The following is a 54282-nucleotide window of genomic DNA, read 5'->3' on the forward strand; positions in this document are numbered from 1 at the left end:
GGTGGCTGCAGCTTAGGCCTTTGGACTCCACAGTTGTGAAACAGAGGAGCCAAATACACTCAGAACAGCAAATTCCAGTTCTGAGTTTCCTTTTAGGTCTCAATGATACTACTTTGGTGAGCAAACAGCCTTACTCAGCCAACTGACTGAAGCAAAGGAGTGTAACAAAAAAAAATTAATGAGTCAAAAGGAAGAATGGATCATAAATAATAAGTCAGGCAGGCAGGTATTGCTGCACAGCAGGCTTATATCAGCAGAGAGCTTACATCACTGACATGACTCGATGGGTACTGTCTCTAACCATCTGTAGGTTTAAGGATCACAGCATAGGACTGTGAAGTTTGGAGACAGCAGAAGGCAAATTCAGGAAGAAACAGTTGGGTAACCACTGGGACAGGGAAGCATAGCAGAAAAATTTTCTGCTCCAGCATCCCAAAAAAAAAGAGAGCAAAGGCCTTCCGCAGTGATAAGAGATAATCAGAACTCGTCACTAGGGCCTGAGAGGAAGAACTTCCTTTGAGAAATGAGGGAGTTGATAACTGAGACAGAAGGGATGTGTGGATAGTGCCAGCTATGCAGAGAGTATCAATGTAAGGTCACATGGTGGTTGTAGTCAGAAATAAGCCTAAGCCTTTGACGTTTATGTTTGCAATGCAGTGATAGAATAAACAGCAGCTCAGCCATTGCATTCAAGGTAGTTCATAGCAGGCAGGTTGCTCTGGGAGGGATGATTCTACATTCTCCGAGTGCCTTTTCTCATCATCTTCAGTCCCCAGGTGTTGTCCAAGATGCGGATCCATTACCGGGTGTGCAATAAGCCAGTAACTACATCACCAAGAGAGAGACATTGTTTATTCAGGTCTTCACAAATCCTATGTGCTTGGAGGTTTTTTCTCAGATGAAGTGCACCTCAAGGGGTTTGTTGCCTTAATTTACATAAGAAGTTACACAAAGCCATACATTATTCATCATGCATGTAATCACATATTTACATGTAAATGTAATAAATGCACCTTGCACCTTCTGCACAAGCTCAAATGGGGTCTTTAGGGGCCCCTGGTGGTCATCACCCCCAAAATTACCTGCCAAGTTCACCTATTGGTCAACTCCTCCCATTCTCCTCCTATTCTTCTCCCGGTTATTGGCAGTATCTCTAAACCACTGGCTTGGAACTTCTCAATTTATTTAAGGTTCCAGCTCTCCATTCAAAAGTCATGCTAATAAATAGTTTCATTATCTAACCATACAGCTGAGAAAACTTTAATCTCCTATCACAAATATTACAAAAGATAATCATTAACTGCACCCATCTCATGTAAGTCACCTGTCTGTCTGCTGATCCTAAGATTATTTTTTAAGATATTAAAAATATCATGGGCTTCTACCAACACAGGTGCAGGGTGAAGTAAGCACAAAATGAGTACTGGAGGTGTAACTGGAAAGGCTGCAGCTTGGGGAGACCAGTGCAGTGCTGTGAGGTGAAGAATGTTTCTGTTTCTTTTTTTACTTTCACAGCTATAGCAATGTATCACTGACACTTGAAAGAGTGTGCTGGGAAATTACTCCAGGGAAGCACTGGACTTTGTTTTTTAGCTTGAATCTGAATGGCAGAATGCCTGCCTGAATTGTAGAAGAATTAGCAGAAGTGTGGAAAGCTCTTTAGGGACCTCATAGCTAATTAAATAGCCCTTAAAGAAAGCAGATAAATATGAGGGTGCCCCAGGAGAATCTGTCGAGCCCCTAGCTCATGGGAAGGTGGTGAGGATTTGCAGTAGCTTCTAAGAGGGAACGATGCTTCCAAGTCTTGCTAGCCTGGTGTAGGAATGACCACAATCTATCCTCTGTGTATCTTCATAAATAGGTAAAGCATGAATGCCCGCAGGTTCTGGTGGAGGCAAGAGGAGGTAGTTGCACCTTTCTAAACAATGTTGTTCACTGGTTTAAATTTAGCTAAGTGCAGAAATGTGTTTCTGCTCTAGGAGAGACCAACCCTGTATTGAACAATGTCTGGTTTGAATGCCACAGTTCTAGGCTCACTGCAGCTTCTGTTCCACTGGCTCAGAGAATAATGCTTTGGAAATCACTTAACCTCTAGGACTATACAGTCCTAAAAATACCCTATTCAGACTATTCAACCCTCTGCTTTCAGTGAAGCCTTGACTGAACCTGTCTCTGGGCACTGATTTGGACCAGAATTTGTAAGTATGTTGGACTGTTTGCCCTTCGGTGTGTTTGCCTGAAGAAACCAGCCAGGCTTGCATAACATTTTTAAGCTGAAATGGAGTCAGGATGGGAGGTTTGTGATGGGAGATGCAAGAGGCCTGAGGGGATATACCAGGGACTGAAAAGTCTGTATTAATATGGGTCTGATGAGCTGTAAGAAAACAGAGATGTAAGAGGAGGTAGGATCATCAGGGTGTTGGCCAGCAGAACAGGGCATGGGAGGGAAACCACTGTGGCAGAAGAGATTAAGTACAGACTGACCTAATCCCCTGCAGTTGTTATTCCTTTTTATACATACACTAAGTAAAAGTTTAATCCTTTAGTTAGGAGAGAAGTAGATAATTATATTTACCTTTCTTTTTTAAGTTACAGAATATGTATAATGTTATGTTTCCAGTTGTGTGAGGAAACCAAGCTGCAGGACACTGTTTTCTTGCTCACGGCTCCAGCCTTCTTTCAGCTGGTATTGAACAGCTGTTTTTTTCTAGATTTTAGTCAGAAATACCAAGATTGTCCTAGCTGTGTTTGGAACCTTCTTCTCTAAGCTTTATCTGCTTCTGCTCGTGTCCTCCACTCCCAAGACTCTTGTACGAAACAGTACCTAGAAAGTTCTTCCACCCACACAGTCCAAATTTAGGGACATTTGCCTCTCCTTTGCACAGTGACTTGTGCAGTGTTTGGGAATGAAGGTTTGTATTTCAGTGTAACAGAGCTGGACTATATTTTGCTGCTAACTTAAGGCCAACATCTACCCACTTTTACTATGTCCCATCCTGCCTATGGTAACACCTGCTTATCTGGCACCTGAGGTCTGGATCTTTCCTTATGCTATAACAGTGAAACTGTGCGGTGACGTGTCTTCTCTGATTGCTTATTGGCACTGTAGGAGTGACAAAGGCTGTAGCTCCATGAACTCTTGGACTTGTCACTCAGGGAAAATGATATGGATTAAAACTGTATCATTTGCTAGGATAGCAAAAATGATATTTGGTCCTCCTGTGCAGTTCACCTTGTATCTGTGTCAGTTCTGTGATTTAGTACAGCAGGAGAGGCAGGCTTGGGAATGAATTTCAGAGTTATGGGATCAGTTATTTTATTGTAATTTTTGGCTTACATTGACTTTTGTCAATGGGAACATGTTCTGGCAAAGTCTGTGGTCAAGAACTGGCAGAATGGAGGTGCATTAAGTGCATATATACTTGGGCAGTAGTGGTTGAAGGTGAGATCATGTCAGTAGCACCTGAACTCCTATGCAGTTCCTGTGATATGCTGTTAATCACCCATACTGCTTCAGCTTTGAATGTCCATCCTCCATGGACATTCATTGTCACCCACCCTATTGCTGCTTAGTTTCTGAGTGGTGAAGCAGTGCAGTGTAAATGGTTTTTAGGTCTCAGGTTCAGTTACTTTCTGTCAGTGCTTTCTGCATCTAATCAGGCTTCAGTCTCCTAGGTTCAGGGCTCCCTAGCGCATCCGTGACTAGCCTCTCCATCTCAGGGGGATCATGAGAGATTTGACCCTGGTCTCCCCAGCTCTAGCAGTAGAAAAGGTTCTGTAGCTGTAAGCTATGACCAGAGTCGGTGCCTTTTCTGCTACCCACGTTGGGTGATATAGAGCCATTGAAGTTCATTTTGTTTGTCTATAAAACAAGGCTAGTGAGACCCTTCTCCTCTCCTCTCCTCTCCTCTCCTCTCCGAAAAGCTGCATCTGTGAGGTATAAACAAAACCCTAATTTACATTTCAATGCGTGTGATATCGCTGTAGCAGCAGAGTTGTACCAGTGAAGCCTTCCTTCTGTGCAGTCAGCTTATGTCAGCAGAATAGGGCTCTTTTTTTGAGCAGAACTTTTCCAACCAGCATCAGCTGTATCAGCAAAACCATTGAATACCAATATAAGCACATCCTCATTAGGTCCCAAAATCCCATGATATTTTAATTCCTAACTTCTTTTTAGGTTCTTAAATACTTTTGAGGATCTAGGCCTACGACCTTTGGCACTAGGGAAGTGATCCCAAACCCTCCTTTTCATCAGTACTCTGGCAAACAGGCTCAGAGCAGATGTGGTCTCACTTTATCGACAGCTGCAGAGTGCTCTGAGAAACTCTGGTACAGGGGACTGAGCCTGCAGAGTGCAATCAGACTGCTGTGGTTAACTTCAAGGAGGCCCATAACTGCTTCTGCTGGTTCTTCTTCTGACAACATTGCTGGTACTGCAGGAGGCTGGACAGGTTCCTTGTTATTCACCTGGTCCTGCGTGAAGAACAGAAATAAAAACATTGTTCTCTTGAAAATGTGTCTTTGTTGATAGTTTTTATTTCGTCTCTCACTGGCACTATTATTAAGGTGGCACATGAGAAGAGAAGGCAGAGAAGAAGAGAGGCATGGTGAGGAAGGGAAGAAGGGAGGAAGGGAGTGAAGGAAGGGAGCGAAGGAAGGAAGGAAGGAAGGAAGGAAGGAAGGAAGGAAGGAAGGAAGGAAGGAAGGCGATAGACAAGTTGACAAAAGACATAGTTAAAGAGGCATTTTTTTAATGCTCAGCTTTCTTACTGCAGAGTGAGTAATTCACCTCACCAATCCAACAGAACATTATCCCATGGAAAATTCATTAGTTTTCCCTCAAATCAGTGAACTGACTTGGTGGCTGAGAGAAGGTGGCCATAGATTGTACGGATGGGGAAACTACCCCTTCTGTGCAGCAAATTGCTCTTGCATTACAAGTCTGGTATTTGAGTGATTCGAGCACAGAGAGAACCAGCTAACTGAAACTTAGTCCAGATAAAAAGGAAACCAGAAGGCAGGTGCCTCACCTTTTGGCAAACGTATTATTATTTGGATAGAGCAGAGAGAGGCTTTGCCATATAATGCAGCAGTGCAATGACAGGGAGGGAGGGGGGGCGGGTAGGAGAAATTGTATGTAATCTTTAACTACCCCTTTCGAGGTAGTTAAGAACTTTCCCTTCAAAACGAAAGGAAGGAAAAGCCATGCTTAACTTGGAGAAAGGAAAGATGTTAGAAACTGTGCCCTACCATACAGGAAATGTGCCCCAGGATCAGGGGTAGGTATCGGTGGCACAGCAGGACACTGCAGGCAGGGCTGCTCTGTGTGTGTGTGTTGGTCAGCAGCAGCTGCACAGCGTGTGAGGCGTCTGTGCCTTGACAACTGTAAGAGGCAACTATGGGAAGAATCAATATTCATAGGAAAATCGTATCTCCAGTGAAGGTGCTGCAGGCCTGAGCGGTTGCTGTATCGGGCATGGCCATAAGAGGGGAGTGTGTGCTTAGGCCTGCCTTTCCCTGGGCTGGAGCAGCCCCACCTGGGTTGGCTGTGGGCTCCGAGTTCCCCCCTCCCTGTACAGGGCTGAAAGTAGGGCCTGTGCCTCCAGAGGCAGCTGAGCTCCGCCACAGCCAGGCGTGCAGGTAGCGGTGATTGATGGGCGGCGAGAGGAGCAGGGGTGGGAAGGTGAATTCCCAGGTGCAGGTGCCTGTCGCTCCCTGAAGATACGGGCGGATGAGATGTGCAGCCCTGGCCAGTCCTGGGAGAACAGGGGCTGCCTTGTCCAGAGGTGCTGGGCAGCCAGGTGGAGCAATCTCACTTCAGTCCTATCCTCATGCATCTACATCTATGTACTTCACGCATCTACACTGTGTTAACTGGGTCACACTTGGATTAGGGCATTCAGGCTTGGGGATTTTGGGGTGCTTTTAGGAGGGATCAGGGACCCCGAGAGAAGGAGAGCTGAAGTAAGTGGGGTGAGCTTGAGAGATTTACAAAGAGGAGGGCAGGTCCAAAAGAACTGCCAGCTCTCTGAAAGAGATGTTTTGCCTGAAGCAGTTCCTGGAGGCTTTTACAGGCCATGCGTGTACAGCACACAAACTATGTACCGGTAACAAGTGGGACTTGATTGTTACCAAGCCCATCAGGCTCTGGTAGCTGTCACCCTCAGAAGATGGGCCATCCCAGACTGTCTGCTTTTGGCAAGTGCTTGTTAAAATTCATGTAGCACAAGGAAGGAGAGTACATTTGCACCGTGGAATATGGAAACTTGAGGCTCCAGCAAGTTTATACTTGCTGGCTCCCATGGGTCCTGTTATCTGGACCTGTCATATAACCTATGGCTGAGGAGTTTCTACTTACCACCTGTCCAGGCTGAGGACAGGTCTGTGCCCACCACTGTGTAAGCTGTAACCACGCCAGTGCCTTTTGGAAGAGCTGGAGGACACTGATGTGACAGTGGTAGCTCAGGAGAGGTCCCCAGGGCGGATCTGGCAGTGTAAGTGTGAGCTGAGTTTCATCTGTTTGATATGGTGTGATACCTGGCTGTTGTGTAACAGAGGACTTACTTAGGGACTCGGCTCATGGCTCCCATCTCCTCTGCTCCTGCTATGCTGTGAAATCAGTCACTGCTGTTCTGGGCTTCTGCTTCCCTGCGATCAGCAGAGAACTGAGCCCTCCTGCAGGGGCCCACAGGGTGCTTTGAGGGGAAACAGAAGTGAGGTTGATTTCCTCTAGTTACCTGCCCAGACGTGAGCAGCAGAGTCTGGTCAGTAGCATCGAATGACCTGACCACTGGCTTCCCATGAGATGGCACTGTAGAGAGGCACAAGGTCTTCTTATGGATCTGCTTCTCAGGGACTTTTTTCCTCAGAGGCAGAAACAGGGGAAACTGAACGAGACAGATCTGAATTTATTCCTTGTTCATGCCACAGCATCAAAACAAAATGCATCCAATAATCAGCTGCACAAGAGCTGTAGGCACGTGTTGTGGCAAGGCTGGGGTGACAAGGTGTGTTCATCTTTTGGTGGCTGGCTGAGCATGTGTTGATCTTGTGCTTCCAAAGCACCTTATACCTGTGCAGCAGAGTGACTTAGAATTGTAGTAGTACGGACTGTAAGCCTGTCTGGTTATCCAGAGGCATAGGAGGTAGGAGTGGGAGAGAGCTGAGGGAATGTGTATTGCTCAGCATATGCAAGTTGTGCATCATATATGGGCAGGGGTGTTGCACAGCAGGGGATATGGTGGTGGGGGAGGTTGTGGACAGAGGATTGCTGTGCATTTGGATATGTGTGCAGGGTGCTGCCTGTGCTGTGCACAAGGCAGATGTGCCAGGAATGGCTGTGACACAAGAGGTTACTTTGCAGTTAAATGAAGCAAAGCATTGCCATGGTGACTGCACTCTCCTCTCCCAGCCAGATGCTGGGCTCCCAGGCAATAATGTTTGCATGTTGTTCTGAAAGCCCCCTCTTCTGAGAATGGGCAAGGACTGTGCCACCCCCTCTTTAGTCTGGGGAAGTGGTAATCATGGGGATTTGGGGATGATTTCTACACGCTCCATCTTTCTGTAGAAGGGGGGCACTGTATTAGTACCTCCAACTCTGGTGGCTAGTGTAGTGCAAAGAAGAGCTAGGGTCTGAGTTACTAGGATACATTATATTTCTAGCACTGTGTGCCCACACGGTGTCTGCAGGAGCAGTGAAGTCTGAACCAGTTCCCAGTTCTGAGGCATCTGCTGCACGTGTGCAGAATGCTGTCTTTTGGAGGACTTTGCACCCATGCTGCAAGAGGCGTGCTCTAGGGAGCATCACAGTGAACAACGTCGACCCTAGCACCACCAGGAGCTTGGAGCTCATGAGCAATACCTACTTCAAGACTCCAAGGATAGACAGAAGGCAAATGTGCACCAGAACATAATGCCTCCTGGCAACTAGTGGGTTCGTGCTCGCTGTTAGTGCCCACACGGAGAATGTTTTCTGTTCTTCCTCAGATCAGATCATGTCCTGTGCTGTAGCCACTGGCAAAGAAAGTTAAGCTGCATCTTTCAGGTACCACAGGAGCTAAGGTGCATTCCTCAGAGACCTTACTCCTTTCATCTTCTGATTTCTTTCATCAACTGTTTAATGTTTATGTTTAATGCTCAGTGGTCTGTGAGACCCTATAAATCCTATCTGTCCTGTGCTCTTAGTTAAAGGTTTGAGGAGATGGTTGCTTTGTGTTGTGCAGGGAATACTTGGAGGAGGAAAGGCTTTGTGGGCTAAAATATTTGGAAATGTTTCATTTGAGGAAGAACACTGATGCACCTGCGCAGACCCATATGCGAAAGCTAGAAAGAACAAACCAAGCAGATGATCGTGCTGCTCCTGTAGGCTGAAGTGCCACAGGAGACCAGAGAGGTGCTGTAGATCAGCAGGCAGGTCATTGTGTCACTTCTGCTGCATTGGAACGTTGCAGACATGCAGAACCCAGCTCAAGGCAAAGGTCCTGTGCTCCTCCTCAGCAATGTGCCCATTGCAGCATGTTTCCTTCAGTACTCATCTTTTGCCTTTAAGGATTTTTGCTTAAAGCACAGAAAAACATGCTGGGCACTGACAAACGGGGACTGTCATCTTGCAGAGAGCTGGCAAAGGAACAAATAGCTGCACTCCAATGGAGGTGAAGCAATCTCTCCACACCGCAGAGATTTACTAATTTACATGGTCATGAGGTCTCATTGGACAGATATTTTTAAATGAAAAAGCAAGGAAATGAGGCAAAATAGATGTGAGCATATTCCAGGAGATAGTTAAATTTTTCACAGTGAAAACCTATAATAGATCAGTCTGTGTGCTATGAAAATCTCATCACAAAAATATATCACAGCAGGCTTCTGCTCTCTATTCTTGGCTGAGCGCTGACCTTGGCTACTAGATCTCAATTAAGCAAGTATGTGACTAATGCTTCTCCCTCTCCCACTTTTCTGCTGTAGAAAATAATATTCAACAACTCAAACACTGAGTACCTGTGCACTTACTCTCCAGATGAGACCTATTGTTTCTCTGTAGGTTCTCAGTCACCTGAACAAACAGCATTTCTGTGTGAATTCCAGGGAAAGGAAGTATTAAAGATCTGTGGAGCCAGGGACTGCAGCCTTCAACACTGAGCAGCCTCTGCTCTTCCAGAGCACTGTGCCGTGATGCTTGCAGCTACAGAGGAGGGTTGACTAGGCCACAGCATCGCAAAGAGTATGCCATATCTTCATTTCTTTATGCTTGCTCACTGGGATCCTTCTTTCCTTTAATTTTCCCTCATTATTTTGTTATAGGAGAAGGAAAAGATTAAGCAAGGGAAACAATAAAACTGTGCAAGACTTGCTTTGCTGCATAAGACCCCTGTGCCAGCCAGGAGATGTCTGCAGACTGGTTCCACTTTCAGCTCAGGTAAATGCTGAAGTGTCAAAATAGCGTGCTGGAGCATAATCACAGCACTAGGCTAGGAAGGGCTTGGAGGAGACCATGTCCCTACGTTTGTGTTTGACATCTAGCAGCAGCTGTCAATAGCAGTAGCAGACACAGAATCTGTTGTTGGAGTGGTTTGCTTCTGCTGTTGACAAGTGAAGATAGGCATTAGGAGGGGATGAAGAGTTCTCTCTGCCAGCTAATTATCCCAAAGTTGGGATTTAGGCAGGGAACAGACAGGTGACATGGCAACATCTCAGCTACAAAGACAGAGAAGGTGGTAGGGAAAGGACAGATGTTTGTTGCCCTTGTTCTAGCACTGCTTGGAGGAAAGGGGGAGTGAAGGGGAATGGTTTGTGGTCAAGGACAGGCTACCTCCTACAAACTGCCAGCCCTTTGAGGAGCAAAACAGACATCACGTTGTCACCATCATTGTGATGGGAAGTGATTGAAGCAATGTCAGCATGAAGAACAGAAGACAGGTCTGCTGCATGGTGGAACAAACCCCTTGTTTTAGGTGGGCCTATGCCATGTTTTCAGCTCTCTGGGTTGAAAAGGGGCTTATTTGTGTGCAGCTTTCAGCTGGGATTAGAATGGCTACAGATTGTCTGCAGCAATGTGGCTAGAATCTGCCTGAGCCCCCGTCACAGACACATGACAATTGGCACTTTTGCAAAGTCATGTTTCATCACAGCAATGAGAACAAGTCAAAAAACTCACACTAGTCATTACAAGATTGGTGCTGTTCTCTGACAGTCTTTTCAGGTGCTGGCTATATTTGACAAAAGGTCAGAGCAACATCTGACTCTAGAGGAAAGCTTTCTGAAAAGCCAAGGGGGAAAAGGCCAGTGTATATGAAAGTGTGTTGACTGGAATGGCAGAGATCTGTACTTAAGCTTGATCTCAGCCACTGCAACAAGATAAGACAATACCAGATCCATTCCCTCTGTTCTAGAGAAGATGGGACATGCTATGCAACAACTGAGAGTGAGAAGGATGTTACGTCTTGGTGCTTGTCACATATTCAGTGTATGTTTGTTCCTTTTTCTCTGCCTGCCTTGGCTGTGAGCAGTGACACTTTTTCTTTGTCCTTGAAAGAAACTATTTCCAAATTTTTTTTTTGTTACAATTGCTGCTGAGAATTTTAAAATGCTCCATTCAGATTTACTTTTGTTTGGCTCCATTCCATGATTCCAGACTCCGCAATCTCAGAATTTGTCTAAGACAAACTCTTATGAACCAGTGAGTCTTTCCAAAATTTACATTCTGTCTGGAAACAAAGCTAACTCCGAGTCTTCAGCAACAACCAAGACCTCTGCCTGGGCTGATTGGTTTTGAGCAAAACAGCGCTTTGAAAGATGAGTCTCCTTTCCAGGCTGTTTGTTCTTTTTTGGCTCCTCCATCATTTCAAAATCAATAGCTGTCTCTGATTGCCCCCTCCCCTCCAGACCCTGCTCTTTGCTACCTCATTTTGGTTTTAATTTACCACAGCACAATTGCAGTCATTTTTCCCCTACCCTAATTAAGAAACCTATCTGTTAAGGAGAAAGAAAACAAAACCAAAACCTTCTTATCTAAGCCCTTAGCACAGAACAGAGACAGAAATGATTGGTGAGATGATCACCTCTAGAAAGCCAAGGCCTTTATTGATTCTTCTGGCCTTCCTTGGTAAATACAGAATGAGTTTTATATTCTCCTTAGAAGGAAGCTAAAAGGTAATGTAAAGCACTGACTTCCCAACATCAGAGAAGAAAGAGGCAGTATGTCTTCTAGGCTGACTCCCATTTTACTCTGTATACATAATTTCAACAAGAATATTTAAAGAATAGTTCACTGTACATCATAGAATCACAGAACCATTTAGTCTTTTGGAAAAGACCTTTAAGGTCAAGTCTGACTATAAACCTAACACAGTCAAGTCCATCACTAGACCATGTCCCTAAGAACCACATCTACACCCAAGTGTGAGTGTCATCTCACCTTGCATACAAGAAAGCTGGGGAGGGACTTTTCATAAAGGCATGTAGTGATAGGACCGGGGGCAATGGCTATAAATTGGAGAGGGGAAGATTTAGACTAGGAGGAGGAAATTCTTCACAGGTTTCCCAGGGAAACTGTGGATGCCTCATCCCTGAAAGTGTTCAAGACCAGGCTGGATGGGGCCTCTGGCAGCCTGATCTAGTGGGACATGTCCCTGCCCATGGCAGGGGGATTGGAATTAGGTGACCTTTAAGGTTCCTTCCAACTCAAACTATTCTATGATTCTTTGATTCTATGATTATTTGAGTTTCCCCACAGTTGGCCTTGCTCCTGACCCTCTGGGGTAATGGTCCTGACCTGCCTTTTGGAAGAGTCTTGAGACCACAAAACAGATTAGTAAAGCTGGTTTGTGGGCAAGTGACCTCCTTCAGCTTAGCCAGCAGCACAGAGCACTTAAGTTAAGGAAATAAGAACTGAGTGATGGTGAAGGAGGGCACAACCTCAGTGCTAAGTTGCTTGATGACAGGCAAAAATGGGAAAGGATACACAGGAGGAACCACTACACATGGGGATTTTGTGGAAGAGGACATTCAACAGCACCACAGAAAAAGATCAGAGACAGAATAGTTCCTACTGGCTTGCGAAAAACAAAATGGGAAGTGCCTTCACAAGCTTAAAACTTTTATTGTCCAGAGGAATAAACATCTCCTCTATTCTGCAGTGAAGGAAAGCTACTGCAGGCTTTTCCAGACTTGATCCCCTCCCTCCTTCTCCCCCAATGTAGTGGAAGTGGTAGATACCTGCCATGATGCCTACCTGAGTAGAAACCCTAACTGCAATTAAAAACCGTATCTGTCTCCCTGCTATACTCCAGACACTCTTTTACCCTCTTGGGAGATAACCATTTAGCTGATTAACCTGTTCAGAGTCTCTGTGCATAGTCAGCTTCTCCTAAGAGGGGTCATACATTTAAAATAGCAGGAACTGGATAGGGATGATGATGATGTTCATTGGGCTAAAATTATTCTGATATTCCTGATTGTTCCTCTCTTGACCATGACCTCAAGAGCAAAGCCCCTCAAAGCAAGACTGGCTATGAAAAGTCCAGACAAGTCTTCATTAAGAGCAAAAGTGTAGTTTTTTTATCCTGGCTTCCTAAGAGAATGAGGATTAAGTTTTCATGGTTTGTGCATGTGTTAAACTCCCTATGTCCCCACATTCCTGTCCAGTAACTTTGAAACCTGTTTAATAGATGGAATAAATTTCACAGCTGATTAAGTTCCTGCAGGTTTAGTAGGTAGCCAGTTAAAGGAGAGGGGCCCTATAAATACCCTGATTCAGGAAAAGGGTGTGCTGTGCGTGTATTAAACACTGGAGAGATCATGTGGGAAAAATGCTCAGCTGGAAGAAAATGCTTCAGTGAGAGCTCACAATTTTTGAGGAACATAAATCCATAGGGAACCATGGTACATTCATTCTGCATCTCACAGAACTGCTTTTGTTTTATTTTGTTCTAGGTGGGAAGGAATAAAATTATTTAATTTAGGAAACTCTGTAAAGAAAACCCACAGCCTAAGATCCAGTGGATTTAAATGGGTCTGGCTGATCTAGCAGATTTAGGAACTGGGATTCAGCAGTCCATTTGTTGTTGGCATCCTGTTTGTAACAGAAACCTGCTCTAGCAGAGAGTTGAGTGCCACCAGAAATAGGAAAAGGTGCTGAAGAAGGCAGCTAGGAAAGACAGGAGCCCAGGGCAAGCGTTGTCTATGCAAAATGTTGTGGGTCCTGGGGTACTCTCATGTGGTATAGGGGAGACTAGAGAGGGGCAGGGCAAAGTGTAGACTTTAATTATTTGAAGGAGAGTTACAAAGACAGTGGAAATAAACTCTTGGTAATAACAGACGGTAAAAGAAAGGCAGAGGGAATGGCTGCAAGTTGTATTTTGGGAAACTCAGATGGGACATAAGGTGAAAATTCTTCATAAGGTGAGTAGGGCAGCACTGGCACAGGTTACTGAAGAAATGCTAGTGTCTCCATCATGGAAGTTTTCTAAGTCTCATGTAGGTAGCCTGTTGGCAACAACACTATTCCTAGGGGTAGGTTGGAATAGACACCTTCAAAGGTCCCTTCAGGCACCATTTCTGTAGTCCTTTGACCACTGATCTCAGACGACGATGCAAGGAAGTGGCTTTTATAAACTAAGCTGTAGCTTGCACAGTGGCAACTTTTATCTCACCTCAACTTTCCCAGAGCATATGTGAACGTATTCAGTGTTCAATTCTTCGTAGAGAAAAAACAGTTTTATCACAGTATTCATGATCATTTGCTAAATATAAATAGCTGAATAGGTACCATGTGTATCAGCTGCATTTTGTGCCTCTTGTACCAGACCTAGAGTGTTGTTACAGATGGTTTTCAACCAGCCTTGGTTATTAGGATTCACAGAGGCAGCAGCAGACTATGGATGATTGTCGGTTGTTTTCTCTCAAAGTAACTTCTTGCATAGAGGTTATAAAATAATATAATATATTTTTTATTTTATATATATTTTATATACAGGTCTTTAGAGACCTCCAGCAACATGTTTTTCTGGATCATTAAATTCTGCAGTTCATGTAATTCTGTTAATATTTTGAGGTAGCGTGTTCAGACCTAGGCATGTTTTATGATTTCATCGAACTAAAGTATGCTTGGAGTGCACTGGATTATAGCTTAATTAGTTTTGCATCCCAGTTAAGTGGAAGACAAGTCTTGTCACCAACAATTCATTTTTCCATGTTGAATCTATCCTGCTTCAGGTGTGATGCAGGGAACGAAAATTATTCACACACAAACAGATGAAGACAGATCCAAGTTCTTCTCTGTACTCCACAATATGCAAGCTGGCTTCAACCTGGACCTATAGCCACATCAGTGAGGTACCGTGCTGCTGTCTGGTATTCCCTACCTACTAAATTCTCCCTACCTACCAGCTCAGCAGAGCATGTAGCATAAATAGAAGCACTAACGTGCATGTTACTACTGTCTGTATAAATATCTGATGTGGAACAATGAGGAAAAATGGTCAACAAGCTCTCAAAGAAAAAATACCTAACATTAGAATCATTCCAGCAGCAGGCACAGCTCTAGGGACCACTTTGCCTGTATGTTACTGCCTGATTGACATGCAGGAGGCGCGCAGTAAAGCTGTCTCAGGCAGTGGCCAGTAGTCCAGTTTGTAACACTGAACTTCTCTAGCACAGTACTCTCAAGAGGACTGAAAATTATTAGTTTCTACAGGCAATTTCCTTTCTGCTTCCAGTATTCATCCCGCTCTGCTTTGATACCAATTCAATTGGAGATTTTATTTTTCCTTTATTCTTGATTATATTAAAAAAAAAGGGTAACACTTTAAACTGTGGGGGGCAGTTACCTTTACCTATAGATTGCATAAGGAACAGTGTACATGTGGTGAACAACATACTTCATTTCCATGTGGCCTTGAATTAAACACGATTGTCTCCCCACATTCAGCTCATCACATTAATTTTCTCACAGAACTGACCCAGATGATTTCTTCTTTCCTTCCCTCAGCTGTCCACAGCAGGACATCCTAAGATGGCTGATGATATTGATGCAATTTTGTGTTTATGTGCCTTGGGCATTACTTCCTCAGAGAAATTAAAAGCTGCAGATATTATCTCAGCATGCACCTATATGAACACAAGCAAATATTTGTGGTACCTATACATAGATTAAAAAAAAAAAAATCAGTGCTGGGAAAAATCCTGTGTGTCATCAGAAACCTAAACAAACGAGGTGCAATGTCACAGCCCAAGAGCTGTGTAAAATAGGTCAATGGTTCCAAATAATTCTGTTCTAGAAGGAGGATCAGCAGAGCACGTGACTGGATGCAGCCCTATTTCTCACTTTCTTCCCAGAGCTGCTGCTGCCTCTTTGAAATCATGTTCTGGAAGCACAGTCTGTAGAGCCCACAGGAGTGCTGTGGTTTGCTTATTTGTACTCCGCTCCTCTGTGGTCATAGAACCAATGCTCCTGCTAGGGTGGCAGTTCAGGAAATTCTCCCTTCCTCCAGTTGTTTCTCTGTGTGTACAGATTAGTCACCTCCATCTCCCCAGGTAATTTCCCATACGTCCACTTCTGGGTCACAGGCTTCATTTCCTGGGTGTCTGATACAGGATTACATCAGGACTGTCTTTTGCTCACAACGGCGTTAGATAACAAGCTTGAGTGCAAGTTGGGCCACTCAGCAAATTCGCAACTCAAGTCGCATCTAAACAAAAGGCTCCAATGGACCAGATACTTCCCACAACCAATTGGTATCAGTAAGTTGCAACAGTTACTACAAGTCCAAACTGCAGAGCATAAACAGTACAGTTTCTTCTCCTTGAATCACAGAAATACTTGAATTCTGATAAATGATTGCTTGTCATTTGTTACATATTTGTAGGGCGACTACAATGAAATGGAGCTGGTTTCTTCATGCCCCAAGCTGAGGTTTAAGTCCCTGGTTCTCATTTCTTATGAGAAACCAGCTCCAGTTCATGACCACCTAGTTCCTTGACGTTGTCTTCTCTCATCTTCGGTGCCAAAGATTCAAGAACAGCCAACCCACCTTCTGACTGTCAGGAAAACAAATATTGCTCTCCTCTTCACCACCTTCAGGTGCCACTAAGGGAGCTTTGTGGTTTTCTGAGATATACTTACTCAGCTTTCCCTTCTGGTGATGTAACCTCTGCACAAAAGTATTTACCCTCCAAGGGCTCAGCTGTAAATGCAGCAGGACTAGCATGCAGCAAGGACACAATTCTGGCATAAAATATCAAAACCCACATCTGATTATTTTAGACTTTAAATTACTGGAAGTCTTTGCAGTATTGTATAAGGAATTAACACATACACATGTACCTCCTACGAAACAGGCAGACCAGACACACTTTCCCCATGAGGAAAAGCTGCCACATACATATTAAATTGGACCTTGATGCTGCAGGGAACATCTCTCAAACTGCCCTACAAACCCTGAGCTGCCCATAAGCAAAGCAGCCCTACAGATATACACAGGGCTCTTCCACCAGAGGTGGCAGATGGCAGAGGCAGTAGATCCGAAAGACGTCTGGAGGGAACAGCACAAGGGATGCAGCATCATTAATACACTGAAATAACTAATGGGAGGAAAAAAAAAGAAAAGAAGAAAAAAGCCAGCCCAAAACTGATAGAGATCTTTAATTTAAAAAGCGAGTAAGTTTATTCATTGGGAAAGTGAAACAAAATACCCCAGGGATAGTGCATTCCACTCCAACAATTAAAATCGCATTAAAAAGCAGACAGGAAGGTCTGAGTCTTAAAGAGAACAGGCACAAAAGCTAGTGCTTTTCCTTGTTTCAATATATTTATCTTTGGGTGACAGAGATAGTCACTGATTAATTTTTTAGGTACCTAATTTACAACTCCATTGCCTCTACTTGCAAGTCATTCTGTTCCTTAACATTCTGTTCCATTCTGTTCCAGCTTGGGACTGGAGAACCATAATCTGCAGGCACTTTAAGAGGGGGCAGTTTTGAAGGAATAAGGACATAGGGCTCAGTCACATACTTACTGGGAGTAAACCCAGCTGGGAGCTACTAGAAATTCTAAGTACAATTGTTTCTCTCTAAAATCTGAGGTACGCAAAGTAAAGTCCAGTTCCGCTCATCAAAGCGGTTTCTGCTGTGGCTGAGGGGGTACAAGCAGGCAAAGGGAGAGCACAAGACCACAGCAAGGTCACAGCAGCTGTTGCTCAAAGGAGTTGCTCATTTTTGGTCCCTTTTGCTGTAGAGGGAATTCTCCTAGAAACACTGCAGGTAGGTCTTGCACCCACAGCATCCTGTTCTCATTCATAGTTGTAACCACCCTTCAGCTGAGCTTTACAAGCCCAATAGGATTCTGTAACACATCAGGAGATATATCTTTTGCTCGCACTTTCTGCCTAATGATTTCCAAATACTTCATGACTTGTCACCAAACAAAGCTTAAAATTCTCTGACATTCAGGTGTTTTAAAGGGAACCAAGAACAGTAAACATCTGCCAAAGAACAGCAATAGAGTTCATCTCCTGAGTCCCAGTCCAAACCTTCTTTTTCTTCTAGATTCTTTTTCTCTCCCATCCTATTTCTTACAGCAAGGAGGAGTACATTCATCCTGCAAAAGTTTATTAATCCCAGTACAGACAAGTGAGTTCTAATGTGATTACATTAGTTCCCAGTTCCACGCGGAGGTTGTCTGTCCAGTTCATGTCAGCATGATCTCCGGGTCTCAGCTGTCTGTATTTGGTTTATGTCTCTTGGTTCTGCTGTTCTCCTGATGGTGACTGTCTTCAGAGGGTGCCTGGCCCTTCCCATTTGTCCCAGATTCCTCTGGAAATTTCTGACCTTCAGCCAAAACCTGCCGAATAGTCATATTAATGCGGGAAGACTCCAAGTATTTGGCACAGACCTGCCAATCCTCATCAGAGCTGTGCTCAAGGACTGAGCCAGCAAGAAGGTCTGGAGGAAGTGCTTGGTCCAGGCATGAAGGCAAAGCTGTCCCTTCAGGGTTGGGGAGAACCCGGGGGACAGCATGGTACAGCAGACGGCTGAAGCCAGACATCACCATGATATCTCCACTGTGCATGAACATTGCTGTCGGGGCTTCCTCCCGCTTCAGGCCACCAAGTAAAAATATTGAGGATTGCCCAAAACTGGAGATGACATGAGGATGGAGAAGGAAAACAAATTCAGACAGAGAACACTTACATGTACAGTAAGAAAATATTAAGTAGCTAAGTCCACCAGATGGACTCCTAGTAACAACATTACAATGAAAACACGGAAAGCAGACTAAGAGGCCTGGTTCAAGGTAGGCAGCGTGAACAGTCACCCTGCAAAGTTTGAAGCTCTGCTGACGTACTTCATCCTTGCCTGTTGGTACCCAATTGCCCCTCCGCTGCTTTAGAACAGAATTGTGCTCTATGCAAAGAGCTCTTCCACTCCAGGCACCCCACCCCATCCATGCTATTCAAGCAGCTTTCAAAGGAAAAAAATCCTGTCCCCTTGAGCTACAGCTTCCTACTGTTAAGCTTCAGAGAGTGAAGATTATATACCCAATTAGCACATTACACCATACCAACTTCCAATAACAATATGCAATCACAGAAAAAAAAGCAGAAGGAAAAACAATCCTTCCACAACACTCAAGTACTTTCCTTGACTCACCTGAATGATAAAAGGGGCCGAGAATGGTCTAGCTCAGACTCATCTACGTGAATTCCCAGTGAAGAGTCAAAATGATAGTAGTTCAAGATCCCTGCTTGGGCTTGGAAACCTTGGAACCCACAGGCTGCAGCCACTTGTTCTGACAGGAAGGCAAGGTCTGAGGGGAAAGGAGTGTGGTGATTTGCTGAGTACTTCTGGAGGAAAGAATGAGAAAAAAAAAACAAACGACACCCAGAACATCAGAGCAGCAAATAAAAATGGCAAGAAACACTGAATAAGAACTCAGAAGTTTGGCTGATAGTCATGGAGAAGGACATTATATTTGCCTAGAAAATGACTACAGCATAGGTAGAAACACAGCAAGTTTAGGTCTCATCATTCAATTCTGGGCCTATGCTGAGATATTCAATTAATCGTGGAGTTAATAATTATATTTGGATGGCAAGCTAAGTTGGTAAGACTAGTACCTAAGGTTAGAACCAACACCCTGAGGATCTACTCGGTCACCACCTAAAGCTGCCAATGGAAAGACACCTTCTTTGAAGAATAAGACAAATGGGAATCAACTGCAAACAAACCTACATTTTCTGTCTCTCATGAGTGATTCCAAGAGGATTGGAAGGGAATAACCATGTTTTTTATTAAGGTCACCCAATAATAGGGTGACCTGGTAAAGTCAACCAAAAGCCACAAACAGATTTGGTTAAGTATCTGCAACATACTGAGATGCCCACGTATTCACTCTGTCATCCCTTCTCAGCCTCCATCTGACTCAGTCTTATGAAAAAATTTATTTTGGTCAGAAGCCCAAAAATAGCTATTAATTGGTGAGTGTGTACTATACTGGTTCAGACTCACATCAGCAGCAGTCTCTTCCTGCTCAGGCTCACCCCTCCAAAGAGAAGCAGTTGCTCAGCAGCAGCTGTCTTTGAGCACTCAAGGTCATTCTCACCTTAAATGGTTAATGACACATTTGTGACCATCCGTTTTGGTAGGGTAAAAGTGAAACCCTGAAATAGAGTCACAGGTCTAGAGCCGAGTTTATGGAAAGAAGACAGCAATGGACTTTGGCTGTTAAATCCTTCACAGTAAACTAATACATATTAAAATATTCTTATAAGCATGGTTTGTTAAAGCCCTTCCTCGGGACTGTCTTGTAGGATCATAAGCATTTTATTCCATGATACCCTCCTCTGTCGGCTGTTCTGAGTGCTTACAGCTAAGAAAAATGGAGAAGGATTCAATTTCAATACCTTAGTATCCCAATTATAATGGTAACCAAGGGTCACCCACCGCAGTTTCTCCAATAAGCTTCTGGGCTCCCGTTTACTGGAACTTTTCCTTCTGCAAAGACAAAATGGAGAGAAATAGAATATGCATTAATTTCTGAGGGGATATCTGGTAATGCAGCATACAGTGATGAGATTCATTACAACAGCCCACTAAAACCATCAAGGCTATACTTTTATTTTCAGGGCCACTATTTTTTCCTCCAAAGACCTTGCAAATTCAGTTCCTGCAATTTGTGCAATACAGCTACAGGACCTAATGCCAACTGCTGTCAGTTTGAAAGCTTGTATTTTCAACATGGTTCATAATGAGTTATCAGGGAGACAACACAACAAACTGATACAGATTCAGTAGTCAGAAAGCATGTACTGTTTGAGGGAAAGGGAAAGAACAGAATCTGTGAATATCTAAAAGCTGCAAATACAAAGTAAAAATAGTCTAGGTACCTAATGGAAAATTACAAGAAAGGAAAATGCTTCGCCTGACAGTGAAGCACATTGAGCTGCATAATACTGCAATGGGCTGTTAGTTCTACTGGTTCATACTTTTACAAGTTCTCCTTAGGAGGGACTGACTCAATGTTCAGTAAGAAGCAAGACTGTTCTAGCTATGACCTTACCCTTCCTGTAATGTCAAGAAATCAAGATCACAGGTGTTTATCCAGACTGCTATGCAGGGCAAAAAAAAGCCCCGTTCTTAAGAGACAAACCTAACACAGAGGGACTTGGTGGTCTGAAGCCACACACATATTTACCATCCTCACTTGAAGATGGTGAAGGCAGAAAGAAACCTCAGGGATGGGCTTTTACTAGGGCCTACACAAAAGTCCTTAAAAAGTTACTAAGAATATTACTGTAGTAAATCAGAGAAAAACATGTTAGCAGCAAATATAAAAAGGAAGGTACACATCTATCTTCTAGTCCACTTCTTTCAGGAATTTCAGCTTCTTCTTAAGCTAAGTCATGTGCTATGGTAAAGAAAGAAAGAAAGAAAACAGAAATGTACTCAGAACATCACGATAAACAGTAGCACCAGATGGTTGGCTCTCATTTATAGCCTCATTAGTTCAGTAAGACACGCTCTCTTTAACAAAACAGGATTCATATTTGTGCTGCCGTGGTCAAGTCCCAGCCAAGCATCTGCATTTAATGCGCGTTTCTGCCTGGACACACAGCCAGTTTCTGCCCTTCACCTACACTGTACTGTTAGCTCCTAAGCTAAACCAGGAACAAGAATAAAAGGCCAGTTTCTTTACCTTCAGTAATTTTTCATAGCTCACCGATTACTGAAGAAAGCAATCTTTCCAGTTTCCATCTTTGTCAGAGGGTAATAGCAACTGCAATTACTGTAATGCAGCGACACAGAAGCTGTCAAATACACGCTGCTTGGAACAATTTATGGAGCCTACAAGCAGGCAACACAGCATTTAGAAAACTGATAGCCCACAACTCACTCCTCTACATCTTTCAATCGATAAACTTAATTTCATAATTAAATGTTTTAGCACGTGTCTTTTGAAAGTGCCCTTTTGCTACAGTGCTAGAGTGTTTGCACAACAGAAGGAACCCTAATATGCTCAGTAGGTTCTTATTCCCAAAACTCAGTATTCTGCGTGTGATTTCACATGTGATTGCTAAGGACATAGAGTCTTAGCGTCATGTATCTGGAAATTATGAGTTCCTAGAGCTACAGCAGCAGGTATTCCTACAAGGAAGCACAGAGAAATTCTGGTACAACTGTGGTAGAAAGAGAACAAGACCAAACAGCAGAGGGGCTTTGGTCTGAAGCTCCGTTTTTTCTTTATTCACTGTTAGATAACTGCATCTATAAAAGCCCTCCACAGCCTTTCCTTATACACAAATATATCTATATATATCTATATATATATCTCACTTGTAGAGATGTTCTATCCCCTTTCATGCTTTTAATTGTCCCCAGCACTGAAGAAAATACCCTAACTCCATTTTGTGAAAACAGCACAGCATGCATTTCTAGGAACTGCATGGACTCTTCCCTACCTCGCGATTCCTGCATCCTGAAAAGAGCAGATAAGCTACGACCCAAGCATATTTATGATCTTCTCAATGCTTAAAAAGCATTAAAGTTGTGTCCAGTCTTGGAAGTAGGCCTCTTCTTAGTTAAACACACCATTTCTTCCCTCCCTGAAAGGCTCTCACTCCAGATACTAGACAACTTGGCCAGTTTGTTCCCTGTTTCCTAGGTAAAAGCACAAATACAGCAGTTTGCTCACTTGAAGACTTAAGGCAAGAGCTTAATAGAACTGCCATTGTTTCTGCCAGCCACTACTTTTCCAAACACTGTTTGGAAACACAAACTGGATTTAACTGCAAATTAACCTGTGTTCTGGTCACTCTCTGTGCACACAAGAAGTGCTGCTGGGAGAGGTCTGTCAAGCTCAAACAGAATCCCACTTCCTTTCAGCTGCAGGGCAACACGCACAAAACTTTCAAAAAACAATTTTCCATCCTCATGGAACACAAATGTACAAGTCAATATTATCAAACACAAAAAAGGCATCAGAAATTCTTTTACTAAATCTGACTGAGCCGGGAAAACACAAGTGGGGGCATAACTTCTCTCCTAGGTGCAAGTATTTTGAAGTCCTATTTTTGCTTTTGCCACTGCATATCTTGTAGATGATAAGAGGGTATTTGCGAAAAATCTCAGCATGTCAATTTTACGAATAAACTGAGGTGAAATATAAGAGTTGTCTGGTTACTCCATCCCATGATATAATTGTTGTGAAAAATGAACAATGCAATCAACAAGGTAATGATAAATACCCAAATAACTAAAACATTGTGTACTGTGAGCAGCACCTATCAGGTATGTATTTTTACAGGAGACCCTAATTTAAAAAAAAAACAATAAGATTTTAGAAGTTAGACTTTAAAACTTTCTACTTGACTTCAAAACTTGGGCAAATTCTCCATTAACTTCCAAATCAAGTAGAGGAAAGGCAGCTGCATCAGCCACAGAACTCTGAACCTGTAAGAATCTTTCAGAGTGAAGAAGATTGACATTAAAATGGTACCTTTACTCACCATCTCAGATTGGATGAAAAAAACAAACCATCCGACCAAATCAAAACAAAGAAATACTTTGGAAAATAAAAGCAGAGAAACTAGATGACTTGAGAAGTTCAGAAAAGTGCAAGTAACAGCCTTTCGGTTACAGTATACCAGGTCCAAGAGCTGACTGGGATGAAGAGCTAGTGTGAGTGGGACGTTTGGAAAGGATCCCTTTTGTTTCAGGAAAACTGAGACCTAGAGAGACCTCTTGGTTCCACTTGCAGCTGAGCTTAGCAAGCTTCCAAGCACCATGACATCAGCCAGAGTCACTATTTTACATATGACTGATGGCTTTGGAATAATTTGCTACTAGAAAATCCCGTTGTGAGGGTGAAAGCAGAGAATTTACAAGGATGTACATGAAGCCACAAAACCCCCATATTTAACTTGGTGTGTCTTACACCATCTGAATACAGCTACCATGCACACAATCTTTTTCACCTTCTCCTCCCTACTCACTTTTCTTAGACCTTTTCAAAGCTGCAACCTTCTGACTCCATTAGTTCTGACCACCAAAGGTTATAGAGGACTTACCTCAGCTGCTCCTTGCTCTGTCCCCACAGGTCAAAGGTCTTCTCAGGTGGCATGTGCAAGTCCAGGTTGCAGACGTTGGGTTTCTGGGGGTACAGCTTGAGACACTGTTTCACCCAGTGACGCTGGCAGCCCGGAAGGAAAGGGTTCAGTATGAAAATAAACCCTGACCACAGAGAAAAAGGGAAAGGACAGGGAGAAAGTATGATTAGGCATTTCCCTCTTTTTCTAAAACTAGGGCAAAGGACAGGAATCAGAGGTAGTGAAAAAACACCTTAGACATACAACCACTGACTCTGCATGTAAACTGATGAAATCTATTAACAGGTCTGAAGAGTTAAGCTAAAACCTATTGTTTTTTTCCATACAAAGAAATGGTAGCCATACGGTAGAAGGGAGGGAGGGCAGCCAATGCTGGTCCAAGTAGAAAATGACAATAAAGAACATACTTGTGGAGGGCACATTGATTATGGGTAGATAAGGAGTAAGAACTTGGACAGTCAATTACTTCGGAGTAAATCTGATTCTGAAATCATTCAGCAAAATTTTTCTCTCAAACCCTGCAAAGTTGAAGTAATTCTGATCTTGTTTTTCTAGACTTCAAACTAACCTTGTCACTGCCTCTGAACTCATACTGCCTTCTACTTCAGCGTCATGAACTGCAGAGAGCAGTCCACAGGCTGAGCAAGTCTGTAGTAAATGTGAACTGTCGTCTCCTTTGCTTCGTGCTTATTTCTAGCTAAGTCTGGTTGCATCCATCTTTGTATTTCGGTATGGTAATACTCAGAGGGGATGAAAGTCAAAGTATATCCCAAACTGCTTGTTGCTGATTGCAAATACTTTGTAGTCATTGTTAATTAACAAAACAAAATAAACACATAGCTAGTCCGCACGTTCATTTAGAAGGGCACCTCTGGCAGAGTTCAAGCAGCAGCCCCAATAGGAGGTTTAGCAGAGATGTAATGGATTGATTTGGTCTGTAACTTAACAGACAAGAGTCCTTGACATAAGATCTGCCATCAACAGGAGCGCTAACAAGATTCTTCACTGGATTTTCCTCCACAGCACTCCATGGATGTTTTCTTCCAGGCCAGGGTCAACAGTATTGATGAATGAGGTCTGATGGGAAGATGCTATTAATTTGTATTGTACCTACTCTGAGAATCAAGGCACTCTCTCAAAGACTGTCAATTCACTAAGACTCACCAACACAGAATTCACACACAAAGAGAGATAAGGATATAGGAGGAACAAAGAAAAAGGAGGTTTCAAGGTTTTGCCCTACTGAGTCTTTTTGAACTTCTCGGTCATATGAAGATAAACAGAAAAAAGTAGATGAAAAAGGAAGAAGCAATGCTAGGAGTCTCAGCAGAATAAAACTTGCCTTGTGGCCTTATGAAAGCAGTAATAAAAGCACAGAAAAAGCTTCCTGCCAGCACATCTCAAAGACCTTGCAAGATTAAATTAACTGGTTAGAAAAGAGCCTTCAGTGTATTAATAATATACCGTCATTCATTTCACTCCATTCCCTGCACCTTCAACTATGGCAGCCTTGTGATAGGTCTGGTTACACGACATTTCGTTGCCAGAAGCATTAAATTTTCTTTCTGTTGGCCTCTGCATAGAACTGAATAATAATATTGTTCCTCCAATTAACAGCTTTTGATGTGGAGTTCTCAAAGCACTTTACCACATTCATGAAATTACACTCTACAGTGAATGTATTATCTCCAGGTGTTAATGAAGGAATTGAAGCCTGGAGTTACACACACAGCTGAGAACAAGAACACAAATTTTAAGAGTCTTGTATCAGAAGCTTAGAATATGCTCATGTCTCTCCAAAAATTTCAGTCCAAACTGGTCTAAATTTACAAAAGCAAGAACAACCAAAAAGTGGGTTACTGCTGCGCTTCTGATGCCAAGAAAGGCAGAAACCCCTGAATTTCTAACAGTTAGTAGAGTTTTACTGTACAATTATACTCCAACATTCAAGTCTAATACTTCCCGGGAGAGCCAATAGTGCTAGAAATCAGTGACTTGCTCTTCTCCCTCCCATGTGTGCCAAGAAATATACTTCCATAGCAATCTTTCTGAGCTGACTAAAAAACACCACAGGCAAGCTTTGAAGGCAATACAACTAAACCTCTTGGCCTTGAAAGAGTTGGTCTGAGTGGAATGAGTAAAAGACAATTCCAGGGAGTCTGTAGACTAAAGGAATCTGCCTTGAGGAAGCAGATGCAATTCTCTTCCTGCAGCAAAATCTTGCAGCACATTAGACATTAGTTTACGCTTAGCGGAAGTAGTCTCCAGTCTTGGTCAAAGGAAGGATAAGACATGTAGATGTCTAGCAACAAGAACAACCTCTCATAAAACCAATTTGTGTTACTTACAAATCCCCAAAATCAGCATCACCCACTTCTCGCAGAACTTAGGACACTGCAAAAGAAATCCACCCAGCTTCCTTAATCTTACATTTCATTGCTTACTGTGAAGACGAACCCAAATTACTTCCCTTCCATTTGCCCACAGATAAACTAAAGAAATTCTAACTTATTTTAGGAGGCTATTGGGGCAGTTGGTATGTATAAGATACATATCTTACAGTGCTTTAGGATGTCCAGATAAAGGCAGCTGGAAAAAGATAAAATGTTATTCTTGTCCACACATGATTTGATTCTAAACAAGGGTGAGAATTTGTTAATGTATTTGCATTTCATTTTAGTGGAAGGTTTTCTTTGTCAAAGCAGAAGAAATATGCGGTTAAGCGGAACACTTGTAATCCCCCCAATGTAATTGCTAGGAAATAAGTTTAGACAGACATAAAATGACAAGTGAGATCAAACAGAGGCAGCTGTAATATGGCACGTAAGTAGAACAAAAAATTTAGAGGCAAGAAGAGGTGGAAGCCTTTCTCCTGCAGTTATTCAGTTTGCTGTGTATTAACTATGCCAGATGGGTAGCGTGGTTGCATCAGCTTCTGAAGTGCCAGGCTGGCTTCACAGCAACCCACACCAACACTGACTGCAGACATGATGAACCAAAAGAAATAAGAGATGAAAACAAAATCAAACAAACAGAAATCCCAAAATTAAGGAGGATCTGGGGAATTACAAACTCATCAGCCTTACTAAAACCATGGTAAGATTATGGAACAAACTCTCATGACAGCCATTTCCAAGCACAAGGTGGACAGAGACAGCCAGCGGGGATTTACTGAAGGCAAATGTTGTCTGACCAACCTTACTGTCTGCAACAGTGAGACGCCTAGGCAAGGGGAAAGCAGAGGATGCTGTTTACTTTGGCTTTAGCAACATTTTCTTCTTAGTCTCCTGCAGCATCACTGGAGCCAAACTGGGGGCTCATGGCGTTTATCGGTAAACTGAAAGAGTGAGCAAAAGCTGACTGGGCCACCAAGCTTAAAGAGTAGTGATTTGATGGTGTAACCAATGGCTGTTATGAGTTGTATTCTTCACATTGATCCTGGGGCCAAGACTGATAACTACACCTACATCAACAGTTGGACAAGGGGACGTTCATCCTCACTGCACTTACGGATAATGTTATACTGGGGCAGTGGTGGATATGCTGCAGGCCATTGTTGACACTAAAAGGGACATTGGCCAGCCGAAGGAATAGGCCAACAAGAATCTCTGGAAGTTCTACAGTGACAATTCTGCAGAACAACTGCATGCAACAGTACAGCCTGAGGACTGACCGACCAGGGATCAGGAGTCTTGGAAGACAAACTGAGCACGAGTCAGTAGTGCACCCCTGTGGCAAGGAAGGCTGATTGCGCACTAGCTTGTATTAGTTAAGACCTACCTAAAGGAGCGTTACAGAGAAGGTGGAGCCAGCTTCTCAGGGGGTTCATAGCAAGATTATGAGACGGAACAGTATCAAATAACACACAGGCAAATTTTGGTTAGACAAAGTGAAAAAATAATCACAGCAAGAGCGGCCAAACAGTGGCAGAGGTGCCCTGAGAGGTTGTGTAATCTTTATCCTTGGGGATAACCCAAACTCACCCATACAAAGCTCTGATCGACCTGATCTAACTTTCAACTTGACCCTGCTTTAATAGCAGAGACATGGACTGGACTTCTGGAGGTGCCTGCCAACCTAACATCTCCCTGTGATTCTACTACATGACCCGCAAACTCAAGATCCATTTCATTATTTGGAATAACCTTCTTAATGAAATTACTCTACCTTGCATAGGACAAGAGGTTCATATTCACTTATTGTACTCAGTGCTCTACACCAGCAAGCAGATGCCACACTTGAGCCCTAGAATGACTATTTCAGTCACTTATCTCATGATATATGTTGAGGGAACCATAGCCTGGAGAAGAGAAGGCTCTGAGAAGATCTTACAGCAACCTTCCAGTACCTGAAGGAGGCCTACAAGAAAGCTGGGGAGGGACTTTTTACAAAGGGATGTAGTGATAGGACTAGAGGAAATGGCTTTAAATTGGAAGGGAGAAGATTTAGACCAGACATAAGGAGGAAATTCTTTACAATGAGGGTAGTGAGGCACTGGCACAGGTTGCCCAGGGAAGTTGTGGATGCCCCATCCCTGGACGTGTCCAAGGCCAGGTTGGATGGGGCATTGAACATCCTGATCTAGTGGGAATTTTCCCTGCCTATGGCAAGGTGGTTGGAATTAGACGATCTTTAAGGTCTCTTCCAACTTAAAACATTCTATGATTCTGTTCTGACCTTCAGCTGACTTGTTTGTCCTCCCACAGTTAAAATAATATTAAATTACACTTAGGCAAACCAAAATATCTTTTTCAGGCAGAGAAAGGAGGATAAGATGGAAGATGCTTGAACCCAAAGCAACAAAGTTGTGGTTAATTTTTTTTAAATCAGAAGTACCTACCTGGATACCCATTGAGGCCATAGGCTTTCCACTGCCTAACTGGCTGTAATCCTGCTCTGTAGGCATCTTGATCACTGACTGAAGAAATACTGAGCTGTGATCTGAACACCTGGCAAAAGAAAACAGATTTTTTTTTTTTTAAACATATACAACACTTATTAAAACATAACACCAATAAGAAAGAATGCTACTATACTCCAAGGCAAGTCTCATGAAAATGCCAACTGCATCACAGAACAATTTTCTAAGCAAATGTGACCAGAACAAAGCATGCTGCTCACAGAGATGGCACATGCTCAACACAAGAATCAAGAGATGACTACAGTTGGTACAATACTTGGGAATCAGGAAAGACATCTGCCACACTTAAAACCCCGTTTTTATAGTAGAGGGAAAAAATTCTGCACTATTTATCCACTTCCACAGTACAGCCTCAATGTTATAAAACATTCTGGTAATTATCAATCTCCATTAGAGAGCAGTACTAAGTACCTATAGCACTCTATACCTTCAAAGCATGTTCCAAATATAAGTTATCACTCATGATCCCATGGGGTAGATGACCATTCTCACCTGTAATTTACAGAAGCAGCAGTACAGTGATGTAGTGGCAAAATTGTCTTATGTGAAGGACAGAAACGCTGTAAATTCTGAATACCACATGGCCATTTCTGTTTCCAAAACCAGGGTCATTAGCTCAAGGCCTAGCGATATATTTTCAATGTACTCTCTTAGGTCACAGTAACACATGTATTTAAGCTGCAATAAGCCAACACTTGCTGAAAGAGGCAAACTCATCAACTGTGTATGCACTGCGTTCCAAATTTTTTCATTGCTTAAGATTGGGAATTGCCTTAGAGAACAAAGGATAGATGCAGGTTGGTTTTGTTCTGGCTTAATTCCCCAGTCTAGCTCTCCATGTGGCTGTGCAGATGTACAAGCCTGTATAACCAAAGAGCTGGCCAGGCACAGTGAGAATGAGCAGGCAGAGACAGGCAAAATTTGGTTTACGCCAATTTAAAATGTATATGAAATGAAGGCCTACGTGCAAGCAAACAGACTCTGCAGTGATGAATGCGTAAATCAGAATCTCTGCAGGCTGACAGCTCTGGTTACAGGTCAAAATAACATGTGTGGAATCTGTGAGACATCTATAAACTAATGCTGAGTAGCAGCTTCTGGCAACGCATTCAGCTTTACCAGTTTTTCAGCACTACCAAAAGCAGCTCTGCGACCACCAGACTCGAAGAGCTCCATTTGGAGTCCTGTCTGCAGAACGTCCCCAGGAAGGATCTTCCTTTGACTAAGACTCTGGTACCTCTCTGCCTTCTCAAAATGCTTACACATCAGCTGCTGCCAGAGCTTCTGGAGAACAGGAGCCGTTTCTATGCTGAAGAATTACATGTGCTGAATTGCTTAAATAAGCCTGGTGGCAGGGGAGCTGGTGTACATCACACTTCACCAAGAGCTCAATCACTTCAAGCGCTGGAACGATAGCATCTGGGTCAACCTGCCAGGCCTCTAGCTCTTCTTAAAGCAAAAAACCACATGTTTTTAACCCGGGGGAAAGAGGAACAAAAGATGCTTGGACTAGTAAGCTATCAACTTATCTTAGAAGGTAAGAGGCATAAGAAAAATTATATGTAGAGGCGACAGATGCTTGTGATGCTTTCAAGTACTTTGAATTTCCCAGAAGGGCCATAGCACTGGAATTTTTTATTTGATAAAAGATTGCTGCAAGCTCAGGAAATGTTGAAACGTTAACAATTCCCTCGTTTAATGCTAAAGTCTTGAAAAGTTTCATATGGGTCAGGTTTTGTGTCCTGTTAACAATATCAAAATTATAGTCTGAAAAGATGGAAACGTACATATCCTAACAGAACAATAAAAAGAAAAGGCTAAGCAGCCAAGCTATGAAAAATGAGACAAAGTTTCATTTTAACTATATTCCCAACTCCGTTTTCTCATATGGAGGGAACCCCTGGTTAGCAACACTCAAACAGGTATCCGCTATCCTCTAGTGAGGTGACAAAGTGGTAGATGAGTTTCAAGAATCACTTCTCCATCACTCAGGACACAGCAAACTACTAACTTTCATCAGGGACCTGCGTGCCCCATATCCCCTCCACCAGCTGGACTTGTCCTGAGGCCGGGACACCAGGGGGACCGGGGAAGGAGAAGCTTCACCCCGGGGCCAGGGCTGCGGGGCTGATCGCGGCTGCCCGGGGCTCGGGAGGCGGCGGCGGCTCCAGCAGCGGCGCCGGCTGTTCTCCTGCACGCGTCCCTTTGCCGCCGTTAGGTGACGGTCGGGAGGTCCCTCACCGCAGCGCCGAGATCCAGTTAAACATCATTAAACGAATCGCCACCCGCAGAGGCTCGAGAGGCGGCGGCGCTCGGGAAGGGCTTTCCTAAAGGTCCCGCCCGCTGCAGCCGGATCATCGGAGAATCGTTCGGGTTGGAAGGGACCTTAAAGCCCCTCCAGTTCCAAGCCCCCTGCCCTGGGCAGGGACACCTCCCACCAGCCCAGGCTGCCCAAGGCCCCATCCAACCTGGCCTTGAACACCCCCAGGGATGGGGCAGCCACAGCTCCCCTGGGCAACCTGTGCCAGGGCCTCACCACCCTCAGAGTGAAGAAATTCTTCCTTATGCCCCTCTACAGTTTACAGCCATTCCCCCTCGTCCTATCACCACAAGCCTTTGTGAATAGTCCCTTCCCAGCTCTCCTGTAGGCCCCTTTCAGGTACTGGAAGGTCACTATAAGATCTCTTTGAAGCCTTCTCTTCTCCAGGCTGAACAACCCCAACTCTGTCAGCCTGTCCTCCTACGGGACGTGCTCCAGCCCTCGGATCATCTTTGTGGCCTCCCCTGGACCCGTTCCAGCAGTGCTCTCCAAGGTCCCTTCCAATCCAACCCATTCCCTGACTCCATGGTTTCCAGGGAGAATAATCCCGGGCAGAAGCGGCGGCTACAACGCCCCGAGCCGGGGGCCGCGCCTCCGGCCGCCGAGAAAACGGAGCGGGAGCGGTTACCTGGACCCCAGGCGCGGAGAAGTCCACCACGCCCCGCAAGTCCGACGGATCGCGTTGCCGGTAGAAGCGAAAAAGCCGGCGGAAGGCGTCCTCCCCGCCCTCCCGGGTCAGGGCCGCGGCCGCCCCCACCGACATTTTCGCCCCGGCGGGGAGGGGGCCGGGGGAGGAGGGGGCGGGGCTTTCCCGCCATTCCGGACGGGCCACGCGAGAATGGGCGGGGCTTCACAGGCTCCGCGAGGCTGGTGGGCGGGGCCTAGGACAGAAGGGGCGGGGGTTAACGGCCAATCCGCCCCGTGCGCACTCCGCGGGCCGTGGCTTCACCGCCACGGTGGCTCCTGTGGCCGGGGCCTGGGCCATAAGGGGCGGGACTTAACGGATGCAGCAACTGCAAGGGGCGTGGCCTCACGCGAAAAGGGGGCGTGGCTGCCGCCATCCCCGCGAGTCCCAAGATGGCGGCGGGCAGCGCGGTGCGCGGCGTGGGGCGGCGCTCTCGGAGGCTGTTCGATATCTTCGTGGCCGAGGTTCCCTGGACGGTGTCGAGCAGTGAGTCCTGGGCTGCCCCACTCTCCCTTCATCTTCCCCTCCCCCTTCCCTCCCCGCGTAACCAGGCGTGTGTTTCCCCGCAGGGGAGCTGAAGGAGTACTTCTCGCAGTTCGGGTCGGTGCAGCGGTGCCAGTTGCCCTTCGTGAGTGCCCCCCGCGTGCATCTCGGTGCTCCCTCCCTCCCTCCTTCCCTTCCCGCCCCCTCGAGCCGCAGGCCCCGCTCAGGCTCCGTGGGTTTAGGAAAGGCCTCTAAGTGCACCCGGTCCAAGCCCCGGCCCTGGGCCCCCGTGCCGGCTCTGCGCGCTTTTTGAACATTTAGAATCATAGAATCATAGAATCATAACTAGGTTGGAAGAGACCCTCCGGATCATCGAGTCCAACCATTCCTAGCCTACCCTAATAATTCCTATCCACTAAACCATGCCCCTTAGCACCTCGTTCACCCGTGCCTTAAACACCTCCAGGGAATTTCATTAAACAGAAATTTCCAGGGATGTTTCCCTGGGCAGCCTCTTCCAGTCCCTCACTGGTCTTTCGGTAAAGAAATTTTTCCTAACATCCAATATAAATCTCTGTTGGTGCAACTTGAGGCCAGTTCTCGTTATATCACTGCTTAGCTGGGAGAAGAAACCAATGCACACCTCTCTACAACCTTCTTTCTGGGAGTCGTAGAGAGTGATGAGGTCACCCCTCAGCCTCCTCCAGGCTAAACAATCCCATTTTCTCCAGCTGCTCATTATGAGACTTGTTTTCCAGACGCTTCACCACCTTGGTTAAAAGAGCTTTAGGAAGCCGATTCTTTGAGTCCCGTTGGCCATTTTTGACTAATTAACCCAGAAGCACCTTGACTTTCTCTGTCATGGCGTCATCTTTCTTCTGACAGAGGAGAAAGCGTTAATGTGCCTGGTCTTGCTGGCCTAAAACCCCTAAAGGTGCAGGTATTAACCTACAGCCTTTCCCTGGTGTGGGTTCATGCCCCATCCAGAGGGAAGGGCTCGCAAAAAACCTGTGGCCTTCTCAGTGTGCTCCCAAGCCATCAACCATTTATGGCTCTGCCTTTTAGGTTATTTATCTTCTGAGCACATAGATCAGGGAAAACAGGATCTAGTCCCATTTCTTGAGACGAACAGTCAAAACAAGTGTTCCTTTTCCATGCTCTTACTGCTTAGTTGCAGGTCTTTGTTGAAGGAGCAGAGGCTCTTCTGCCTGCCTGTGTTTCTCCATGTGAAGCGGTGGGCTGTTAAATTATGCTCAGTCTGTAGTCAACTTCAGTTGGTGAACTGGTAGGTTCAGTATCAGTTGAAGGCTCATTTGGAAATGGAGAAACAGTTTGAAACAGTCTGTTTTTTTTCTAAACACTGAAGCTTAGGTGTCTACCTGCCATTCTCTCTTTCTCAGGCTCAAAACAGAACGTGTTGCTTTGTTGCGAAGGCTGGCAGCTTACCATTAAACCTGCCTCTGTCACTGATGAAAACTGAACTGATGCACACGTTTATATCTTGGTTTGGTGATTACTTTAGGTCTGTTCTTTGATGCTTAAAACTGCCAGAGTTACAAAAATCAGTCGGATGTGGAAGGTGCTCTGGTTAAGACCTTAGTGGGGTACTGAAACCGGGTGCTCTGACTGCAGTACCTCGTGGGGAAAAGCTTCCCAAGTGTTTGGAAGTTCTGGCAGTCACTCCTGATGATCAGTGAATTATGTGGCAGAGCTGCTCTCAAGTCTTATGTAAAGGTTGCGATAAAAGGTGCTTCAGTAGACCTGGCTCTTCTGCAGTTATCTTGATTTTATTGACAACTGTCTTTTCCTCACTGGCAAATAATTTTTAAAAATAACCATCATTTAGTGCTCATCATCTTGAATTGCACCCTGCTTTTATGGTATCTTAAGCAGCTGCTTTACCTTACTGGATGCTTTTCAAGTATGGGGGCAGGCTTATTCTCAGATCAGGCTGCCATTTAAATGTCAATTCTGTTGTGACTAGGTTAATAGTAAGTAGGCAACTACTGCAGTGTGAAACAACCTGCTATGGGTTATTCCAGTCTTCACCTATAACTTATAATCTTAATTTTTTTTTCATGATTGCTGGACTGGACTAGAGAGAAAAGGATGCAGAACAGCCTCTGCTAGGCCCTTGCATGCTGTCAATGGAAGTAAATGTCTTACAAATGTAAAAAAGGCTTCTGAAACAGCAGGTGTACTGATTTCTCTGATAATTTCTGAATCCCTAAATTGAATATCCATATGAAGTTTTTAACAGCCTGTATGCCTATTTTCTACGGTAATACTTTTTTATTTTTTTTGTAACTGGTCACTAGGACAAAGATACAGGCTTTCACAAGCGTTACTGCTGGATTAAATTCTCAACTTCACAAGATGTTCAGAATGTGTTTCAGAAGGACTCCCACATACTTGAAGGTGCTAAGGTAATGCGCTAATTCCTTTAATGAAGTAATGAGTTGTCTTTTAATTCTGCTTTTGGCTGCATGCAGGATTATCAAAATATTTCCACACTTATTCCAAGTGTGATGAAGCATTTTGCCACTTAGTGTGCTTTAAATAATTTAGTTTATGTTCTCCTCTCAGCTTGATTCATTAGGGTCTGAGATTGAATATCCATAGGTACCACAGAGATCCCACACCAGGGATGAAAACCTCCTGCTCCGCCAAGCTAAAGGAATATGAATACAGTGGAAATTCCATGCAGCTCTTGCTATTTGTAGTACAGGTTTCTGCAGGTGGATTCCAACATCCGATTTGGGTGGTGGGAGGCAGGGGGAAGACGACATAGAATGTAAAGCCCAAGTTTTAAATTTCAGTGAAAACTTCTTTTTTGTTCAGCTATCACTTCTTACAGGAGGAATCAGCTGCCTACTTTCACATTTTCAAGATAACTGTTAATTAGCTTTAGTGTAGCTTTGTTTTTTTACTTGCCATCTCTAACACTTTAAACATTAGTAAAGGAAAAAACAGGACACTGGCAGTCTCAGTGCATTAGTGTGTCACATCAAGAGACAGTGTGGTCAGTTAAACATTGGCCTAGTCCCCCTGTAGAGGCATCTGTCACCGACTGGTCGGTTAGAGGCAGACAACTGTATCCTGTAGCTTTGCTGCAGTAAATAAATAGAACAAAGAAACAGGCATTGACAGATAAAAGGATATTGAGTCCATGGCTGCTCAAAGGCATTAGTAAATTAAGAACTTGCCCTAAGTACACTCACTAAATAGACAAATTATTAAGGGGATTTTTCTTGTAGACTTAAATATGCTTCAGCTGATCTGGCTACTCAGACTGAGTAGTAGAGTGAAACCGCAGGCAACAAGCAGGCTGGTGTTACAGATGTGATAATTCATGTCTTGGAATAATAAGAAATCTTCATTGTTCTCCTGACAACTAGTTTCTTCTTTTGAGACTTTAAATGCTAGAGGTGGTAACAGTAAAATGAGTCACCAAGAATAAGTTTGAGCAGTGAGCGTTCATTTCTTGGGTATTGTTTTGATGTTTTTCATTCTTGGAGCTGTAAGATATACTAAAAGGTCTGGGCCTCGTGAAGTATTAACAAGAGGTGCAAGAGCCTTCTATGTAGTAAAACAGAACGCAGAAGGTAGGCAGTTGTTAGCTTTCTTCATTTCTTCAAAAATGCAAGCACTTCTTGCACTTAGTTCCAGGCTAGGTTTAAACTGTTACCTTTTATTAGTTCCCCATGAAAGCACAAGTTTTTTAAGATGCATCTTGCTGATATAATCTGTAATTGCTGTGCAAATTGTGTTCAGCTTTCCCATCAGGAATTTAACATTTGTGTTTATGGCTCATGACACTGAACTGTTTATAAACCTATCTTCTGCTTTCCATATGAATGTTTTGGAAGATGGGAAATGAAAAAAATATTGAGCCTTCTTGCCTAACTAATTTGAAGCATTTTCATTGTTTACAGCTTGCTCTCAGGGAGCAGTCCCGAAGAAGACACAGTCAAAGAAAGAATCCAAGTGAATGAGCGGTGGAAGGAGGCTTTATTTCACTAAATGTACAGAAACTGAAATAAAGGTTACTGAGAAACTATGAGTATGTTTTAAAACAGAATCCAGCTGTTTCCCCTTGCTGTTCAAATAAACTGCTTAACCACACTAAAGAAATGCTGAATCATAAACTCCATAGCATCCATTACAGCATAAGACAGTAATTATATACAGCAGGAAAGCTTTTGACAGATGAAATAGAAGCTTTAGCTGCCTATAAAAAATAAAGCTGTAGGAAGGGGCTACATTCTTACCCTGAGATGCTGGGCAGAGAATTAGCTAAGTCAGAGCACTTGCTAAGGAATAATTCCTCTGTGAAGTGTTCCAAACTGGTCTCCGTTCCTCTAATCCAAGCCTAGAATTATTGTGTGCATATATATCCACACAAAACAAAGAGCTGTCAACTGCTGTATTACAACACTGTCCCCGTAAACACCTCTGATATTAAAAATGCCTTTTGCATGAAGTCCAGGCTTGTAGTCCATTTCTCTGCTACTCAAGGATCAGAGGCATTCAGTCCTTCCTTCTCTTTTTCGTCTCATGCTCATGTTCTTTAGGGCGGCTGCTATCCGATGGCCGTTTAGAACCACCATGTTGCTTAGCTTCTTCCAGAAACTTGTCCAAACCAAATGGATCCTCCTCAAATTGAACTGGTCCATCTCTGCCCCTCCCTCTGCTGTTACGATCAGAGTTAGAAAACTCTTTGTCAGGAACAAACCTGCAGAAGAAGACGTGATAACTCAGTTGACTGTAACTTCAAAAGTACCAGTGAGGAATGCTTCCTAATTTTATTACCTATTTGTCTTTATCCGAGCCTCTAGATCATCACCGTACATGTCCTTATCCACATTTTTACTTGGTCTGTAGATGTTTTGGGCCATATCTTTGCCACTTCTCCAAGGCTGGTCATAAACATTATAAATTTCATCCTCTCCTCCAGCAAAGCCACTGTCCATGCCCTGTGAAGAAGAAAGAACAGCGGTGTAATACAAACAAGTCCGTAAAACTTGAACTTATTTATTTTAACATCAAGATACACTAACAGTGTCAAGCAACTACACACAGATGGCATTATATGATTTACTACTGATTTGAAATGAGTTCAAGCACTTTGTTAGGATACCAGTGGGTTTGGGTCTGGGATTAAGTCCAGAGAACATCATACGAGTAATTACAAGCCTCAGTCAGGTCCACTTCTACTCTTCCAAAAAGCATCAAGGAGGATTACAGGCCATTCATATTTCATAAAAATAGATCATTTCAGTCTGCCCTGCAAGTACAGCTGTCTATACCAGCCAAGTACAGCCATCAAAAAACGTGTATTATTCAGAATTTCTGGAAAACATGATTTAAGCCAACTGATCCAAATCACACAGCGGCTTATATAAAGCTTGAAAGCTTTCCATTCTGCCTCCAAGTCTTTCACTGGAGATGTGAAAAAGAATGAATGACAACTCTGTGTCTATTCGGGGACTTTCTGAAGCCTCATGTATTTTATCTCTGCACACTATAAATTTCAGGGAAAATACATGTTGCTGTTAACTATTTGTATCTTCAGAAGGATTTTTACATAAGGAATAATGGCAATGGGAAGTATTTACTTGCTTCTCTCTCAGAGCACGTTTCCCTTATTCCAGTTAATGCATTTGTACAAAAGAAAATTAGGTCATTGCAGCTTGAAGGCAAAATAGCTTCATTCTCTCCCTGCTCACCAGTGAGAAAAAAAAAAAACCACAACAAATCCACCTTAATCCATTAATACATCCAGAATATTCCATTTTTGTCGCATCACCTACGGATGAAGGAGATCAAGAGTTTCCTAAAGGTGTAGAGACACCTTTCAGAGTGTGTCCACACCATCCATGAGAATGGGATTCAGTATTTCAGCCACACCCAGTATGAAAGGATGAACATGTTCTCACAGAAACCTACACAGCTGTGAAAAGGTGTTTTTACCTTGCTCAGGTTGAACAGCCTCTGGTCATACTGGACCTCGTTGGATGGCCTGGGGTTGGGTACGCCCAGGGCAATAACTTCACTGATATCTCTGTTCTCATTTCTCTGCAGCTTTGACCTGAATTAAAAAAATTCAGGTTTTATTAGGTCAGTAAACAATATTCGTTGATGTGTTCAGCTGCAACCTGATCCTGTATTAGTTGCTAACAATTTGCTTCAGGGAGCCTGATTCTGACCATTGCCTTTCCTTATGAGGTAACATTTAAAATTTGTCTCCTGGCAAAGGAAACATTTGGGAAAGTTATGTTCAGCTGGGCATGACATTTAAATTTGCTTTCCACTATCTGCAATTTACATCAAGCTGACTTGGTCTAAAATGTCATATTTATTTTTTGCAAGAAGTGGTGTAATTACATTCTAGGAAGGCTGAGCAATCTAATTTTAAAGATATTAGAGATTTTAAGCCTCCAGAAACCCTTGGTGCTCAGAGCTCTCAATGGCTTGGGCAAACAAGATACTTCAGCCTACACTCATAAATCTAAGCTTACTTCAAATGAACAGCTTCAAGAAACAAAGCCACTAATGATATTCTGGTCTCACTGAAGTTATAGGGTCCAAGTTTCAACCTTTGCTGTCAACGAGTTAATTAAATCTGAAGGTACTGAAGTTCTGCTAAAGAAAAACCCAGCCAAAACCAACAACCGCCATTCCTCCATTCATGTGGAAAATTATAAATTTAGAGGAGTGCACTGCCATACTCTAATGGAGCGAAACCATTTCATGCAATGAATGAATGGTGAATACCAGTTTACAGTGTGAACCAGTGGGTATCTTCACAAGGTCAAATTCAGGCACGTGCATCAAGCAAAAAGAGAAAGCCCAGTGTAATCGTTTCCCTAGTGGGGAAGCCAGTGCCAGTACAGGAATAAAGTGGCTTTCTTCTGTGGCTCACCTTTTGTCAGGGGCTGCTCTGGAAAGATTTCTGTCATGCTGTCTCTCTTTGCGCCGGTCATGTCTGATTTCATCTCTTTCCCTAGCTTCACCATCCTCTGAACAAACACAAGATTGCTTGTTACAAATATTTGAATATCAGTATTCTTTTACCAAAAAAAAGTGACCCTTAGCACTATCTAAAATGCTATACTTTAAGCAAACTGAACACATAGAAAGCCATTAGCAACTCTCAAATTCTCAATGATGTCCTAGACCTGTATACGCTGCTGTGAGGTTCAAAATCAGATCCCATTACACCAGCCAGTGAGTTAACCAAGTTCACTGGCTGATCAAGTAAGGACACGAAGAACAGATGTCATGCTTAGAAATTACAATTGATATTTACATATTACAAGTTCTCAGGTTATTCTCCAAACCCACATTTCAGAGTGCTAAAAAAAAAAAAATCCCACAAAATCTCAAAAATAAAGAAATGTACCTTTTTCAACATGGGTTTTGATCCCTGCTCTTCTCTCTCTGGCTTTCTGAGCCATTTCACGGAGCTTTTCCTCATGTTTCTCCTTTTCTTTCTGAGCCATCTTCCTCTCCACCTGGGCACGCATCTCTACAGCCTCACGAGCCTGCAAACATAGGAAATGGTTGAAGTGGCAGACAGCTAGCACCTGGGATGCACACAGATCTTTTATCATGGAGTTAGAATCACGGCAGGAATCAAGCCACAAAGATGAAATTCAAAGCCAGAGAGCCACAGCAGATAGAACTGAGAAACAAGACTCATGATCTGCAACAACTTAACCTACATTAAGTCACTGATTAAAAGATACTGGGGATAAGACCGTACATCTTATGTTCACTACAGTCTACTCACAGTCGATTTTCCCCGAAGAAATACAAATGTGGTGAAACCACATGGAACAAAATAGCTTAAACAACCATCTCACCTTTCTGTCAGCTATATAGAGAGCCTCAGCAAGCTTGGCAAAATTTTCATTAATATGAACAGTCTGCAGTCCTCTGCCATCCGCAGCCAGACGCTTGTCTAAGGGAATGGTGTAACCCTACAGTGAGAACAAAGGCAGTTAATCACAGAAACTAACATGATTTGTAGTAACAAACATTATTACATTTATTGTGTAAGAAAACAAAACCCACTAAACTTTCAGTCTGTCAGTAATATGCCTCAGTGGACCTCCTTTATACGTACTTCAAATTCACACCATGTAACAATAAACTGCCCCCCAATTCCATGCTCCCCCCAAATCTGAATCACAATTTTCCTTCAAGCTACACCTTAGTACAAATGACAGGTTTTGATCAATGAAGTCCACCATTTGCTCTGTGTTAAGAAGTACAGATAATCGCTTTCCCAGTCTCTAAGCTGTTTTACCATTTGTGCTTAAAAACTGTTTTACCTAAGCTGTTTTAACCCTGTTAGGAGGCTAGCCGATTCAAAATGAGAAAGGGGGAAGGCTGACAGCAAAAGCAAGAGACAATAACTGCTTTCATTTTGTGCCTTCAAAATTTTGCCTTCAAAAGCTGAAACTTAGAAGTATTTATAGATGATATTTTAGGATTTTTTTGAGAGCTCTACAAAATTTTTGCTTTGGTTTTAGCATCTGTAACCTAAAATTTCATCTGCTAATTAGTGTTAGTCCCAGTTATACAGCTGTGTTGGGGTATTAAAAAAGAACATCCAAACACGCAGCTTTTCCTTCCTCCATTTGAAGAGGCTGCCTCACCACAACTTGCTAAGTTTGAGAACGATTAGACCAGTTACTGGACCAAAGTGTAAATTCTCCCTCCTCTCTGAGCATAAACTTACTGGTTGATAAAAATCAAAGGGACAGGGCATGTCTACTCAAACAAGAAGTAAGAACAGCTAAGCTAACCTTTGATGAAAATGAATTGGTGAAGAATGCGACAAAGCAAACTTTCCACAAACTCAGACTGCTGTTTCTCAATGAACTACCCTTCCTTTTTTTCAGTTTAGATGGCTTTACCTTAAGGGCTTCAGACTCCACATACTGCACTATTATGGGCATTTTAACTAATGCATAATCTTTGCCATGAAGTAATAAATTCTCTCCCACTTCTATATTCCTGTCAATTTGATAATCCAGATATGCCAAAGAGAGAAAAACTGAGCTGTATAATTGTGTGGGAAGCAGCCAGTTTACCTAACTCCACAGGTTTAAAACAAGTATTATTCAAGCTTAAATAATTTGTAGAAGTCTCACAGCAGGGTGCAACATTAGAAAAGTGAATTTATGACAACTCAAATACCTTTGCATTTTTCCAGTTTGAAATGCATGGAGGAATTTTCCACTCTTGCTGCTCTTTCACGGTCATCTGATTTAAAAGAGGAAGCAAAGTCATCTTTAGGTTTACAGCAAAAGAAATACTGTTTTCTTTCTCAAAGGCAGCTATGAAACCATTGAAATAAATGAGTGCAAGGTTCAGGACACTGCTACAAAAAACCCAATCCTTCTTAGCAGCAATATGATGTTCATTTCTGTGCTGTACCTTTGCCAACACTGAGTAAAGCTATGACAGCTTTTCAGCCATCCTCTTAAACTCTCCTCACGCAGACTGGAACTCACAGCCAGCTTGTTAACATTGGCACATTTCATGGCAGTTCAAATTGCAGGAAACTCACGAACCACCACCACACTCACGTCTGAGAAGGATGCTAATCCTTAATAACACAAGCTACTGTTATTAAGGATTACCTTAATAGTACTGTCTAACACCAGCATCAGTCTACCAAGGCCAAAGCCCCAGGCAAGTCATCCATGCTGTGGACAATTCCAGCAATTCAGCTCTGCACAGAATATGAGAAATCTACTCAAGCTCTGATATAGGAAGAGAGGTGCTTTCAGAACTGCCCAAAAAAACCCCAAGGACCACACCAGGCACCAAGTTCATCACTTCATCTCACAGCAAAAGAACAATAAAGATAAGGTACACAGAAATGAACCAGATCAAAATAGAATTTGTTAGCCCATCTAGAATTCAAAACTGAGAACAGCTATGGCATTTCATACCTTTCTACTAGGAGAGTGCATCACAGGTGCTGGAGGAGAAGGTGGTCCACGGGGAATCTTCTTGTTAATTCTGAACAATTAAGAACACAAATACAATCAGCATGTAATATATGGAAATACGCTACAAGACCTTCTATTTGCCATGAAGAAGTTTTGAATAGTTACTTGAATCTTGGAGGCTCCATAGGGTCCTTCTGCATTTCCACCATCCGAATAACTCTCTGTTTTGCCCCAGAGTTGAAGGCGACACCTTGCTGGGATGGTGTGTACCTGAATAAAACAATAAGAGCATTGAGTTCTCTGCACACAGCTAGATACTCCTTTCCCACCTCCACTTTCACTCAGTTCAATGCTCTAGCTGCACTTTTCCACTGTCAATACCTGTAGCTGGTAATGGCACAGAGGGAAGAACCTTATCATATGGCTCATCTTGGGTTAAAACTCCCAGTAAAGGCTCTGTTTGCAGGGCAGCATCATTCATAGTGCTTCCTGACAAATCTACATTAAGTTGCTAAAGCAATAACCCCTCCACAATGTGCATCAACTCATGACATGTTAAGACATCTCAACCCACTTCAAGCTAAGTTCTCATTAGAGGGCTAATTCAAAATGCATATACCAGTTACATATTATTTCCAGAAGAAGAGAGGAATTTATATTCTCAGATATTCAAGGAATATCCTAATTTTAATCAATTTTGTATACAACACCACCTTACACACACACCAGCACTACATACCGAATGTACTGTGCAGGAGCTAGTTTGTCAGCTGCTCGAACTGGCATGGCTGCCGCAATTTTTTGGGAGACTGATTTCTCCAAGGCTGCTCTTGTCTTCTCTGTTATCTGAAGGCAAAAGTACAACAGAATGCATCTCATCACATACACAAGACACATGATGCACATCTGACAATGGGACACGTCAGTGCAAATATTACCTCTCGAATTGTCTCCTCATCTGGTCTTTGCAGTTCAGGATCATCCACATTCATGACCTCTTTTGGCACAAGATCTGTGTATTTGCTGTAAATAACCTGAAAGACATTATATTTTTTTAGTGCTGGTGATTAGGAATAAATACACGTATTTCAAAGGTACTAACTGAAACTTGTGTACAACTCCAAATACATTACAATTATGTACTCTTCAATAACTCCTATAGAACAAGAATATACTCCAGACCCCATTTTACAGACTGAATAATGGAAGAAAAGAAGCAATTTGATTAACTATAATTATGTAAATCACTTTCTGAGCTGGGATTAGACACCAGTTTCCTGCTTCCCATTCTTACTCTTTTCCTTTTTCAGGCTCCGCAAGTCAGACAGATAAACACACATTTGTACTTCTGCTTTCAAGTATTTTTGCATCTAGATCTTTTGCATGTCATTATGTTTGCCACGTCCTTGAAATAATAAATGCTTGAGAAACCTGTTCTTTACGCTTCCCCCTATATGAATACTTAAGCTTTCATACAACCTGCAGCTACCTGTCACTAACTTCAAGCTCCAATTTTAAGTATAGGGAAGAACACTATTACATGGCTACAGGGAAGAATTTATTGAACTTATTGTATTAATGTTTCACATTTGTCCAACAAAATAACATCAGAAAGCCTTAGTTCAAGCAGTTAAAAGTCAACGCAACTATTATTTCAAGTTCATTAATAAGTGCACGTCCAACTATTAAACAGACCTTTTGTCACACCAGAGCCATTTACTGCTTCTCATCCCTCACTTCTGAAATGTTAATCCCTTGAATAAGTATCAATAATATCCTAGCTTGTCAGATGCTGAAAAGCAGTGCCTCTCTAAGGAAGTCCAGGTTCAAGTGTCTTGCTGGATGAAGAACAAAATACGCTGAAAGAGCTCAGAGCATCCCACAAGACAAAGAAGTAATAAAAAAAGTCTAAGAGGTACTTCAAAAACTACAGTACGCCTACAAATGAGCTACAGGAACTAGTTAAATCCTAAAATACTGCATGCAAACTGCATTTATGTGAAAAAAAAAATATGGATAATATGGTTTAAACTAGCCTGAAAATACCAAAATTTTTGTCTCCATCAAAAATATGATACACTTGCATGTTCTAACTGGAGTCTTTTGAGGTGATATAGGCGGAGAGATGAAGATATTGCACTGGGTTGTTGTTCTAGATGTTCACTTTACTTTAACAGCAATGTTGAGACATTTTATTAATCTGAGAGAGAGATGATTGGGACTGTTTGATATTGTACTATGTCCATTCACTACTGGTTTTCATCTATGAAATTTAAAAGCAAGCACCAGCCTGTGCTTTAGATATTTTATTGCGATTGCTACTGAAAAGTAGAATCTCCTTCCAGGCCAAAAGGAAATGCTCTATTTTTGGTACAGCTAAATGCTTCCTTCTCTGGCTGGGGCATCCTTAACAGGCAGCAATTAGGAATCCGAATGCCACTGCCACCCAAGAGAACAACCTTACCTAACAAGTCATGTAAGGTACTCTAGCTCACAGCAGAATTCAGACATCCATCACGTTCTTGTTTCACAAGATACCTGATAAGCACCAGTGTCCTGACAGTAAGATCTTCATTTTTAACACATAAATCCCTCCCCTCAACATATTTTATTCTACACATCCAGAGAGCCCTGTACAGTGCTCATCAATCCTTTCTGTAAGTTGAGCATTTACCACTGCAGAATTAATTCCTCCATTGTCAAAGCACAGTTTCTCCATATGAAACATATGATATTTTAGAAGTCATTACAATTACCTGGCTGGAAGACTGCACACACAGCAGAGAAAAAAAAAAAATCGTCAATAAGCTAGCAAACCAAGCTCTTCTACAAAGGTAAATACTTGGAGTAATGAATACTTTTGATTATTTGAGTGATATTCATGTTCTCTTGTCCCGTTCCATCACTGTGACAGGAATTCCTTCAACAAGGGAACTACTCTCTCTTTGTGGGTGTTTCAACTGAATTCACAGTCTTGAAAAAAAAATTTGGTAAGATTTGTGGTTCTTTTTGTCTCCTTTAACATCTAAGCTGCATCCTTGGGCCACTAAGAAGAAATACAATTTTTGCACAGAAAAAGTTTATTCTTTGATTTCACTCTCTCTTCTGTCTTAATAAAAACACAGGAAGCAATAATATGTCCTTAGTTCTTTTTAGTAAAGGGACAAAATATCAGCATCAGTCTCACCAAAATATACCAATTATTAATGCACTGTTTTAGCCTGGCTTTTAGTTATGCAAGTAGAGAAAGTATCGGAAGAATCTATAGCAGCCCAAGAGCTAAGCTCATGGCAAATGCTGGAAACCCTTCATCTCGGCAACCAGATGGAACTCCACCCTCAGATCAATAAGGTCACGCATCTACGTTTGTCAACATTATCCAGCATTTCGTGCTCAGAGACTTTCTGCAAGCCCCCAAAAGGAGGCTTGTTAGACTACCTCATGTATGTCAGCATTTTTCAAAGAAAATCCTCTGAAGCAACTATTTTTTAAATATGTAAGGGGAGAGATAAAGAGAGATGAACCACTGCAACAGCAGAAACTGCTGACAAGCCAGCTAGATATAGGGTCCAGATGATGGAACTGCTGCCTCTACAAGAAGACAGAATACTAAATTCAACTTCAAAAAATCCATAAGCTGTAGCAAAATCAAAATTTGCTTTCTAACTCAGACCAAGTAGCTCATAGAATAGGATAAGAAACTTCATCTCATTTCTGGCAGGCTGCTAAGAATGTGTTTCTCTTAGAGCTAAGTATTAAGATTGATGAAATATTCGAATTATGACTGCAACTCTCAGGATAACGAAGCTTCTGTACGTAATCCTACTGATGCTGCACTAGCACAAGTTCTCTCTTACAGAAAATATTCCACAATACTCAACTAAACACGCATCACAGAAGAAATGCTCCCTATGTCATCTCTGCCAATACTTTCTCTCCTGAAAAACAAATGAAGTAATAACAGTTGTGCTACTTCCAATGAAAATGTTTCAAATATCTAATTCTCCCCCAGTTTTACTCCCACTTCAATCACTATACTTAATCTTTAGTCTCAGCATTCGCATCCAGCTGGATGCAATCAGAATCAAGCTGATCCATAAGGCACAGCTTAGGGTTAGAAAACCCTAATTTCAGTTCTACAGAGCTCAGCCAAGAGGTGCCGGTTTTGGAAAAGCGAGTCATCTCCTCCATCCTGCTAAAGACAGCCATGAAATAAGAATATTACTGCTTCTTTACAGATGCCATACAGAAGCTTAGTGAATGCTGGTACAGATCTTCATGAATCAAGAACGACAAATACCAGTATCTTAAACATAACTTCACCTGTTCTAATTACTTTCCTCACTGAGCCAAATAAGGCACAGTGAAACAGTGACTCGGTCCTTTTTGCCTAAACCCTACTACCATTCGTAGTTCTTTTTCAAATATACTTAGGTCCCAAACCAAACAGTTCTATTACATGAAAATTAAATCTGATCCTACAAGTAAGTAAAGATGTATTTGACAAGTTGTAAAAATAAAGGTTTAACTGTACTATTTTTTTCCTCTTATTTGCCCTACAGCTTCCGCAGAATCAGTACAATTATTACTGCTTGTCTATTATCATCCTCCAAATTTTTTTATGCTTTCGGGTAAGTCAAATTTCTATTTTGTATTAAGTATTGAGTATCAAGTTTCAAATATTTAATATCACTGTATTATATTAATGTAATTAATACTACAGCACCTTCCTCTTGACAAATGATTCAAGACACTAAAGTCTGACTGAATCCCAATGAAAGCCCCTTCAATAAAAATACTGCTGCTATTCTGCTTAGTCTAACTACTTCCTACAGTATGACAGTACAGAGTCCAACTAATCACTTTTTGCAAAGGTACTTTAGATGCATAGGATGAGGATACGCAAGTTGTGACATCTTTTTTAATGCTAAAGGGTATTAGTTAAATATAAAACCCTACTAGCATTAACCTTCTGCAGCTGTGGCAACTGTAGGATCAACTTAAAACAACAAAAAACTTTATCTGTTAAAAAAGACTTCCACTGATATTCTTACAATGCTCACCATATTTTTTTGTTTGTTTGGCTTTTCTGTTTAAATAGTTTTTTCCCCTTCCTAATTTTGCAGTATGACATGAGACATATTACACACCCCTAAGCTTTTTAAGGCATCCTTTGACAGAAGTCAAATTATTTTCAAAACAATTATTCATATCAATCAACTGCAATACCCTCTGTAATGAACTTTCTTTTAAGATTTTCTTTGGGTTAGGAAACGCTTGCTATAACAAGCAGCTGGTCAAATACCTGGGCATGCCTCCTCAGTTTTCCAGCCCCCAACATCTGCTAAGAGAATTCAAGTTTTAATGTGGTCCACTTCCTTATATTTGAAAAGGTGGATGTAGATACTCCTCAAAGTAGACTTCGGAGACTGAAGTGGTCTCCTCAATACTAGTCAGGATTTCAAGACAAAGTATTGTCTAGTCAGGAGTTAAAGACTCTTTATTTCTAGCAAGGCCGCTGTGTTGGCTCCCACTAAACTCCATTAGAATCTGACCACCGCTGAACTTAACACAAAAATTTTGGAATGTAACCAACGGCAATACTTTCTGCTGCAATAAAAAAAAAAGCACCTAACAAGATTGAGAACAGCCAAAACCTTCAAACGTTAATTAGTAAGACACAAGGTGTGTACACAAGGTGTAGTGTTCTGAAAGCTGAACTGTTTTCCATTTTGTGTTCTGCGCCCCGCACATCTCAACACACTGACATGAGACTGCCTGTGGTCTCAGTTTCTTGCCTTCACTGGAAGGCTCTCTAATGAAGGCTGCTAAGCTAAAGAGCAAGTTTTTTCTAGAGACTCTCACCATTTCTCACCTTACCTTTTAATTACAGAACAGAAAAGACCAGTCTGATCTCAGGCAAAATACTCATTTCTGTCTGACATGACTTAAGTTCTAAGCTCTAAAAAAACAGGACACAATCCACTTGGCTAATGCCAGACCAATGAGCTCAAATATATGCAATGTTTAAATAAAGCTTTTTCAGTTATACATGTCAGTCCACATATCTGAAGAAAAGTTACCTTGTCCTTTGATTGTCCCTGTCGAGCAATTGCATCGTATTTTATTTTTCCTTCTGCATCCACCTGAACAGCCAAAGCATTGGACATTTTCTTCTTTCGGCCCATATCCAATGGGTATTGGGCCACATGAATTTCTGGGAAAGCACCCCCATCTCCAAAATCCTACGAAAAAGAAAAAGTAATGAATGACTGGAAGACAAAAACATGGTATAAGGAAATGGGAAATGGAAGGGAAGAGGGGATGGGGTTTAACAAAATTAATCGCAGGCAGAATGCTTGCATAACTTTACTTGTTTAGCAGGTAAGAGAGCAATGGACTATAGAATTTACACCGATTAAACAAAAAGGCACTGAAATGCAGAGACATCTTGCACAGAGCAAGAGCCCGTATCGTTGACTAGAATGTGCAGGAGCTACTATGCTACAGACTACAATGCATGACTAAGTATTTAATTCACATGTGAGTTATTAATTAGAATTTCAAAATTTACCTTCTGCAATAAGACAACTGTGGAAACACTAGAATTAAGAGAGCAGCAACTTTTTGATGAAAATCTCTACTGGTTATTTATTGCTTTTCACGCCATAATCAAAGCAAGAAGTTAAAAAAGCTTTCCATTCCTTTCAAAGTCTTTGACATGTGAATATTCTGAAAACTGGGCCAGTGCCCAACAGCCCAATATCCTTACAACTTACTTCCTTTCTTGCTCAATGTGTTGCTGTAATAGCATTTAATAAACAGATACCCAAAGACCTCTTAAAGTAGACCATCCTGACTAACACCAGAGGATGCACAAAGAACTGGTACTATTCACAAAACAACTTCAGGCTACAGTTTCAAATACAATTCTTCAGAGGAAATGTTTGCTTGAAGCAGCATGAGCATCTCTCCCTCCCTCTGTTGGAATGGCACTGCTTATGTGGAGTCTGATAATGAACAAGGTGAAAGAAGGGTAAGTGTCTTAGGCAGATGTATCTCCCTCCATGTTGACTATATGACCAAATAGTTAACATGACTGCAGCAAAGAGCACAGACTGAGGCTGGACTAAAATGAGCAGAACGCTTCCTTCCAAAGAAGAGCATGCTTATGCTGTCCTAAAGTGCTCGCTGAAATACAGCTTCAGTTATTTAGTGCCTTTCACTGGATGTCCCGTGTTCAATGATTAGTTACAGAATCAATGCTGAAGCATTAGCCAGAACAAGTCAGCTCTTCCTCAAAATTTCTCGCGTTAACTCTTGATCTATTAAGAACAGATTTGGTTTTCCCAGTGATGACATTCCAGAACCACTGGACAAAGGTTATGCTTTGGAAATGTCTACCACTCTTGAAGAATTTGCATTTGTTTATGAGGCAGAAAGGAACCCTTAATAGTCTTTTTGAGATGTGCATCACTTTGTGGCCCAGTGACAATGGAAATTCTTTGAAAACTGTCACCACCTGACTTCTCAAGAAGTTCTTTTGCTAACATTTATAAAGAATAAGCATTAAAATACTAACTGCAGTAATCAACAGTCTAGGGAGAGAACGCTACAGTGAATGCAATGAAAGTATAACTTTTAACATCGTATATTTTATTAAATGCTGAATCTACTTTTTTTTAAATTTAGAGAACCCCTGGAACTACTATTTAGAGTCACCTTATCTAGCACCAACGGATCACCACGCCGCAGTATCAGATCCATCTCTACGAAAATAGGACTCAAACATAAATGAGAGTAAGACTGTTACTTGCCCATGAAAGGGTGGCATTTGGGGACAAAGCAGAATCACACCTGAAATACTGCATGAAAATATCAACAGCATGCCTTGTCCCAGGAGCAATGGCTGCTGACTTATCAGAGCAGGTTTCAGACATTATTGCCAAGTATCATTTCAAAATCTGCAAGGTTTTGTGGCTCATAGCAAGAAACTCTTGCAAACTAGGTTTGTAATCGCATTATTCACCAGTATTTTTCCAGCTGAAATTACATTAAACTGGCATGGATTACAGTTAAATACACGCAGCATAGTCCAAACCCCTTTTGCCAGTAACATCCTTAAAAAATTAGTATCTGACAAATTTTTAGGTTTCTTTCCAAATCTGATAATTTTCTCCCCTGCTAACAGCTATCTAAAACTAAGAACAGAATACACATGACCATTCTGTTCTCCAATATACATGTTTGCTTAATTCTATCTATAATACAGAATATGCATTTAATAAATAATAAGAGAGTAACAATGCAGATGTCTTTCTCAGAAGATCCTTGTCTTCACAGACTGTAAGCTGAAGGGATCATGGGCCAATTTCCTTATTACAACAAAACAATCTTTGAAGGGAAGAATCCTTACCCTGCTTACCATTAAACGTTTCAAGTTATCTGGTGACTAGAACAATTTCTCCCAACCCAAGGAAACACCATTCAGTCTGGATGGAAATTCTGCATCCAGTAAGACTTTGCACAATTCCATGCTCAGAATTTATTTCTACTCCAGAAAATATACTTCTTTTCCCCATTAGCAGACACACTACTACAAAGCAAATCTAAATACCCACCTCTAGCACTCGTGGTATCCATCCTTTCCGGTAACCATATGGGGGAGGTTCCCGTCGTGACGACACTAGAGCAGTCTGCCTAGATTTTTGAGCTCTTGCTCTTTCTTCGAGTTCTAGCTGGTCTTGAGACAGCTGGGTCGGAGCTGGTAAAAAACTGTACATTCACAGACAGTCACCAAAAAAAAAAGAGAGAGAGATACACAAAGTTAATTTCACTCAGTGACAATCAAACACCTTCGAGTCTACTACTAAACTATTACATTATCTACAGCCACTCTATACAGATTAAGAAACAATTTGTGAAGCTTGAGTATTGCAATCATAAACCTGCATGCAGTAACTTCTGAAATTAAAAGTGTGAAAGCAACACACGTTCTCTTGGCATTCTGGAAGATCCCTATAAAATCCAATGCTGAATTCATCCACATTCACGCCTTGTTTGAAAAAGAGAGTGCCACAATGTCCATTCTCCAAGAAGAACGTCACACACCACCGTCTGCTCTTTCCCCAACCACGGAGCAGAAAAGCAAAACACGCCCTTAGTCCCAGCGACTCGCTCTCGGGAGGGAAACCCGCACAACCCCCGCCGGGACCCAGCCGAGGAGCTCCTTCTCCCCATGGGAAGCGGGCGACGGAGGCCCCGACAAACGCTCCCTCCCGATGGGCCCCCCCCCGGGCCTCACAGGCCCCACGGCGCGGCCCCCGCCCCCGCGCTCCCCGCCGCGCCGACCGGGCCGGGGTCGGGGCTGGGGCCTGCGCCGTGGGGCCAGCCCCACGGCGCAGGCCCCAGCCCCGACCCCGGCCCGGTCGGCGCGGCGGGGAGCGCTAGGCCGCACCTGGTGAGCGCCATCTTGCCGCCGTCCCGCGAGCCAGCGAAGGCAGCAAACTGCGCACGCGCCGCGCGGGGCCTCCGAGGGACTCGCCCGCCTCCGTGACGTCACGGCCGGGGGCGTGTCGGGGGGAGGGGCCGGCGGGCGCCCAGGTGGCGCTGGGGGCGGTTGGGGATAGCGAAGGGGAAGGTTTTGATTTCACGGAATCACAGAATCACCAGGTTGGAAAAGACCCATCGGATCATGGAGTCCAACCATTCCCATCAATCACTAACCCGTGTCCCTCAGCACCTCGTCCACCCATCCCTTAAAGCCCTCCAGGGAAGGTGACTCAACCCCCTCCCTGGGCAGCCTCGGACAGGGACCAATCACCCTTTCCAGGAAATACTTCATCCTGCTGTCCAGCCTGACCCTCCCCTGGTGGAGCTTGAGGCCATTCCCTCTCGTCCTGTCCCCTGTCACTTGGGAGAAGAGGCCAGCATCCTCAACTCCACAACCTCCTTCTCGTCTAAGTAACTTCGATTTTTTAAAGTTAGACAGATTGTCCCTCTGATAGCATGTTGGGCTTTGGGTTCTTTGGTTTTTTTTTTCCCAAACAGTGCTTTTCCAGAAACTGTATGTTCTTTCATAGAATCATCGAATCATAGAATCACCAGGTTGGAAAAGACACAAGGGATCATCGAGTCCAACCATTCCTATCAATCACCATACCCCTCAGCATCTCATCCACCCATCTTATAAAGCTCTCTAGGGATGGTGACTCAACCACCTCCCTGGGCAGCCTCTGCCAGTGCCCAATGACCCTTTCTGTGAAAATGTTTTTCCAAATGTTCAGCCTAAACCTCCCCTGGCGGAGCTTGAGGCCATTCCCTCTTGTCCTGTCCCCTGTCACTTGGGAGAAGAGGCCAGCACCCTCCTCTCTACAACCTCCTTTCAGGTAGTTGTAGAGAGCAATGAGGTCTCCCCTCAGCCTCCTCTTCTCCAGGCTAAACAACCCCAGCTCTCTCAGCTGCTCCTTATAAGGCCTGTTCTCCAGCCCCCTTTGGAGATGATAATGTTGATGCTGTGAAAAAGGCCAAACTCATTAACCAATACCAATCTGATTATTAAGCAGGTATTGCTTTAATAAGTAATATGTCATCAGACACATAGGGAATCATTTTAGACAGGAGGGAGCTACCTGAAAGGAGGTTGTGGAGAGGAGGGAGCTGGCCTCTTCTCCCAAGTGACGGGACAGGACAAGGGAGAATGGCCTCAAGCTCTGCCAGGGAAGGTTCAGGCTGGACATCAGAAAAAAAACTTTCACAGAAAGGGTCATTGGGCACTGGAACAGGCTGCCCAGGGAGGTGGTTGAATCACCATCCCTAGAGAGCTTTATAAGATGGGTGGATGAGGTGCTGAGGGGCATGGTGATTGATAGGAATGGTTGGACTCGATGATCCTGGAGGTCTTTTCCAACCTAGTGATTCTATGATTTCACCTAATGTGTGTCCATTGAGGCTGGTTACAGGACTTTTATGCTCATTAAACATACATATTCATATAGATTATGAAGGAAGGAAAAAAATCATTAGGAATAATAAGGATAATAAGAATCAAATCTTGGTTAGCTTGCAGGAAGAAAGAATGTGATTATCACACGAGTTCAGTTCACTTACTAGTTGAAACAAGGACAGTCCCCCAGCAGGAGCAAAGGACAGACCTGAGCTCACCAAGAGGACACAATGAGGAAGGAGATAAGAGAAAGACCACCAGAGGCTTCTGAAAACACAAAGAAACTACGATGTACGTACAAGAATGGGTGATAAACTAAATAAGTTCCTGGCAAAACAATGGACATGTAACATGTTTCTGGGAATCTATATGGATATGTATATTTAACCAGCATTTCCTGGAATTGATATGATTATGTATGTTTAACCAGCATGAAAGTTGTGTAACCAGTCTCAATAGTTGGACACATTAGGTGGATTACTCCGTGTGTACTCTGACATTGTTTATTAAAGAAATACCTGTTTAATAATCAAATTGGCACTGATTGTTGAGTTGAGCTTTTCACGGCATCATTCTATAATCACCTCTGTTTGCAGGCTTTCCCCATCTCAAATGCAAGGTCAGGCAGAGAGCTGTAGCTAGCTCCAAATTAGCAAGAGATTCGCCTTTTGTGAAGTTCATAGTAACATTAAAATTAGTCCTTGGAAATTAATAGAATATACATAAGTTTTCTGGAAAAAAGTTATACATGAGCATGTAAGTGGATACACATTCTGTCCCCAGCTCTTGTCTTGTGGCATGCAATTGATGGAGATCACTGCCTTGTGTTGCCAGGCGCGATTAAAGGGTGCTTGCTTTCTAAAACTCCAAAACGAGTCTTAGAGAGTTTATTTCCTGGCATTTTCAGTATCAGAACAACAAGTGAAGGGGGAAGCTTAGTACCATATCCCTCTTTTTTTCAGACATCCTGCCTATTCAGATAGTTTCTGACATGTTCAATAACTTTCTGGTTCATAAACCACACCTAAAGGTGTCCAAGTGAAAAGCAGAAATTACAAAGCAAATGGATTGGAATAAAATGTCTTACTCTGTTATCTGCTACTTAGATATCTTTGAATTGGGACATGAGAAAGAAAGGAAGAAAAGAGATGTAAAGTGCTGTAAAAATATATTGATTTAAAATAAAAAAACTTAATATATGAAATGCCAAGAGTTGTCTTGTTCATGTGCAGTGGGCATCTGTATGTGACATAGTTGGGTTGTTTTTTTTTTTAAAATCAAGCCAGGAGATGCACTTTTAGAGTATAGCTACAATGTAGAACAAGAAAAAGTACTTCCCAGAGAACTGGAAACTAGG

The 54282-nt window shown here is 42.8% G+C and overlaps 3 protein-coding genes across 4 annotated transcripts; 1 reads left to right on the top strand and 2 right to left on the bottom strand.

The window, feature by feature from the left end:
• Positions 1-16622: 16622 nt before the first annotated feature.
• ALKBH1 (alkB homolog 1, histone H2A dioxygenase) lies at positions 16623-31638 on the bottom strand. 2 transcript variants are annotated; one of them, XM_069858524.1, is made up of 6 exons: positions 31470-31638; positions 28441-28549; positions 23562-23724; positions 19899-19989; positions 18646-18836; positions 16623-18131 (listed from the first exon to the last, which is right to left on the bottom strand). In XM_069858524.1, exons 1-6 carry the CDS (start codon positions 31602-31604, stop codon positions 17708-17710), a joined length of 1113 nt encoding a protein of 370 aa, XP_069714625.1. In that variant the 5' UTR covers positions 31605-31638; the 3' UTR covers positions 16623-17707. The 2 variants fall into 2 exon arrangements, with proteins under 2 accessions (XP_069714625.1, XP_069714624.1); XM_069858523.1 differs by having other exon boundaries at positions 18646-18839; positions 31470-31636.
• A 239-nt stretch (positions 31639-31877) lies between these two features.
• SLIRP (SRA stem-loop interacting RNA binding protein) lies at positions 31878-36066 on the top strand. The gene is made up of 4 exons (XM_069858526.1): positions 31878-32012; positions 32096-32154; positions 34328-34435; positions 35945-36066. Exons 1-4 carry the CDS (start codon positions 31919-31921, stop codon positions 36002-36004), a joined length of 321 nt encoding a protein of 106 aa, XP_069714627.1. The 5' UTR covers positions 31878-31918; the 3' UTR covers positions 36005-36066.
• SNW1 (SNW domain containing 1) lies at positions 36002-51470 on the bottom strand. Its single transcript, XM_069858525.1, has 14 exons — positions 51438-51470; positions 50602-50755; positions 48064-48225; positions 42919-43014; positions 42720-42826; positions 42146-42250; positions 41981-42050; positions 41220-41285; positions 39878-39994; positions 39415-39556; positions 38935-39031; positions 37983-38100; positions 36822-36985; positions 36002-36744 (listed from the first exon to the last, which is right to left on the bottom strand). Exons 1-14 carry the CDS (start codon positions 51449-51451, stop codon positions 36540-36542), a joined length of 1617 nt encoding a protein of 538 aa, XP_069714626.1. The 5' UTR covers positions 51452-51470; the 3' UTR covers positions 36002-36539.
• Between the last annotated feature and the right edge of the window lie 2812 nt (positions 51471-54282).

The sequence above is a fragment of the Phaenicophaeus curvirostris genome, chromosome 5 (genome assembly GCF_032191515.1).
Source record: "Phaenicophaeus curvirostris isolate KB17595 chromosome 5, BPBGC_Pcur_1.0, whole genome shotgun sequence".
Taxonomy (NCBI): Eukaryota; Metazoa; Chordata; class Aves; order Cuculiformes; family Cuculidae; genus Phaenicophaeus; species Phaenicophaeus curvirostris.

Bases quoted from the DNA above. Each gene is read 5' to 3' on its own strand.
- ALKBH1 (XM_069858523.1), bottom strand. From the start codon at position 31,604: ATGTCGGTGGGGGCGGCCGCGGCCCTGACCCGGGAGGGCGGGGAGGAC. The intron at 18,840-19,898 runs GTATTGAAATTG...TCTTTCCTCCAG, and splicing joins ATTATAATTGGGATACTAAG to AAGTACTCAGCAAATCACCA. The intron at 18,132-18,645 runs GTGAGTCAAGGA...TGTCATCTCCAG, and splicing joins CGGCCCCTTTTATCATTCAG to TTTTGGGCAATCCTCAATAT.
- SLIRP (XM_069858526.1), top strand. From the start codon at position 31,919: ATGGCGGCGGGCAGCGCGGTGCGCGGCGTGGGGCGGCGCTCTCGGAGG. The intron at 32,013-32,095 runs GTGAGTCCTGGG...GTTTCCCCGCAG, and splicing joins TCCCTGGACGGTGTCGAGCA to GGGAGCTGAAGGAGTACTTC. The intron at 34,436-35,944 runs GTAATGCGCTAA...CATTGTTTACAG, and splicing joins ACATACTTGAAGGTGCTAAG to CTTGCTCTCAGGGAGCAGTC.
- SNW1 (XM_069858525.1), bottom strand. The intron at 41,286-41,980 runs GTATGAAATGCC...CTTTTAAATCAG, and splicing joins TGCACTCTCCTAGTAGAAAG to ATGACCGTGAAAGAGCAGCA. The intron at 39,995-41,219 runs GTATTTGAGTTG...TTCTCACTGTAG, and splicing joins CAAACTGGAAAAATGCAAAG to GGTTACACCATTCCCTTAGA.